The sequence below is a fragment of the Pezoporus wallicus genome, unplaced genomic scaffold (genome assembly GCF_028554395.1).
Source record: "Pezoporus wallicus isolate ANWC-B61680 ecotype Strahan unplaced genomic scaffold, APGP_CSIRO_Pwel_v1 contig_2384, whole genome shotgun sequence".
Lineage (NCBI taxonomy): Eukaryota > Metazoa > Chordata > Aves > Psittaciformes > Psittacidae > Pezoporus > Pezoporus wallicus.
The window spans coordinates 9,066,173-9,138,261 of record NW_026640488.1 but is presented as its reverse complement, the minus strand read 5'-3'; the positions used below and the strand labels follow the sequence as shown (position 1 = coordinate 9,138,261).

Here is a 72,089-nt window from a genome sequence, read left to right as displayed (position 1 = left end):
GACAAGTCTGTCTACCTTTGCCAATAAACTACACTGAAATAGAAAACATGTATCATAACTTGTGATTTATTTAGATGAACATGCTATTGGTTATATTTGCAGTAAGAGTCAACTTTTAATTTTGTATAATGACTAACAACAGAGCAACAAAAAAATAACAATCCTTTAGCAAATTATCTGACAACGTTCAGATTAAAAAGTATTATTTGTGCATTATTAGTGGGCTTACTTTACATGGAACAACATATTATTCCTTAAATCACTCCAAATACAACTTCAATTTTCAACAATTTTCAACTGAGCCCATTTAAAAATAGAAATCTTGAGTTCAGGTAAGTTCAGGCTTGGAAAAAACTCATTAGTTTTAAGGTGTTATGAAAAAGCTCAAAGGATTATTTCTTACCTGATTTTGTAATTTCTAGAAAAACCTAATATTAACTGAGTTAGGTTTTTGATCCTTTTATTCATATTTTAAAATGTACTTTTCCCTTTAGTTCCCATAGTGAAACACAAATATGCATATAACAATCATTGTGGGATGCATGGGATATTACAACTGCATAACATGAACTACTGAGAATATCATTTAACTTCAGATCCCCCATTCAGTTAATGGTATATATATGCTTCTGCCCCAGTTGTTAAGACTGGAGTTGTCAAACTAGCCAGGTTATCATCAAGAGCACAGTTACAGCAACAGAGATTAGCATGCTCTGGCCAACAGACTTCCTGGGTCTCGCGGGCTGTGATGACCTCAACGTTACAAGTCAGTAATGGCAACAAGTCAGGACCTGAGCTCCTTAATTTACTGATAACTTAGGTATGCTTACATATGCTACAGTTACAGTTTTATTTAAATGGACTTAAGAGTGAAAAGAATACCTAGGCCAGCTTAATGTTGCTTGCTGAGTACACTTGGGGTTTAAGTGTCCACATTAAACTAACAGGCAGACAACAAACTCCCCTGCCCCAACATTCTCCTCCCCTGCTCAGTATTAAATGCATAACAGAAATACTGCTAGCATGTGGAGACAGTGTTCTCACGGGAGAATGCATAGTTGGTACATAAACTCTGAATAATCCTGAAAGATACAGCAAGGCCATGAGAGGCCCAAAGAAGCTTAAGCAAGCAAGATAAGGGGCTGGAATTCACCGAGTTAATGAGAACTGTGAACGGTTGGCAAGCTTTCGAGGTCGAGTTCTCACACCTGTGTTTAACCAATTATATGTTAGTCACTAAGGGTCTTCAGGACATGTATCCAATCATAACATGCCAAATCACTGTAAGTGCACGTAAGAAATAGTATATAAGGGGTTAAGGATTTGTATAAAATGAACAAGAAGCATAACTCATATTGAGTCGTTCTCTTGATTCCAGTCGCTCTCTCTGACACTAGCATACCTGATGGACTCATACTGTGAGATAAATGCAGAAGACACTGCAATCGAAGAAAGAGTGAAATGAGTAATCAAGACAACTTAACTGAGGTGGATTTCTTTTAAGTTAGCTATGTGCTAAAGTGTGCTGCTGAGGGTCAACACAGGTCTGAAAGGTCTATTATCCAAAGTGCAAAAACGATCTCTGACATCTGTGCAATTTTAAATGACCTACCAAATTAACTTGTCTCCTCTCATTCACACGTCTGTGACGTGTGCAACATTCAAGATTATCAACTGTCACATTCAATCCTCACATGGACTAAAAGTCTATGAAATCATTTGCTGAAGCAGTATTACTGTCCTACTACTGAGACAGTATGTGTTACATAACTTGTAGCACTTTAAAAGCCTGCAAGAAAATACAGGAACAGACTTGCACAGTAGGTAATGTTGGTGTAGAATAAAGCATACAACCAACAATACCAGATAATCAGAAGACACACAACAGGTTCCCTGAGAAGATGCAGTGATGTAGTCTGACTATCTGGTAAGCCAATCTGGTCCAGGTCCTGCTGCTTTTCTCAGGGAACTCCTGCCATCCTTGCATAGGTGCTCAGCTGTAATGGTTTCCTGCAGGGACAAAGCACCTATTTCAATGACAAAACATGGAACTCTGGAACAGTTCTCGAGGTGAGAAAAGGCTTAGAGAGTGAGTGAAACCTTGCAGTCAACTGTGGGAAAAGGACTAGGATCTTTAAGGAGTATGCATCTGTTACATCAGCTCAACTACAAGCACCTACATAATGGGTAGCTGGAATTCATTTTGCTGTATTTCAGAGGCTTGAAGCTAATTCATTTTGTGTACTAATCACTATTTTAGCATTGAGCTTCTTACTGTGCTAGTGTTTGGTTTACCTTAACAATTTATTTCTCCTTTTCCAGCCCATTACAAAATGAAGTAGTTTAAAAAGCACTGGAAGGTATTTAAAAATTAATCAAAGTTAAGTGAATATTACTAATTCACTGATCAAAGGAGAGTGTTTTGTGTGTTTTATAGAGCTAGGAATAACGACCATATTTATTATTATGCTTACTACTGCAGTGTTTCATTGTTACACAGCTATGTAGCCATGGCTGTCATTTTGAGACAGGAAGAATATAGACATATAACACGACACACAACTCCAGCTGTCTAGCAACACCTAAAAAAAAGCACCTAAAACCCAAGAACGATGCTTTAGTTTTCACTGTATTCAAGGTGACTGTGATACCTGTGACACTATACCTGACCTGTAGCATTTTAGATCCTAAAATGCTACACCACTCAAAAATCACATCAGACCAAAAGAAGGCTGAGAAGAGCCTCCCTGAGGAGGTACTCTAAGAGGAGACCAAAGTACCAGAATATTCACTCACCTCATAAGTCATAAAAAAGGCAATTTAACCTGTGCAAGCAATCTAGTAATAAGAAGTAGTAGTAAAGGGATTTTTAATCCCTAGGAAACTGAGTATGATGTGTAATAAATATAGTAATGCAACAATATCACAGTTTGTTACTGCCAATGAGGGTACACACCCCAAGCTTGACTGGAGTGCCCCCCAACTGCTTACTCCTGCCTTCTTGCTCTGGTGTTGCTCTTTGTGCCTAGCCAATTCAGTTTGCCGAAATCTCTTTCTCTCTCCAGCAATGAACTGACTCAGTTCACACTGTTCCATGTGCAGTTTCCTGATATATAAAACGATAATGGAATAATAGAATGGTTGGGATTGGAAAGGACCTTGAAGTTCACCTATTCCAACCCCCCTGCCGTGGGCACGGGACACATTCCACTAGAACGGGCTGATCAAAGCCCTATCCAACCTGGCCTTGAACACTGCCAGGGACTGGGCAGCCACAGCTTCTCTGGGAAACCTGTTCAGTGTCTCAGCACCAATTAGCAGAGATATGCCCCAAAAAAGCTAGAAAGCAAAAATCAACTTCATGAAGCAGAGAAAGTAAAATATATTCAAGATCTTTGACACTCCATCTGTAAGTCAGAGGGGACCCTGAACAGCTGTCCATATGGCTGTCAGCAAAGGAGGAAATACATGCCAAGAAAAAAACTGCACTAAAAATTTCCATGAAATTTATATTCAGATATTTGCTAATGCTAATTCATGGTATGAATACTGGACAATATATTTTTTAAGCAAACAAAAACCCCATTGCATCCCACAAAAACCGTCAATACACTTTACCAATCACGCATGAACTGGACACAAACTCTTCCTTGACCTTGAAGACTATGTTCTAAAGCATGAGGTTTTGATATTTTTGTTTTAACAGAAAGTTAAGTGTTCTGATGAGAACATGGAGAATGCAGAGGGGATTACTAAAATCCTGGAAGCAGAACAAGAGATAAAAGCTTTGAACAGAAACACTAGTTCAGATTCCAAGTCCAATCACCTCTCACCAAAGGGATGCAGCCTCATTTTTTTTTTTTGTTCCTCAGACACAAAACAGAATTATGTCAAACATTTTCATTTTTACACCATTGCTCACCACTCTCCCAGCTTCAGAGGTGTTCCTAGGTGGAAAGCTTGCTGATCTTCTGAAGAGTCTAGGAGTCTGAACTTTCTTCTCTCTTTCCATACATCACCTTTGAAGACTATATTGTAATTCTCATGTTGCCTTGGTCATGGAAAGATATGTTCCATTGTATTATCAGTATGGCCATCTCACTATAGTGCATTTGGCCTACTCATTTGCGCGATTTTACTTTCGGATGGTGCTCAGTATTATTATTGTATTTCAGGTTGCTTGTCAGACACATTACATTATGAACCTAACTTTTTACACATTATTTAAAAAAATATGTCCTGCTGGCACCCACTTTTAGTTCATCCAGAGCTCTTTTCCTGTTTCACTTACAGTTCCATTTTTATCTGAGAGAAGAGCGTGCAGCAAACTCACTGCCCTGGACTTCAAGAGAGCAAACCTTGGCCTCTTCAGGAACCTGCTTAGTAAGGTTTCATGGGATATAGCCCTAGAGAGCAGGAGGGCCCAAGACTGTTGGTTGATATTCAAGGATCACCTGCTACAAGCTCAGGATCACCTGCTACAAGCTACAATCCCAACTAGAAGCAAGGGCAGCAGCACGGCTAGGAGACTTCCTTGGATGGATAAGGAGCTGCTGAGGAAACTTCGGGGGGGGGGGGGGGGGAAGAAACTTGTAAAAGGTGGAAGCAAGGACAGGAGGCCTGGGAAGAATACAGGGATGTCATCCTGGAAGCTAGAGACAAGGATAGGAAAGCTCAGGCCCAGTTAGAATTAAACTTGGCTAGGGACGTGAAAAATAACAGGAAAGGATTCTTTAGATACATTGCAACATTGCAAATAAAAGACATGCACCCTCTCTGGAAACTATCAGCAGAACTGCCTACCCTGGATTTGGAAAAGGCTGAGGTCCTTAACGACTTCTTTGCCTCAGTCTTCACTGACAAATGCTCTGATGACACCACCCAAGTCTTGGAAGGCAGACGCAGGGACTGTGAGAATGAAAACCTTGCGCCCACTGTAGGGGAGGAACTGGTTCGAGACCATCTTAAGAACTTGAACGTACACAGCTCCATGAGACCTAACGAAATCCATCCGCAGGTCCTGAAAGAGCTGGCAAATGAAGTTGCGAAGCCGCTGGCCATCATATTTGAGAAATCATGGCAGTCAGGTGAAGTTCCTGATGACTGGAAAAAGGGAAATATAACCCCCATTTTCAAGAAGGGGAAGATGGATGACCCGGGGAATTACAGACCAGTCAGTCTTATCTCTGTGCCTGGCAAAATCTTGGAGCAGATTCTCCTGGAAGGCATGCTAAGGCACATGAAAAACAACAAGGTGCTTCGTGACAGCCAGCATGGCTTCACTAAGGGGAAATCCTGCCTGACCAATTTGGTGGCCTTCTATGATGGGGCTACAGAACCAATGGACAGGGGTAGAGCAGTTGATGTCATCTACCTGGACTTGTGCAAAGCGTTCAACACTGTCCCACATGATATCCTTGTCTCTAAATTGGAGAGACATCAATTTGATGGATGGACCACTCGGTGGATAAAGAACTGGCTGGATGGCTGCACACAAAGAGTTGTGGTCAATGGCTCAATGTCCAGCTGAAGACCAGTAACAAGTGGTGTCCCTCAAGGACTGGTGTTGGGACCGGTCTTGTTCAACATCTTCATCGCTGACATGGGCAGTGGGATTGAGTGCGCCCTCAGCAAGTTTGCCAATGACACCAAGCTGTGTGGTTTGGTTGATACCCTGGAGGGAAGGAATACCATCCAGAAGGACCTTGACACACTTGTGAGGTGTGCTGATGCCAGCCTCATGAAGTTTAACCATGCCAAGTGCAAGGTCCTACACCTGGGTTGAAGCAATCCCAGGCACAGCTACAGGTTGGGCAGAGAAGAGATTCAGAGCAGCCCTGCAGTGAAGGACTTGGGGGCGTTGGGTGATGAGAAAACGAACATGAGCTGGCTTCAGTGTGCGCTTGCAGCCCAGAAAGCCAACCATATCCTGGGCTGCATCAAAAGCATAGAGTATGAAACTCTGTCTGGGGACAGGTGAGCAATCCACAGAGAGTTTGTGGGTCAGGGTTAAAGGAAAAATAGCTATGGGAGACATTACTGTGGGGATCTGTAACAGACCGCCTGATCAAGGAGAACCTGTGGATGAAGCACTGCATAGAGAGATAGGAAAAGCCTCACGCTCCCAGGCCCTTGTTCTCATGGGTGATTTCAACCACCCTGACATCTGTTGGAAGGACAGTACGGCCCGGCACAAGAAATCCAGGGGGTTCCTCAATTGTGTGGAAGACAACTTCCTTCTGCAACTAATAGAGGAGCTGACAAAGAGAAGTGCCATGCTTGACCTTGTGCTCGCCAACAAGGAAGGGCTCGTTGGAAATGTGACGCTCCAGGGCAGCCTTGGATGCAGCCATCACGAGATGGTCGAATTTGAGATCCTCAGGACAGTGAGAAGAGCGTGCAGCAAGCTCACTGCCCTGGACTTCAAATGAGCAGACTTTAACCTCTTCAGGAACCTGCTTCAGAAGGTTCCATGGGATACAGCCCTAGAGGGCAGGGGGGCCCAAGACTGTTGGTTGATATTCAAGGATCACCTGCTGCAAGCTCAGGAGCGTTGCATCCCAACTAGAAGGAAGTGCAGCAGGAGGGCCAGGAGACCTCCCTGGATGGATAAGGAGCTCCTGAGGAAAATTCAAATGAAAAAAGAGGCTTATAATAAGTGGAAGCAAGGACAGGTGGTGTGGGAAGAGTACAGGGATGTTGTCCAAGAAACTAGGGACCAGGTTAGGAAAGCTAAGGCCCAGTTAGAATTAAACTTAGCTAGAGGTATTAAAGATAACAGGAAGGGATTCTACAGGTACATAGCAAATAAAAAACAGACAAGGGACAATGCAGGCCCCCTCAGGAAGCTCTCAGGAGAACTGGCTACACAGGATTTGGAAAAGGCTGAGGTTCTGAAAGACTTCTTTGCCTCGGTCTTCAATGGCAAAGGCTCTGACCAAACCACCCAAGTCTTGGAAGGCAGACGCAGGGACTGTGAGAATGAAGACCTTGCGCCCACTGTAGGAGAGGATCTGGTTCGAGACCTTCTTAAAAATCTGAATGTGCACAAGTCCATGGGACCTGATGAAATCCATCCGCAGCTGCTGAAAGAGCTGGCAAATGAAGTTGCGAAGTCGCTGGCCATCATATTTGAGAAATCATGGCAGTCAGGTGAAGTTCCTGATGACTGGAAAAAGGGAAATATAACCCCCATTTTCAAGAAGGGGAAGATGGATGACCCGGGGAATTACAGACCAGTCAGTCTTATCTCTGTGCCTGGCAAAATCTTGGAGCGGATTCTCCTGGAAGGCATGCTAAGGCACATGAAAATCAACAAGGTGCTTGGTGACAGCCAGCATGGCTTCACTAAGGGGAAATCCTGCCTGACCAATTTGGTGGCCTTCTATGATGGGACTACGGAACCGATGGACAGGGATAGAGCAGCTGATGTCATCTACCTGGACTTGTGCAAAGCTTCGGCACTGTCCCACAGGACATCCTTGTCTCTAAATTGGAGCGACATCAATTTGATGGATGGACCACTTGGTGGATAAAGAACTGGCTGGATGGCTGCACACAAAAAGTTGTGGTCAATGGCTCAATGTCCATCTGGAGACCAGTAACAAGTGGTGTCCCTCAGGGATCGGTGTTGGGACCGGTCTTGTTTAACATCTTTGTTGCTGACATGGACAGTGGGATTGAGTGCGCCCTCAGCAAGTTTGCCAATGACACCAAGCTGTGTGGTTCGGTTGATACCCTGAAGGGAAGGAATGCCATCCAGAAGGACCTCTACACGCTTGTGAGGTGGGTGATGCCAACCTCATGAAGTTTAACCATGCCAAGTGCAAGGTCCTACACCTGGGTCGAAGCAATTCCAGGCACAGCTACAGGTTGGGCAGAGAAGAGATTCAGAGCAGCCCTGCAGAGAAGGACTTGGGGGTGCTGGTTGATGAGAAAACGAACATGGGCCGGCTTCAGTGTGCGCCTGCAGCCCAGAAAGCCAACCGTATATCCTGGGCTGCATCAAAAGGAGCGTGACCAGCAGGTTGAAGGAGGTGATCCTGCCCCTCTACTCTGCTCTTGTGAGAACTCACCTGGAGTATTGTGTGCAGTTCTGGTGTCCTCAACATAAAAAGGACATGGAACTGTTGGAACAAGTCCAGAGAAGGGCCACGAGGATGATCAGGGGACTGGAGCACCTCCCGTATGAAGATGGGCTGAGGAAGTTGGGGCTGTTCAGCCTGGAGAAGAGAGGGCTGCATGGAGACCTCATAGCAGCCTTCCAGTATCTGAAGGGGGCCTATAGGGATGCTGGAGAGGGACTCTTCATTAGAGACTGTAGTGACAGGACAAGGGGTAACGGGTTAAAACTTAAACAGGGGAAGTTTAGCTTGGATATAAGAAGGAAATTCTTTCCTGTTAGGGTGGTGAGGCACTGGAATAGGTTGCCCAGGGACATTGTGAATGCTCCATCCCTGGCAGTGTTCAAGACCAGGTTGGACGAGGCCTTGGGTGATATGATTTAGCGTAAGGTGTCCCTGCCCACGGCAGGGGGGTTGGAACTTGATGATCTTAAGGTCCTTTCCAAACCTAACAGTTCTATGATTCTATGAAAAGGAGTGTGACCAGCATGTCGAAGGAGGTGATCCTGCCCCTCTGCTCTTCTGAGACCTCACTTGGAGTATTATGTACAGTTCTGGTGTCCTCAACATAAAAAGGACATGGAACTGTTGGAACAAGTCCAGAGAAGGGCCACGAGCATGACCAGGGACTGCTGCACCTCCCGTATGAAGACGGGCTGAGGAAGTTGGGGCTGTTCAGCTTGGAGAAGAGAAGGCTGCGTGGATACCTCATAGCAGCCTTCCAGTATCTGAAGGGGGCCTGTAAGGATGCTGGGGAGGGACTCTTCATTAGGGACTGTAGTGGTAAGACAAGGGATAACAGGTTGAAACTTAAACAGGGGAAGTTTAGATTGGATATAAGAAAGTTCTCTGCTCTAAGGGTGGTGAGGCACTGGAATGGGTTGCCCAGGGAAGTTGTGGATGCTCCATCCCTGGAGGTGTTCAAGGCCAGGTTGAACAGAGCCTTGGGTAACATGGTTTAGCGTGAGATGTCCCTGCCCATGACAGGGGGGGTGGAACTTGATGATCTTAAGGTCCTTTCCAGCTCTAACTATTCTGATTCTATAATTCATGGGTCACGATGATTTATCTCATTTGTTAACAAGGTAAAACTTACCTGTACAGCAAAGCTCACATATCTTACTAGAACACCTATAGATCATTGCAGCTTCTTGTAATTCTAGATCAGTATTAGTACATATTTATGTCAATCTTTTAAGTTGGGGTCAAGGCCATCACAAAACTCACTAAATCAAAAATCCGAAGTATATCAAAGCCATGCCTGTAACAAAAATACTTTCACTCAAGGCTAAAGCTGTGAAATCAACAATGCAGTAACTAAACAGATCAAATCTCTTTCAGTGCCCTCACAGTCACTAGAACAATTGCTGGTTGTTTGTTTTTTTTTCATGCTTAAATAATAAAACGATTCTGCCCCCTCTATAGAGGTAAGAGGGTATTTTACACTGAAGACAATTTATGACAAGTGCATCAAAACAGTATTATACAAGTAGAAGTCAGCTTCAAGTTGACATTCAATCACAAAATACTTAGCACTATAAACGTTTGCTGGTACATCCTCATGAAAAAGGTTGTAGGTAATATAAAGAATACAGAAATGTTGCAACAGTCATGGGTAAAAGACCTTACAGAAAACTTGAGTAAATGGTCTTAAGTTGTTATGTCACAGCTTAAAAAGGAATTTGATAAAGTATTTAGGCCAGCAATCTTCCACCAAATCAGCACCTCTTTTTCTGTAGTTCACACAAAGCACAACTACTTTATCTGAAATTATCACAGCTGTCAACTATTTTTAAAACTACAAGAAGCTGGAGCTTAAGTTACTACTAATACATAAGCTCAGGTAAGCTCATGAACTCACCCTTTAGGTGATCCATAGGTTCAAATGGTTGGAATGGTTTCAATTAAGAGAACTCTTACTACCTGAATACAGTTTTTTGCATTAGCTTTTCCCCCTGTAATTCTTAAAGTGGGCATACACAACGAAACAAGCCACATAATACTCTCAGGAGGAAAACAAGAGTAATCACCTAATTTTATAGTTGGAGGAAGCAGACAAAGAAGTTACTATAAATTACTTGTGCAATGATTTAGGGATAAAAACTCTGTGTAATCCCAGATCATAAGTCAGGACGACAGGAAAAGCATTCAACTTGATCACCTATAAAACAAATGAACATGCACGAATAAAAAACATACAAAAGGAAAAAAAATAAATCAAAAACCCCACCCCACAACAAAAACCAAATACCCCCAAAACACAACCAATATTTTCATAAGAGTATACTTAGGTAACTTAAGCAGTTACAAAATGCAGTTCATAGCATAATCAGATGGGAATGAGGAGCAGCAGGAGGAAATCCCTTAAAACTGCCAAAAACTTCAGCATTGTGAAACTATTCTCAGCATACATGGAATGTATTCAAGGCTCTCTAACTGCAGTTCTCTTAATCCCAGTTCATATTTCAACTTGCACTCAATGAAATGCAGCAACACCAGATAAGATGAGAACTGACATAGAAGTGTGAAAGCTTATGAAGACCTTGCAGTATGTTTTTGAAATATAGTAGTATCTTTGATTAAAATACCCTGAGGCATAATATTCTTTGATATAGCTTATGCTAAAAACGAGTAACTATAAATCTAACATTGGCAAAATGAAGTATCTGCTGCTGTCATCAGAAATTACTTTGCTTTATGGCATATGAAGCTTCCTTTACAATAACTGGAAAGATAAAGGGTAAGGAAAACCAACACACATAGCTGTACTGAACACCAGTGCTCCACACTACTGCTTCCTGTTATGCACCTATAAGTAGAGCAGTTTTCTCCCAGATAGTATAAAGTGTTACTACTTCCAAATCAGCTCTGAAGAGAGTCTATGCAGGATGAGTTTTGTAAGTCACACTGCATAAACAGAGCTACTAAGCTTACTACACCTCATGAAATAAACTGCAAGATGCTTGAGGGAAGGAATATCGCTATTTTAGTGTGATGACTTCCCCACATTTGGATCTTAAGTCAGAAGTGTTTTAACCACTATCCTTGTATCAACTACTCAAATGACATAGCTGATGGACTGCATCATCGTAAGTATCCTACACAGAACACAACACAGACCTCTATCACACAGAAATCTGCCTAAATAACACAAAAGCAACATACTATCATGAAATAATTTTTGCAGACTTAATACGTTTCCTGAAGAAGAATTTTTTGCTGCCTGAGGATTACAAGTGAACAACTGAGACTTGTCACCACAGAGAGTTAAAAAAAAAAAAAAGATCCTGGAAAGAAATCAAAGAGGAATTATAGGTAGTATAAAGTGCTTGGAAAGATAAATGTAATGCCAAATAAATAATTTTAAGGTAGAATATGTTACAACTACAACTGTTCAAACTGATGGCTAACTGCAATGTCAAAACAAGCAGCTGACAGAAAAATGTTTTAATCCCTGTTCACCAATGATTATTAAAGAATGCTAAGCATTTCCAAAAAAGAGTAACTAAGTAAATCCCACAAATATTAGCAGTTTCTCATATATTTTGATAAGCTTACTTTTCTCTTTTTCCAGAAAAGCTAACTTATACGAGACAAGAATGAACTTCTCAAACTCCAGTGTGTCCATCCTTAATGTTAGCTCTTCACTACTATAACAAAATAAAAATAGATACAATAGATCAAACAAAAAAGCCAGTGACCAAAGGAAGGGAGAACAGCAAAACAGCCATTAGGAAAAAAATTTGGCTTAGTATGAGCAGTAGGTTTATAGGCTGATTCTAACCACAGGTTATAATAGCAACTTCAGCAACACATAAAATTTGCTGTGAAGTCATATGGGCACCAGACACCTATCTCCACAGCCCAAATCATACTCTAGTTTAAGGAATTATAAAATATAGCTCATTTGAAAGAAGTATCACCTACTTGATCTTCCACAGGGAGAAAAGAAAACTGCCTCCTCGGGTATATATAAACTGAAGTCACAACACCACATGCTACCAGCAGCTAAAGCTAACAAAAAAAAAATAACACAGATGCAACATTTTTCACATAGGTATATTTCTTTGAAACTCTATAATAAATGTATCACATCACCAGGAAAAAAAAGGGCAACAAAATTATTTTTATATTACAGTTCAAACAAGTTGGTTCTACTAATCACTGACAGACTGACAGTGAAGGAAAAACAAGTAACCTCCCTCTCCACGGAGTCTAGATGTCAGTTCTGCAAATTCCATAAGAGGACCTGATTTCAAGACAACAAGTACTCTGTATCAGGCAAATTTAAAAGAAAGTAAAACATTTTCAGGCCAGGTTTCTTCTGCACCATTGCTATTGAACTAGAAACTGAATTCAGCCTGACATGAGATACGAGGCTAAAGCAGGGTAGAAACACATAAAAGAACTCCAAGAATAAGAATAAGCATAAGAAAATCAGATATAATTATAAGGAAATAAAACACACTTAGTAATTAAGGCTTTGAGCTTTGGTTACGCTTCTGATGCCAACAAATTCCAAGTTAGGCATAAACACCAGGACATAACTGAACTTAGACTGTCTCGTATTTAGGTAAAACAAGACTTGAGTGATCTACAATACAATTTAAGTATCAGATCTGAAAACACCAAAAGTAACATCATAAAGAATATATTCTTATTTATAATTGCAATAATTTTCTTAATATTTATGATTGAGCACTAGAATTCCACAACACGTGGCAGTATATACACAAACTGAAAACGTAACTGAAAGAGGTTATCAGACTGCTTTTCAATGCTACAGATTTGGGGTGAGAAGATTCTTATGCTTTCTACAGCATGTTGTAATTCCAGTAAACAAATTAAAGTACATACTGACATTACATAAAGCAGAAGGAAAAAGATATCTGTATGAGAATCCTGTAAGTTTTATTAGATTTAGAATCTTGCTATAAAAAAGTAAGTATATAGTCATAGAAGCTTCAGTTTTAGCATTCTACTTTAATCCACATAATACAGAAATACTTTCCTTAATATAAAGTGTAATTATCCTATTGATGTTAAATGAAAGTTGTCTAAACAATTTTTCACTACAAAATTAGAGATTTTTAAACTAATAACTAAATTCAGTAACTTCAAGAAACCATGGTAATTCAATTAATGATTTAAAATCATAGAACATACATCTTGAACAACAGGAATTTTTCCAAGTCACTGGAGAAAGCTAGACATGATAGAAACTGTAGTGAGGAATATTCTCTGCATTTATGTAATTTGTGTTTCTGAAGGTATCTAACATCTGCCTGTCATTCAGCCAGATCCACCCATGCACATATAGAATGTCAACTCTTTCAACTGTTGCGACAATGCTCAAAGTAGCACTGCATAAGTGGTTATTAAAATACTGTTGCTATTTTCAGTCTTGCCATGTATTTCCCAACTTTGGTGAAGTTTTACTGTGACATATACCATTACAAGTACTAACTGTTTCCAATGATAAAACTGAATAATTAAATATTTATATATATAACTCAAACATACAAAGAAGGTTTGAATGCATTATATTTCTTCTTCAAAAGATGGTACTACCTTCCACAACCAAATTTAATTTAAAAAAAGAAAGCAAATGTCAGGGAATAACATTTAGAAAAACAGCAATTGCCCTAACAGTAAGAAACCCTTGGCTTCAGTTGGATCAAAGTGAGCTCCTGTTTGGTCTTGAAAACAGAAGCAAAACCATTAATTACAAAGGCTAAATCCCATTGTGGGGTACTACATTTAAGCTTCTGGAGGAATAAAATAGTTGAATAACTTCAAATATTCAATTTTGCAGTACTAAAGAGAGATTGTATTAAATTGCACACTTACAGAAAGACTATTTTTTTCTGCATCACCCGTATGCATTCAATGTTAAATCCCTTTAACCTGAATCATCTGGATCGACTAACACTTCACATCTTTGCCATAACGTTGACAAACAACAGAATTATTCTCTGGTTCATTATCAAATATAATACAATATAATTACCTTGCTTAACATAAAATCCTCTTTGCTTCCAAGGAAAAGAGGTAAAAATAAAGGCAGGTAATATTTTAAAATATTTGATCATTACTGGTTTAAAGCAATAACTTTAAAAAAAAAATATAGGAATATACTTTTTTCCTCCTTTGTCAATTACTCTGTATGAATATTTCCACAAGATGGTGCTACAGTCCTACTTTCGAAAATATCACATATTTCCAATGAATTAGCCTAACACTTAGAAAAAGAACTCATTGCATAGTTAGGATGACAAACAGCAATTTGCAAGGTCTATTTTCAATTAAGGAGCATAATATGCTCTTACTCTGTAACTTTCCAAATTATTTTTTTTTAAACAACAGGGAAAGTTCTATTGCTAAAGTCCCAAAACTCTCAACTAAAGTTTATACAACATAATGGATCACCATATGTTCTTCTGTTTGTATGCATAATAAAGTCAATTTATATTCCATATGTTATATAAAAAAAAAATCATAATTATTGTTAAAACATATAAATCACTTTTTACAGCATAATGCCAAACAACTGCTTTTGCCTTTATCTGCAAACTGCCAAAGAAAAAAAATCCACTGGTTTTGTGATATCAAAGTCCAAAAACCCTTCTAAGTGAAGTGATCATTATAGCACAAAAAAACCTTGATATGGTAGGCTACCAATTTACAAAGACTAATACATATATAAATAAATCTTACCAAACCTCGCACACCTTTGGTATGATTATATAATGTTTAGGCAAGTCTTATATCTCCTTATATCTCTGAAAACAAATTCTAAAACAGCTCCAAATAATAAAAATGTTTTGTATCTTTGTACACTGGATGGTCTCCATCTGTGCTGCTGGTCTTAAAATGTGTTGGGTAAGAGCACTAAAACACTCAACACATCTCTCTGCAGTCAAAGTCTGTGGACTTACTTGCATATTTTAGTGTTTAGGATCAAACTGACCCTCGCCTTGTCAGTGTTAATGGAAGCCATAATGTGCTGGTACTATAAAGCTCTGCATGAAAATTTATATTTAAAATAAACAACCAAACAAAAAAACCCCACAAACAACAGCAAAAAAAGTACAGATTTGAAATTGTGTATTTAGGTTTTCATTAAGACTTATTCAGCAGTACAGACTGTAAGATGGTATGCAAGAATGCCTCTTGGGTGTAATACGCAAGTCCCAGCTGGAACGTTTCCAACAGGATGTAAACCACGGTCCTCAAGCCTGCACTTTAAAAAACATATTACTTAGCACACGGCTAACAAATGACAACACAAAAATACACTGCTGTAATGACTTAACTTTACAAGGGAGGGATGGGTAGATATTTGAAGAGTTTTTAAAAAACAAAAATTGAGGCTGGAGGAAGGGAAATCAATACACAGATGAATTAGACAAATATTTATTCAAAGGAATAAAACCACTGGTGATCATTACAAATTTGATATATTAAAAATTCAATGCTGTATAAACATACATATTAAGTCTGATATCCGTAAGTCCACAGAGACCAGGTCTGTAGACCTGTGCTTTCAGGTCTTCCCAGAGGTGCTGCTTGATGTTTTCAACAATTCTGAGGTTTCTTCAATTCTGAAAATAAATTTTGTTTACACACACAAACACTTATTAAAATATGGTAAGAAATAACCGACTTGCCTTTAACTTTCTAATGTCCCCAAAATATTAACAAGCATAATGAAACCTTGTTGCCACTCATCCCCACTTTTCCTCTGCAATTGGTTTGTATTTTAAATGCCTACCACATATCTATAAACCTTAACTATACATAAAGTAAGCTATACAATAAAATTAAATCACAAAAAAGGCTACAGCGTTTTTGAGACCAGGCCCTTATAGAATAGAAAATCTCTTGCTAAAGAAACATTACAAGCAATGCATTTCTCTGCAAGTATAATGAAAATATTTCTTACAAAAAGAAATTCATTACAGATCTCAGGACTAGTATCAAATACACCTTAGAGTTATTACAATGCTTAAGCTGAAACTGGTTTTACTTTACTTGAAACAACAAAGACAGAGTTAAGGTAATGGAAGAAAAGTTGCGAGTACCTGGGATTTCCTATCAGAAGATAAATAATATTTCAATTCCTTGTCAACCAGATTCTAAACACCCTTTAATCTCTTTAAGCTCTAGTTAATACTATTAAGAATGTTTTCTACTGCTTTTTAGAAACCAAAACAGTGACTCATCCCACAAATACAGAACTGTAAGTGGATTTATTATCCAGTGGAGTCATAAGGAAATGCCACACCTGATGTAGAGACCTTTGAGGTTTGGAACACATGTACATTCTCTATATGCCTCAGTCCAGTACAACTCCCTCCTGGGAAATGAAATCCTGCTGCCCTTTCATATTACTTACATTTTACTTATCCTTTCCATTCTTTGTCTTGTTGTCTCCTGCAATTTAAAAGCAACAAAGTTAGTGAACTCTTCAAAGCTAACATTCTTCAGATGGACTTTCAACCTAAAAATTCATAGAGAAAATGTGATTTTAAGCCCTGCTTGCTAAAGAAACATTAGAAAACGTATCAAAAAGATTTTTATGAGACAGAACTAGATATAGTTTTGCAGCTTCCCTGTTTATCACTAGTAGTATATACAACTAAAACTAATGCTTACTTGTTCTCTTGATCTCGGAAAAGAAATCAACTAAGCATTTGACAGTTTTACTTACCTTCGAAATGTCTGTCAGATCATGAGAATTAATGGTCACAGCTTTGGGAGATGGGTCTGTGGATAATAGTGAACTGTATCCAGACAACTGATGAAGACACTCTGGCATCTCTTCCTTCCTCTCTGTATCTATGTAGAAACAGTTGGTTTTGGGTCACCTTTGCCTTTTGCTCTCTTATTGCAAGGTCAGCTATCAAATAAGCTTGATTTACAGTTTAGAGATTTACATTGTTTAGAGATGGATAAAGAAAAGCTAGTGGTGAGAGACTAAAATAGGTTTTTCATTTGCTTAAAATAAGATAAATGCTGTATAGTATGTATAACACACATAAGGCAAATTCCAAGAAGATTACTAGGAATGCTACCTTTATCCTGATACAATAAAATCAACACTTAAAGTGTAATTACTAGGTCAAACATTTAATAGTAACTTAAAATAGTTTATGTTCTTTTTATTGTAAACTGCCTGTTCAAACATGTCATAATTTGTTCTAAGTAAGCTGTCTTATAAGCAGCAGAAATAAAAAGATAATATCACCTTCCTGCTTAAAAGCTGGATGAAGGTCTGGCTGTTTCCCTAGCTCTCTTCCGGCTGGGATAAGTTTAGCATCCATTTAGCAGAAAGAGACTTCTCTTTTTACATTGGGAAGGCTCTGATACTCTGCAATTTTAGAATACTATTGCTGGAGAACAGAATTTAGCATTTGGAAGAAAAAAGTGATCCCTTGCTCTTCTTCTAGTAGAGCCACCATCTATGGATCATACCTTTAGAACTTTTCTAGCTATATTATCCTGTATTTAAAATAATATTATATTACTTCTAATTTATTAAAATTAAAAACTGTTTCTTCGGTACAACTGTTATTACTGAAGAACACTACAACCAAAAAGAACATGAAAGCATTTCAAGTACTGTACATCTCAGAAGACTTAAGACTGGCCATGTAACCTGTATGCCTAAAATTTCCTGAATCATATTTTAGAAAAGCAGGAATAATAGGAATTCGGAGAATTCCAGAAGTATGAAAATACAAAATTCTTTTTTAAACACCATCAGCCTGCTTGCTCATTACAAAGACCTCAACTGTCAGTAACATACCACTAAACTTAGGAAGTAAAGATGTTGCAACTTTCCAAGGTCTGTAAAAAGGTCCCATTCCTGAGACTTGAAAATTAAAATTAATTTTGCCATAACCAAGAAACTGCCTTCCTAATTTCCATGAAAACTGAATTACTGAGATTCCCTTTCAGTTTCAGTGCAACAACCCACCACTTGACAAAAACACCTAACAAGTGAGAATGGGAAACAGTATCTTCCTTACTACTGTTTGTAGGCATAACAGCTGCCATGAAGGAAACAGGACAAATTAATAGAGAATGATGCAGAGTAAGGGCTAAAGAGCTACCACTGAGGCAGACAGAAGAATTACAAACATTCCCTAGGCCATAAGTAATTTCTTTATCGCTTCAGGCTGTTTCATTTTCTACTTGTACATTAGCAAAAAGTTAGAAAGGAAGAAAAGATTTTGTCTTGATCTTCACAATAAGAGTTCAACAAAAATACTACTTGGATAGCTAACTCTTTCAAATGGGATGAAACTATAGAGAATATTCAGCAGTGAGTTGGAAATCACCACAGACTGTAAATGAAATGGCCCTGATTTGTCCCGAGCCATTATAAAAGCAAAAAACAATCAAAATGGTGTCACATTTATGATGATAACAAAGCTCTGGCAGCAAATATCATTCATGTTTATGAACAGCTTATCTTAAAAACATTATTATAACTCCTTCAAAGTGCAGATAACATGGTTTTTCACAGCTTTAACTATAGCACCTTAATTAAATTCGCATCTTTATGATTTTTAATAGTTATTTGTAACCATTAATTACTGTATGTTTTCAATAATGCTTTAAAAACTATTTCAGCAAGTACAGCTGCTAAAGAATAAATTACAAACACAAAACGACTGATAGGTTAACTTTCAGTTTGCAGCATCCATTTAAATTCAGAGGTCACTAAATTGCAATTGTCTACTTAAAAAAACACTTTTTTAGTTAAGGTCAGCAAAAAGTTTAGCATATGATGTTAATTAAAAATATAATCATTAATACTCACCAGGGGAAACTGGAATCCTACTAGAAGAACCTTCTTGATTTATATTGCTTAACTCTGTAGGTAACTCTCTCTGAAATAAAAATTTACTACATTTTAGCCATACACTTTATTTAAATCATCTTTTGACCAAACAAAGGTATATTTAAGTACTTCGTAATTCAGTACTGAAGTACTAAAATTAAGTAATTTAAGTACTAAAGTATGCATTTGCTACACCATCCAGATATGCTGGGACTGCACAGCTGTCTTTACAGGACCGAAAAAAAAACAACATTTGCATACACACATTGCATTTGAAAAGTAGACTATTGCTGTTTATAAACAGTTCAAAACCAAGTCCAAATATAGTTAGATAGCTTAGTTATTAGCAAAATGAACAATCAGACCATTCTTGGTCTGTGCTAACAATTACATCTTGACATTGTCTGCTGTTACCTTAACAAAATAAGTTTACTTTCTACTTTCAGTTGATATTCAGGAATGCAGCTCCTCAGTCCTAGAAAGATTAGCCTATACATGAACTGAAATTCATGCCACGTAAGCGTTTAGAACTCAAAAGTATATTTTAGGCTAGTCTCCCAGGCTCCTAAATGAGAGAGGGCTCTTTTAAGAAAGGTGCCAAATTTAACTCAATCTAGCTTAGAAAAGGTTGTTGAAGGAAACAAAATCGTACTAACAATAAATGTTCTGCAGTGCAATTTTCTAATTTCAAATAAAAAAAAATCCAACACTCACACAACATCTGGATTTTTTTTCACCAGTGAGTTATCATTATGATTTGAAATCTCAGCCTTTAGTAACGTATATCACTTTATATCCTGCAGTAACTACATTAGCTAACAGGGGAATATTACACCCAAATAAGCGAATGAGGTTGAAATAGTAGCTATTGTATGAGAAGAAGCCCAGAAAAAGATTGTAATAATGGATACATTTGAGAGATCTGCACTGACTACTTCTGCTCAATTCTTTCCATCAAAATCGATTTGATCTTTCAGACCTTCCCAGAGCCAAATGCACAGCTGCAGCTACTTTGGCAGCAATGCAAGACAGATCTTAGTGTTCCTGCTATGCTGGCTAGGTGCCAAAAATTCCCTGAAAAAATAAAAACTAAAAAAATGCAAGAGTAAGAAGAAGAGTAATTCTGAATTGTTTCTCTATATGTGAAACACAACTTGGATGGAATTTCATGAAACAAAGAAGCAGCAATTCCCTGGGCCAAAGGATTATTTCTTGGCAGTTTTCAAATGCCTATTGCAAAAACAGTTAGGTTTTGAAGACTTTTTTTTTTTTAACATATAAAAGCCAGCTTATTTTGCTTTGAAAAAAGGACAAGCAACAATGCTACACAAATTACATTCAAAATTCTTTCAGCAGTGACTTCTTTCAGTAACATGCAGTACAGAAATACAATTATCTTATTGAAATTTTTAAAGTGGTATTAAAGTTAAGTATTTTCTAAATATTTTCCAAATGCTATTCCAAACCTCTGAACAACTGAAATAAACTGCTACTGAAGTAATAATAAACCAAATTTACAGAAAATAACAAGCCTAGTCTGAAACAGACTTTCCTGTGCTCCTACCTCATAAAAGCAACAAGTATCTCTTGGAGAACACACTTCCACCCAAGAGCAAAACCATGTCTATTCAGCTGAAGGCCTTTTGAGACTGCTGACAGACAAAAGTATTATAACTGGTGGTGTTATTTGGACTTATAACCATTGATAATTAAATTACAATATCCATACAAAATTCATTTTAAATTGTAAATCACTTTAGCTGTTACCAACAAACTGTGTTTAAAACATAAGTGATTGAGAATGTCAATCCTTATCATATGAGTACAGCCTTTAGAAATAACCTAGTGACCAGCCTGAACACTTCTTCATTTTGAGACTTTACATAACTAGCACACTTGCAAGGAACACAGGGAAAAAAAACATGTCTTGCATACATATATTAGCAACACTGAAATCTGCAGGGCCAGCAACACACACAGAGCTTCTAATTACAAGTAAATTCAACAATTTTTACAATTACAGAGACAAATGCAATACTGATCAAGTATTTTCTACAAGGGTTTTCAACTTCTGGAATGCAACTGACAGCATCTAAAGGATATACATGAGATACTTAAGCAAATACACTTTGAAACTAAGCATGTGATCACAAAATTGATGCTCTGGTTCACTGCATTTCAGAATACCTACATGTGCACATACGTAAAATTATGTAATGCACATACAACTACATTATCACTGTCTACAACTACCTGAAAGGAGGATGAAGTGAGGAGGTGACTGGTCTCTAATCCTAAGTAATAAGTGATAGGACAAGAGGTAACGGCCTTAAGCTGCACCAGGGTAAAGTTTAGATTGGATATTGTGAAAGGGTGAAGGGCCAGGTATTGGAATGGTCTTCCCAGGGAGGTGGTAGAAACTCTGTCCCTGGAAGTGTTCAAAATCTGTGTAGACGTCCTCAGTGACACGGTTTAGTGGTGGACTTGGCAGTTCTGAGGTAAAGGCAGGACATGGTGACAGACTCACAGATAGAACCAATTAGGTTGTAAAAAAAAAAAAATCTAAGATCATCAAGTCCAGCCTCTAGAGCTTATAGGTGTTTTCCAAACTAGTTGATTCTACAGTTCTACAGGGATCTTTCAATAGCATGAAAAACAACAAAGCCTTAATGCAACAAAATACTTGATTTGCTTTTACAAATATGCCCAATGTAGCCACATTACAACTGTAGCACTTTCACATGTTTAAAAATGCAACGAATATCATGACAAGGAATAGGAAGAGGAGAAAGAGGAGGGTGAAAGAAAAAGAGAAAAAACATCAGGTTTGGGCTACAAGAGAGCCACAAACTAAGAAGAGGACTAAAATAAGAACTTTTCCATTAACCTTGTATTTTCCATTAAGCATGCCATCTATTTTTGTCAACATTAGTTATACAGAATGAAGACTTAATCTTCCAAAGAGAGTATCTGTATCTGATTAGTTTGGAGAATTAAAAAAAAATAAAATTATATTCAACAGCAACATTTGCAGTACAGTATGAGAAATTGAGAAATATGCATACCAGAACAAGGGAAACCTTAAATGTATCACTAGCATGACAAAACTCTCTACAGAAATATTAAGCTTTCAAAGGCAGCATAAGTCTTTTCAAAAGCTTCCTTCTATAAGTTCACAAGGAGATAAAACACACAGAGTCATTACTATTGAAAACAGACTTCACTACACCTGCAAGGAAACAATTTCCAATGGAGAGCTTTGCTTCACAAAGCATAAGAAAACAGCAAAACTTAACAATTAAAAAAAATACCACCAACTCCATAAACAGCACTTCCATTCAGATCATGCTTTTAAAAATAGCAAGAAAAGTAAATATAGGAGGCAGCAAGAACAGAAACAGGCCAACAACATCGTGTCTGGGAGCCATTTTTGCTATAGAAATAGAAGTTAACACACCTTTTTGGATTGCAACAACAGTTCTGTTTCAAGAAGCAAAACTCGACTCAACAAGTTATTCCAGTCCTTCTCATCTATGATCACCTTTCCTTCCAGTTTCTCTTCTAAAACATGCAGTTTATCTTCCATCCAATCCAGTTTATGAAGCTTTTCCTGGCAATCAGCAAGCTGACTCTTCAGGGCCTCAATCTGAGAATTATCTTCTATGATCTGAAAATATGGACAAGAGCATGTCCTCTGATTTCAAAACAGACATAATTCATCAATTAATCAATGAAATCAAGTGGAACCTTCCTCAAGTTCAGTAGTCAGATTCTGCTACATTAGAAAATTATTTCTTTCACAATTGCCATAATGTTCCTATGGAGCTCAGCTTTTAAAAGAAACTGTTGACAGAACTGGTTCTTGAAAGGCCAGTACAATTTAATTGACATTTTTCAACTTTTTCAATATATTTATTACATATCTATAGTTACATTTAAGGAGGATCCAGCTACCATGTTAAAAACTTTATCCCTTTATAAAAGTCCTGCAAGAAAAGTTAAGAATACATGCTGACAGCATCTTAAAATAGAAATTCTTACTTGTTCACAATTAACTTTGACAACATCATGATCTAGGCACAATTCTTCTTCATTACCTCCTTGTGCTGGAAGGGGTAATGGATGAAGGTCACCACTAATTTCATTTCCTGAGTGCCGTTCCACTAAAGGCTTCTTTTGAACATGGAAATAAAAAAAAAAAAAACACCACACAAAAAAAATTCAATTCATCGCCAAGCAACTGAACAACCCTAAAAGGCCAATCATTTTCATATTTATTTGAATCTGAAAATCTTATCCCAACTGGTTGCAAAACAGACAGCAACAGCAGAGATTTTCATTTTAAAAAATCATATAGACATGAAAAACTGTAAAACAAATACACATGCACTTTACCATATGCACTGTGTACCTTGGTTTTCTTCCATAAACAGTAATTAAAGCATTAATGTCCTCTCCTATTGTAAGAGCTGTTAGATTTCCAAGTGTGGACTGAGAGGTATGAATCTTACCTTATATATTAACATATGTATAGACAGGTCAAACATCAACATTGCCACTCAAACATTCAAAACCAGAAAAGTTTAAGTAGTTTAAGATTAGAACTCTTCTCTTTTCCCTGACAGCTGTCAGCAAAATAACACTACTAACCACATTTCGTTTGCTTTGAATGCTTCCCTTAGAGAAAGAAAAATAAGAGACAAATTCTGCTTTCTTTCCAGGTAGATCAAGTCCCATGATTGCTATCTGCCACAAAACAAAACAATTACCTAATGATTACAAACTCACATTTACTAGTTTTGTACAACATATTAAGACTTAGATTCCTAGATGTTTTAGTGAAACTGAAACTCTCCTCTTCTAGGGAACTCTTAATACACTCACATATACCCCCATTCAGTTCCACCATTCAACAACCAGAAAATAAATCATTCCAAATATTCCCTTTGTTAAGTTTTCCTCATGCCTGAAAGCAGCATTTTCCTTCTAAATAGAAATCATCCACAGTTAAATGGGCAGATTCCAAAAAGTTTTGTACAATTTTCCTTTGCACCCTTTTAGCATTAAAGACTAGGAAAGTGGTCTCCTCCACAGGCCAAGAGTACCATAACACATAAGATCAAGCATTACTCTTGTAAAACCAAAACCAAGCGGAAGATTACATTAAGAAATCTTTGCTTAAAAGATTCAGACAAAAGAGCAAAAAGCATTTTGACAGCTGCATTGAAAACACTGCAATGTTAGATAAAACACACTTTAATTACCAAACAGGGTATTTTTTTTTCCAATTGCATTTTCATTCCTGTCCCTCCGTTTGATTTAAACAGCAAACAATAGTCCTACATCATTACCACCAAGACCTTAAGATCAACTAGTCAGTACAAGAGAAGCAATACCTTCTGTATTTCAGCTATAATTTCAGTCAGGCACACTTCTTCAGGAAAAGGAAAAAAACAAGCAAACAAAGAACACCAAATACAACCAATAAAAGAAACAAACAAAAAAACAAACAAACAAAAAAAAAGACCCAACTGGTCTGACTTGCTACAAACGAGATTAACCTTTAGATATACAACATAAAAATTATTTTCATACCTGTTTGGAGTTCAGAGCACGGTCACTAATATCAGTAATGACATTATCACAGCTTGACCTTATTTCAGATTTAAACAATCTGGGTTTTTTCCTTGCTTGGGATTTAACCTTCAAAGTGAAGAGAAGAAAATAATATGCTTCTAACACAGGAACACAGAAATATTTTCTGGAGTGTGGGGAGGCAATACAGACACATGGACACAACCCATGACAACACTCAAATTTACAGAGAAAATGGATCTGGAAGTGAATGCTGCATTCATACACTCAATGTCTATACGAGGTTGCATCAAAGCTGGTCATAAACAGAAAACAATTTGCCCCAAAGTTGAAAAACAAGCAAATACAAAAAAGGTAGTTATGCCCCAAAAAGCGACAAATTAAGTATACAGCAAGTCTAAGTAACAGTCCTGAAGACTGTTACAAGCTCAAATGATAAAATATGAGGACACAAAATTTCTTTTATTAAAGAAGACACAGATAAAAATGACTTAATAATGCAAAACAAATATGAAGAAAATAATCAGGTTTGAGATGTATTTGTGTTTCAGTGGTATACAAGTGTCATGTTTAAATGAAATATTACCAGAACTTTAGCGTATCTGATGGCTTTGCTTTGTTTTTAAATGAACTAGCAAAGTCTAATTACATATTCACTATGTCAAGAAGAATAAAATAAAATATAATCACTTCTATTAAAAAGTACTGAATTTATTTTTATTCTTTTTTTTGTTTGTTTATACTACAATGCATTACCAGCTTCATGTCTTTCATATACTCCATAGGGCTCAAGCGTCTGACAACAGAACTTCATACTAATTTTCCCCCCTATTTTAACCATCAGCAAAGCTGCATCTAAAAAGTGTTCAGCTTCTATCTGCAGCATCAAGCATGTCAAAAAAAACTTATAATACAATTACCATTTAATCAATACCTTATTCGAGTTACTTAATTCCTTATGTTTTTTTACCACACAGTTGATAATGTCACAAACAATCTGCATTTTTCTTTCCACAAAGCCAAACTGAAGAAACTGCTGTTTTGTTAAAATTGGTTTATATTGAAATTGATCTCGAAGAAGCTGCAACAAAATAAGAGTCTGCTTCACTTTCAAAATCACTATGCAATCTGTTGCAGAAATGGCATGCTCAGGTTCTTATTTTTTCTACAATCTTTTCTTTCATCCTGCACTTCAGCAGTTAAACCTTTTAACATTTGGTTATTTATATATTCTCAGCCGTTCCTTCTAACTAGACTTTAAACATATCTCCTCCAAAACACTTCGTTCACAACACTCTTGTAAAGATTAATTCACATTCTTAAGATTCGTGAAATAAATTATTTTAGACATTAATATTTAAAAGTCAAGGCAAAACTTCTCAAAGTGAATGCATGATAAGAAGTTGTATTAATCTCAGCAAATACATCAGAGGGCTAAGTAAGGCTCTAACAGAGCTTCTTTGTAAAGCAGTCTCTGTCCTCCGCAGGGCACAAACTAATCTGAATAAGCTAATATTCGTTAACACACGAAGCCACCTTTTATAAAAATGTGCTTATGGATATTTTGAAGAATTAAAATATTATACTCATTCAGTTATGAATTTTATCCCAATTTTTAAGCTGTTAAATATTGGACTTTATATATTAATACAGCATGGCGTTTTAAAATACCTGTATTTTTTAACATGGCTTTCATTATGATCATTGAAGTTTGATGTGATTTTTTTGCTGATTATTTCTTCTAAGAAAACTTCTATAAAACTTATTGTGTATTAAACATTTCAGTATTATTCACAACTAAACATACACAAATAGTGTTATTGTTTCTGCCATTGTCTCAACACTGAGATTTGGCTAACAACATCCATCTTTATTTTCATAAAAATTTATATAAAGACTTACCACACAGTGACTTACTACACATCTTAAAACCTAACAGAATTACTATGTACATTCATTGCAAAAAAAAACCTTTTATTTTCTAGTAAAATTTATCCTAGATGTTTAATTTTTACAATGGCATACCCTAAACTATGTTTCTTCTATGAAGAATATAAAGACAGATACCTTGTAAATAGCTTCAATAAAACGCAAGTCACTCTTTGCTGTGAGTTCCACATCACACTTTACCAAAAGCTCTGCTATATAAGTTGAAAAAGATGTAAAAGAATAGCTGATGATAGGTAAAAATGCAGCTGGATCACCTTTTACTAGCCTATTGAGAAACAAAAGTACTTTACACAGCAGAAGACAACAAAGCATTTCATTATGCGAATTCAAACAGTTTGAAAGGTGTTTTAATATAGACAGTATGTTATGTCCAAGTATCTCCTCAATTTCTTTTTTTTTTTTCCCCAGGCATCTCTCATTCAGCAGTTTTTACTGTTATCTGCAAACGCTCAAATCAACATTTTTGTGACTCTCGTGATTTTAACATTGTCCAGTCTAAAGCCCATCAGCACTGTCATCTTGACATTCAACACTTTTTTCTTCAATACTTGCAAGATGAAATTCACTAGCAACTACAGAGAAAATTATAAAGGTGAGAGATTAATCAAAGAAATGAGGAAAACAGAGAAGAAAAAATGAGCAAGATAGCAATACACTTCAGTGTACACCGAAGATACACTTCATGATTATTACAAGGATTCTCAGAACAGCAAAACTACATCCTTTTATCTTCCAGTTCGCATGTAGCAAACCCCCAGCTTCCCACAGACATATGCTTGGCTTATTCATCACTGGGTACAATGCCAATGTTTATACATATTTTGTTTACACATCTTGCTGTCATCATATATTAGAATAAATTTATTTACACTACCACTTACACTGTATAATCCACATCTCTTGGATAATTTATCAAGCGAAGTCCTTGCTCTATTTTTCTTATACTTCCTTTTAGGTCTCCTGTTGCCATTATTCCAAATACTATCCTTCTCTAGATTATGAAAGAAATGCAATTCTCCCCCTTAAAAAAAAAACAAAACACAAAACAACAAACACAAAAATTATAAAATGCAATATAGTCATCACTGAAATTCAAAGGGTTTTGCTCCTCTTTTCTAGACATGACCATTTCCAAAGTGCTACAGTACAGCACAGAGCTACAGCTCAATACCAACTAATATCAGTCATCATCATTAATTCTAAATAGGACCAATTACTAATCCTCAACCCGATCAGCTATCAAAAAATCTTTAAAGCTATCTGGAAGCATTTAAAGAATTTAGTGCCAGTTAAATCCACTAAAACTGAGTGAAAACAAGTTTCTTCTCTGTTTTAATGGAGCAGAAAGCCCACAAGCAGTGAAAGGCTTTTGCATTTTTCAGTTTTGAATGCTGCTTATTCTTTGTTCACCTGGCCCCAAGCTCACTGGCCAAGAGAGCAATGTTTGGATGAGTAAACATGGGAACGCAGGCTAACAACTCACCACAGACAACGCTTTTGTATCTAGATGATCCATTAAATACATCTAAAATTGTTCATGGGGAAGAGGGTAGCAGACTGCCTAAATATTTCAAAATAGGTACAAGTTTATTGATATGATAATCAAAAGGTCCCTGTTTAGCTTCTACATTGTAACACGAGTTGAGAACCCACTTTCTATTTACTTTACTTTGCAGAAGAAAGAGGACTTCTAAGGACTTGGACAGAGGACTTCTAAGGACATCTAAGGACTTGGTGCAAACTACAGAAGGTGCCTTTCTCCCTGCAGAACTATCCTTCAAAGAAAACTGAAGACTTCAAGAAAGGGGTGTGGGGGGAGGGAGAAAAAAGGGGGCAAAGCGACAACAAAAGAATCAGCAAAGCATAAAATCACCATCATCCAAACCAAATTTTACATCTATCAAAGGAACACATAAGTACAGGAAGCTCCTACTTTTAACACGTTATACCAAACAAAACTGATTAGTAAATTCTCAAATGGAAGAGATGGCTGGGGAATACTGGCAACTCCACCTGGCTGGCTGGCAGTAAAATTAAACACCTGCAGCAGTACCTTCAAATATCAGTACTAATAATTACCTTAAAGAACCCTGTCCTCACTCCATTGCTTCAAAATACACTTACATTTAGAGACAGCCTATGAGTCCTATGTAATCTACCTTGCAACCATTTGTTTGTAAGCAGCCACTATTAATTAGCTCTTCTCCAATACAAGGCTTTAAAAGCAAAGAGCTGGGCAGTCACCCAGTCTGAGGTCACAACTGAAAACCAAGACCTTGCATTATAGTAATCTGGACAGGCTGACAGGACTTTAGAAAGTCTATTAGCAAACTGCCAAACTGTTTTTTCAATGGTTTAGAGAAAAAAACAAGGGTGGGGGAGGGAGAGAGAACATTAGTGAAAGTACAGAAGTACAGACTGACACTTCACAAAAACAGCTCTCCTTCATCACAACCTTGAGATCTGCTTGTGACTGGCTTAATCCACTACTTTACTTCCCCCAAAAGCCTCAGTAATGATTTCATCTATAAAGCCTTCGAACAGAAATTTAATGCTCTATTTTCTGCTTAGAACCTGGGAGATAATTGCCTGCCACTGTCTACACTGAATTGCTTTTCTTGACACAAAACATACTTTAAGCCTACCAATCCAAGCAGTAAAGAGGCATTACCAGAAAGCATGGCAGAGATATCCTTGAGATACAGCATTTTATATATTTTTTCTTGCTGACACCTGACATTCAGACCAAACACTCCAAAGACATTATCATAACTCTGACAGGTACTCCAGTTTGCAGCCTTGTTATTTGGTCGTATTCACTTTGGCAATAGGTCTTCCTGAAAGGATTTTCGACCACACACATCTATTGGGGGGGGGGGGGGGGGGGGGGGGGGGGGGCAAACCAAACAACCCCAAACAAAGAAAATAATGCCAACAAAACCCACAACACCACCCAACAGTTAAAGCTTGCACTCCCAATGGTATGGGTTTATTTTGACGGGAGGTGCCTTTCCCTCCCCCGCCCCTCTTCTTGTGTCTCTATGATGCTCAAATCAACAATCATCAAGATGAAGGAAGATCTTAACACGTGTTCTGCCCTTTTTAAAGTATTTTCTTCCTATTTAATTATCAGGTTCTTGCTCTTTAATCATTAGGGTCGTGACAGAACTATACAATACTCTTTGTTAAAAGCTAGGGACAATTCAACCTCAAGCATTTGGAAACTGAGGCAGCTGTTTTTCCCACCTCACCTTACAAAGTGATCCATCCACCCTATGGTTTTGCCAACCTAACCAGATCTCAAGACAAATCTCAAAGAGTCTGCTGTAAAACTGAAGCACTAATCTGCAACACAAATACTCACAGAAGACACTCTCACAGGAATTCATCTAACCATACAGGCTGTTTCCCAAAATCATCAACAATCCTTTCTATACCATGCCTCTGGATGTAAAAACTGGCAACTGCCATTAGTACAAACTATACAGCTTGGGAGAGCATACAAATAACAGTTAAGTAGGTAGAAAAATAATACTTTGGGAAGGTGTACACTAAAAAGTGGCATATAAGTTTTGCCTGTAAGAATTCGTGACAGAACAGTTACAGAACATTGGCTACCCAGAGTAAAATCAGGTATAACAAAGTTTTAATATAGAACCACATATAGTTTATAAAGAACAACTCTCAAAACTGCTTACGGTATTCAAAGAGGCAATGAATGCCAAAAAAAAAAAAAAAAAACAACTAACACACAAAAAACCCCACCCAACCCCCACAAAAAAAAAACCACAAACATGCAAGTTACCAAATATTTTAGAGTTGTAAACACTGAAATGCCTAACGAAAAAGACTTGTTTTCGTTATTCATATGATCCTTAAGGTCCCTTCCAACCTAGTTTACTACGATTTTGTGACTCTTCTGTTACATGGGATGGGGAGATGGAGGGGAACACCCTTATACCCAGACGCAAAATCATCAAACAGCGGACTTCGCTACCGTGCCGGCTGCCGCAGACACTCTCAGGACACACACCATGTTTGCAAACGAGTGAACCGCACAAGGAGCTGCACGTCACAGGCCGGTTGTCCTGGGCGCCATCAAAACACCGGCGGGAAAAAAAAAAAATCGTGTCCCAGCCGTGGGCAACGTCGACCGCTGTCCCGGAGCCGCGCCAGCGCACCGAGCCGAACTCGCAGGAGCGGGACGGGCTCCCCAGCTGCCACTGCTCAACCCCAGACCCGCGGAGGCCAGGCCTCCCCCGCTCCGCCCCGCGATTCAGTCCAGGAGGAGAGGGAGTGCTCTGGGCTCGGAGCCAGCCCCTGCCCCGAAAGCGATACCGACGCTCACCCGCGCCCACTGCCGCCCCTGCTGCCGGACCCCCACCTACTCCGAAAAGCGGCTGCCCCGCTACCTCTCCTCAAGACTGCTGCGGCTGCAACCCCCAGCGGGTACAGACCGAATCTACCGCCACAACACCCAACAGCTGCTTCCGCTTCCTGCGCGTCCCGCGAGGTGACGTCACTTCCAGCAAAAACAGCAAACGTCAAACCTGCCAGGCAAGGGGACAGGGTGCTGGCGGTCTCTCTGCTTGCTGAGGGGTCTCTGCTGCTCTCACCGCCTCTCGCACCGCCGGGGGCTGCTCAGCCACCTCCTGCCCGGCGAGGCTCACGCACGGACTCGGGCCGGGCTCGTCGCGGCGGCGGTTGGGACCCGAACTCGCACAGGTACGGACCCTGCGGCTTTCCCTTGGGGAACCGGTGACTGCGGATGGGCGAGTCGCGCATCCAATCGAAAGCCGGGGCCACTGGGGAGGCCCAATGGCTCCGGGGGGCGGCACCCGCGGGGCTAGGATCGCCGGTGCCCGGTGGCTGGAGTTCTGCCGTGTCGCGGCCTGCGGCAGCAGAGGTCTCGGTTCCTGTTCGTGGGAGGTGGCGAGCGGGACGGTTTTGGTGTTCCTTTGGGCGGCGGGAGTGCAGCCGCGGCCCTCGGCGAGGGGGTTCCTAGGGCGCTTCTGTCAGCTGGGGCGGCCCTGAGCGTGAGGGACTTGCTGTGCCCCTGGAGCCGCCGCGTAGTTGCCTTGAGTTGGGTTTGAAAGGCACTTCCGTCAAGGTATCGCAGGCCTCGGTAACCAGTACAGCTGCGACGAACGAAGCTTCAGGTTCGGTAACGCGGAGGAAGAAACATTTCCCTGTTCGGATAATCGCGGTAGCCAAGCGGCAGCTGTAGGACTCAGTTGCCATGAGGTGGAGAGCGTTTATATCGAATGTCGGGTTTTGTTTCATAAAGCAGAAACCAGTACCAATACAGCATTGTAGGATACATTTAGCTTTTAGTATCCTTCAACACTGCAGAAGAATGTATTGTGCACTAACAAAGCGACATGCAGAAGACATAATTAAAATTGAAAGCAGACTCTTGACAGATAACAGACAGAGCCAGAGAATATCAGCAATCCATAAGCAAGCTTGTTATTTTTACTGTGACAGTTATTACAGTCAAGCTGTCAAAAGGTCTCTGTTAAATAAAGTTACATAACTGGAATTTTTGAGACATTTGAGAAACGTACATTTGAGTGGAGAGAACGGTGATGGAAAGTGTATGTTCAAAATAATTTAAAACTATAATTCTAGACACCTTACTTAAAAGTCTTTGTAATAACAGTTAGTTTACACATCTTGTTTCATGAATGATTTCTCAAAGCATTAATCCTGGATTACTACAGAGTTTATAGGGAAAACAAGATGTGATATAACAAATGGCATATAAACTGGCATATATAGCTACACACATACAAAAGCTTGTGAATTTCCAGTGGCTGGTTCTCAAATGGTTTAAATTGTCTCATTTTGTTTCTTCTCTGAAATTTCTTCATTTGGTACTTTAAAGAGGAAATTTCATTTTTTAATCATTTTTTAATATTAAAGATACCTTTAAAATTATTTCTGCAGTGATATCCTCTGTATAAGTATGTGAGTGCATTTTAAGAAGGCCAGTTTATTGAATGACACAGAATGTTTTTTTTTTTCTGTCTTGAAGCCATTTCTAGTGTCAGATAATTTGGAAGTACTTATGTTGTTGGTGATTATAGCAGTTAGCTTTTGTGTGGGGAGAAGAACCCTGTGAGCCCTGACAGGAACTGTTGATAATTTTGTTAGCTCAGTATTCATTAATGGAAAGTATTTTGTGAACAGGAACTTCTAGCTGAATATTTCAATAAAGGTATTACACTAGCAACTTTGGTTTTGGATATTTGGATATTTGATTTTGGTCCTTTGTGACCACTACCAAATTCTTTACAAGTACTATGTACTGAGCATGAAGATAATCTGACTTTGAAGAGGTTTAAAAGCTATAATAAGATTGCCAGATGCTTACCTGGTACCATAAATTCACTTGATAACTGACTGGGTACAGCCCTTCTGTGGACTGTTTATGGTAATGCTGCTGGTCGTCTTCTCTCGTCTTCCTGGTGTATTATGATTATGAATCTTGTCACCATATAATTCTTAAATGATCTTCAGAGCCTTGAGTTTCCTGTTACTACTTTTTTTTCTTTTATTTAAACTATGATAAATAATTATTTTCAGAAGATTTTTAACAGTTGGGAGATAACAAATGTGTATAGAAATGTGGTTTTGTTATAATGATATCAAATTATGTGAAAAAAGGTAGAAAAAAATTACTAGCAAAATAATTTCTCTAATCTGTTTTACAAAAAGTTAGCTGACAGATTTATGCATTTAGCAGAGCGTTCCTTTCTCTCTACCTGACATATATTGTTTGCATAGAATAGGTTCTCTCATTTCATCTTTTGTGAAATGTAAGGTTTAATACTGCAGTGTCATCTTATTTCTTCTTGCTGATTTCCATTGTCTTAAGGACTTGAAATAATAAAGAAGGATTATTAAAGCATTGCTCTTGGTTCTCTCTGTCCCTGAAACTAGTATTTTGGTCTTAGCTATTTTATTATTTATAGTCAGTGCTATATTTTCAGGCAGATTTTGTTTTTACATGAAAAGCTGCACTGAGAAAGTGTGCAGATTATACTGGAGTTACACCTAGATGTGTATGTATACATTTACCTCTTTTGAAACTTACATAATTGAATCGAAAGGTCATTATTATTCAGTCCTTCAGATCATCTGATATCTTCTGAGAGTGAAACAGCCTCTAAATTTGACATCTGCATATTTGAAAGTAAAATGCCTTGTTGGCGGTGTTCAGTTTACTCAGGGCTAAGATCAAGAATTGGTTGAAGCCTCCCAAGATGTTTAAATTCCTTTAGATATACAGTACTGCTTACCAAGTACTTGAGTAACTAGCAAGCTCAGATACAATGACTGGCAAAATAGGAGCTTTTTTTATCTTAATTGAACCCTCTAGCACAGTGATAGTAGCCCTTTCTGAAATGTTGCACATGCTCAGAAATATTGTATTTCTTGTCTGCTCTTTTTATCCATTGGGAAAGTTACCTCCATCGAGCCCTTGGGTGTTACAGCCTACCCACACAAGTTGGTGTTTAGCTTCGTTCTTCACTGCTCATCACTGTATACTCTGCCAGCTTAGCAGGGGCAATAGCAGCAACAGTTGGAGTTGGAGCAGACTTGATGAGTTTATGCTTGTAGTCCTGAATGCCAGTTCTGGCACGCCTGCCACTGATTCATTTAATAGCTCTTGATTTTATTCTAACAGTGGTTGGTGATCCTCCTTTGGGATGAAAGTTAGTAACTTCCTTCTCCTTGGAGAGATGTAGTTGTTCAAAACCAGAAAAAGGTAGCACTGAGCAACCGCATCTCTTTTCTAAAAGTTGCTACCTTATATTTTAATCTAGCTTAGCAATGAAAAATAAAGGCAGAGTTCTTCATCTTGTGAAGAAATATGTTTTATATACAGCTGAAACTTTCATAATTGCAAACACCAGCATTAATTACCAAGACCTACTTTCATCATCCTTGCGTTGTCACTTTTTACATGGCAGATTGTGGCATAGCTTCCACTCATGAAACAGCTTTACCGTGGCCCTAAGGACTTTTAAAAATTTTTATGCTGTTCTCAAGAAAATGAGAATACCTTCTTTATGCATACATTCTTGCAGCCAGTGGTATATCCTACTTGTGGTTGCAACTCAGTAAGCCTTATTTTTAATTGCCTGGTAATTTATAGAAGTTGATCATGGTTTAATCTGTCTCTGTACAATAAAAAAAAAAAATGTCAAATGTTTGTACAAGAAATACGAATAATAATAATAATGATGAATTTATGTAAAATCTTGCATATTACTAAATTGAATATAATACATATGACTATAGTTTCTTCACAACTTTGGCCTTATCTAGGAATAAATTCTTAAACTTGCCCTGAATGGATGGTTATGTAGATAACAGCTTCACTAGCCAGATGAACCTGTCTTGTGTTGACTTCCATCTTGATTGTGGTGGGTTTTTTTTCCTGTACTTTATCTAATTTCTCCATTTTCTCCCATAATTACTCATCGCATTCATGGCTTGTTTCTTTCAGCTTATGTAGAACAGTTTCCATTCATGTCCAACCTTAAATAGTGTTAAAACCCTGTTTTTCATTTCCCATGCTAATAGAATATGCGTAATTTCAAATACACGTGAGATCTTAGCAGACCAGACCATCAGTGTTTCTTTTTTGAAAATCAGCATTGGGAACCTACAGATTACTGGTATGATTACTTTAGTGATCTGTCATCATAATAAAGGTTGAAAAATGATCACCATATATATACTACTTGTGATAAGGTTACGATAACATTATCATACTGAATTACTAAGATTTATCATACTATTTTTCCCTCTTGATAAATATAGGTGGTTACCGAAATTTAAGTTATGGCATTCAGAAATCTTGACAACTAACTAAGTCATTCAGGATCTGTTCTCTTTGTTCTCATCTGCAGCGAAGTTTGACAAAAAATAAAAACCCCACAGTGATAAGTAAAATACGGAAGTCTTATTCTGAAGTTTTTATGCTACTGTGCAGGAAACCTTGAAAAGATATTTTGGTATTTTGGTTGCTGTCATGGTTTAAACCCAGCTGGTAACTCAGAACCACGCAGCCGCTCACTCACTCCCCCCCCCCCCCCCACTTTCTCCCTCCACTCCCAGAGGGATGGGGAAGAGAATCAAAAGAATGTAAATCCCACGGGTTGAGATAAGAACAGTCCAGTAACTAAGGTATAACACAAAACCACTACTGCTACCACCAGTAATAGTAATAATGATAAGGGAAATAACAAGGGGAGAGAATATAAAACTAAAAGGGGAAAAGATAACAATAAATACAGGTGATGCACAATTGCTCACCACCCGCCAACCAATACCCAGCCAAACCCGAGCAGCGATCTGGGCCTTCCGGGTAACTCCCCCTGATTTACATACTGGGCATGATGCGCTGTGGTATGGAATACCCCTTTGGCTAGTTTGGGTAAGGTGTCCTGCCTCTGCTTCCTCCTGGCTTCCCGTGCCCCTTCTCACTGGCAGAGCGTGAGAGACTGGAAAGTCCTTGATCGGAATAAACATGACTTAGCAACAACTAAAAGCCTTATTGTGTTATCAGTGTTGTTCTCAGACTAAAGTCGAAAACACAGCAGTGCGTCGCTTATTAAGAAGGAGAAAAATAGCTGTTACAGCTGAACCCAGGAGAGTTGCTCAGAAACAAGAAACTGACAAGAAACAATGAATCCTTTATGCATTATCATTAAAGTTTTTAAACTTTGTATTAATGTCAGGCACAGCCTAATTTTGTGTGCTTCTCACTATTCAGGACATTGTTATATCTTCTTACATTTTATAGCACTTCACTGACTCTACATAAGATATTTTTATTACATTTTAAAGGAAGTTTGAAGATAATAATTCTAAATGTTCTGAAGGTTAAGGCTTCTTAACTTGCATAGGACATAGATAATGTTTGTTACTATTCACAGAAGCTTAGTATTAATTTTATAACTCTTCAAGCACAAAAGCTTTTGTAAAAATATCAATTTTTATGGGGTTTTTTTCAGTATTTATTCAGTTGCTCCACTGAAGACAGATTATATTGTCAGCATAACTTTGACAAAACTCACCTTTTTCTACTCGGATCAGTCCTAAAGTTTTATTTTTCTAGTGTGTGCTGAGTCTGTCTTGCAAATATTCATAAATAGCTGGCAACATTTAATTTGGATTTTATGTCCAGCAGGCTCACAGATGGGTCAGGGACTCTGGAGAGTTGCTAGGAGCCAGCAACTGCAACACCAAGGATACAGTGGACAAGGCTATTTTACCAGAGAACATGGTAGGAGGATAGCTACCAACAGTGTTTCCAATACAAGCCATCGAAAACAAGCCCAAGGAGGCATTGATATCTACCACCTGTTGAAGACCAGAAAAACTAAAGAACAAGAAGGATTCATTAACCTGGAAATGCTGCCACCAGAGCTTAGTTTTACCATTTTGTCATACCTGAATGCAACTGATCTCTGTCTAGCTTCATGCGTCTGGCAGGATCTTGCTAATGATGAGCTTCTTTGGCAAGGGTAAGCAAAATAAGTAAATAAATTTAAAAAAATCACCTGGACATAAATATAAATAATTATCAGATTTTAAATTTGTCTCAATATATGATTTTTGTCACAGTAACCTTAGAAAAGGGTTTGCTAAGTTAAATGAGATTTGACACAGGGGAAATATGAATATAGTTTAAAAATGTGTTATTCTGGATTTCTAATTACAGTCAGGTAGTAACAGATTACTACATACGTAAGTGTGCTTGGCACAAGTATACATGTGTATTACTGCGCACTCATTGTTTGATATATCATGAGGGAAAAAATAAGGACTTGACTTTGGTATTAGCTCAAAGCACATCTCAAATGTATGTATTATTACTTCTCTGAACCTCAAACAAATATCTGGCTTAAGCAAACAGACCTATTCAGCAGGAAATCCAGGTAGAAAGGGATTCTAACTCATCTAATACACTTGTCTTAGTGCAACTGAAGTGTATATATGTTTTTTTGGAAGATGGTGATGAAAGGGGGGAAGAAAAGGTCAGTTCTGCACGTGTCAGGTGGAATTTCTGCAGTCTAACGGTTGAAAGACATTTATATACATACAGAGAGTTTGTATGTCCAGGAAACAAAGAAATGCTCTACCAAATAGTGTAAGATAAAAATTTAATTAAAACTATTTTCTTTGATATTTGATGTTTTGCAACACTGGGAAAGACTCATGAAATTATACTTATTTTTAGAGTAGATGGTCAGCCGAACTTGTATCTTTTTTCACATTATATTCTTACCTTTTAACTTAACAGACAGTAAGAAGTATTACTGCTGGGTTGTTGTTCAGGTCCTGTTTAATTCCCTTTCATTGTGTTCTACGTCTCTTCCTTCATCTATTTCTTTGCCTCTCTGCATTTGAGTTAAGCAGCTTCCCTTCTTATCATGCTTTATGAACTCAGCAATAGGGTTAATGCAATTATAACTTCTTAGTCACAATTGTTCTACTGTTGGGGACTGTTTTCTTAGTAGGAAACAGGAATTCTAGTGAAGATCCTGCTAACCTTCTAAGTTTATGTTGGTATCCATTGTATTTTACTCAGTTCTTGGTATAAAAAAACCACACTAAATACAAATAAATTCCCTGGACCAAAGATAATAGAGATTCTTAATTGTATATAGTATATATTCTTAACATACAAGGGAAAAAAAAATACATATTTTCCACAGAGTTCATCCTGGGAAATAGCTCAATCATTTTTAGTAAAATTTTCCCAAATAGTACTCAGTTCAGAGTATACACTTTGTTAGTGAAAATGTGTCCTGATTTAGCAAATTAATAAAGATTTCAATTTGAATAATCTCTATAGATATCTTAGTTTTCAACATTACGTATGCATTGGGATATGTTTGATTTTTAGGCTTTGGCAAGCCCTGTGACTGCAGTTCTGAATCCAGTCCAAATTAGACCCAGGTTCCTGAACTGAAAACAAAGTCACTTCCCACGTCCTCAGTGGCTACCTGCTGGGTCCTAAACATTGTGTCTAATTATTTGCAAAACAGATGCGTTGAAGCAGAACTACCAGTTCATTAAGGAATCTAGATAACAAATTGATTGCCCAGGAAGTGGAAGTTCAAGGCGATTTTAGATGGTGTCATCAAAGAGACTGAGATGAACATAAAACGATGAAACTGAGATATGGAGTCAGGGTGTGATGAGAGGGAAAGAAACTGAGAAGTAATGGAAGATATAAAGGGATGGGGCTGGATTGAAGAACTGGGACTGGTCAAGACTGGAAAGAGGCCAGGTGGGTGGAAAAGGACAGTCAAGGAAAGCGATAAGTTAATGGCATAATTTTGTGCAGATGTAGTGTCCCACTCACTGTACAACTGGGGCACAGGAAAAGAAGCACAATTTTTTAATCTGTCATACTGCTGCAGAGCAACTTGTCACAGTTACCCACTGTTCAAATACTAGAAGTGACAGAAGTCTCAGCTATGTGGATGTTGTTATGATGCCACCTACTGGGACATGTTTTGAGATTGCACTCAAGAACACCAAAACCTGTGAGAAGAAAATGATAATCATATAACTGAAAACTTCAGCAACACACATATAAAAGGATTAACAACTAAGTGTAACAAGCAACCTATTTCTAACTTTTCCTATAATTTGAGTATTTGACTTTGCAGTCTTGATTACATTTTGCTTCTGTAAAATACATGAAATACAGAAAGGAATTTTGATAATAGACTAATTCTATTTTCATAGGTTGTGCAAATCCACTTGGGGTCACTGTTCTATATACAATAAGAATCCACCTCTAGGATTTTCTTTTAGAAAATTGTATATGCAGCTAGATGAGGGCAGTCTCACCTTTAATGCCAACCCTGATGAGGTAAGTGAACTGTTATTGATAGTAGCAAACAGTTAAATAATTGTGATTGTTGTTTTATAATCATAGCTGTATTAAATGCTAAGTTTTAATAGTTGTTGTTTGGGTTTGGTTTTTTTTTTTTTGTTTTAACATAGGAATGGTTAATAGTAAGTTACAGCCCTATCCTGATAATTTTTGCAGATGGTACCTGTGCACATCATTAACATGGCTTGCTTCTTAAGCACTCTGTACAGTGGTCTGACCTATGAATTCCAGAAATTCATAACCTCATACTGACTTAGGAATGAGACAGGTATCCTGTACTGTGGAGGCAGTGGTGAATTTAAAATGAATAATAATAGGCCTGCAGAGTTAGTTTGATCCCACATCAGTTATAGCAGGGTAGTTAAAGTAACACAAATTACTTCTATGAAATTTATGGTTTCTTAGAGATTTTTTTTAAGTATTTCCACTATCAAGGAGCAAATCTTGAAATAGTATGAAAATAATACTATAAACTATTCTAAAGATCGGTTTGATTTGATATCTGTGGATGTTTATTATGCATAATCTTTCTTTATAGTATGTAACAACATAGTTATTTTCAAAAAATACCCCCTGTCAATCTAGAAGGTTTCCATATATTAACGCATGAAACTAACTGGGAAAGTCAGTTTCTGCTTTCACTCTGTCACCTTTCAAAGAAGAAAAGAGTTTGAAAGTAGACAGCTTTTGCCTGGGAGATATGCAATTAATGCCCAAGTGACAAAGAGAGCCTTTTGTGTAGGAAACCAGACTCCTGCTTCATGTTTCCTAGGAAAAGGTGGTACATAGTACAGAACAAAAAGTAGTGTTAACTTCCTGAATGTATTTGCACATACAGAAGGAAGTGGTAATTGAATAAATCCAAAGTAGGAAGAGGATTAAGAGACATGAAAAGGTACAATTCTAGTAGCAAATAGTTCACTCTGCTGATATACACAAAACACAAACATGTAACTGCAGGGTGAAATAAATAAACCAGTTGTATCGTTACAATAATGTCATGTTGTTTAATTCTTGCTTTATCTCATATTCTGCTTGATAATAACTACTCTTATCAGTCACAAATTACAATATTTTGTAATTTCTCTGTTAGAGCTCTGCCTTGAACTGTTATACAAAGTGCCACTTGAGTGATTAGCATTGATTTTCAGCAGGATTTTAGTGAATTTAGTAGTAAATGTAAAATTTTCTAAATGAAACGCAATATTTAGGTAACTTAAATGTTTTTAAGAATATATCAAGTTTTAGTTGGTAACAGCTTTGTCTACCCAAATTTCTCTTTGTCTTTCAATTTGCTTTAACGTTTGTTGTTTTTTTTTTACACTTACACCTTCATTTATAGTATGCTGTTGTATTCCAATCTAATTTAAAGTAATCTTGGCAGGTTTAAAGCATTTGGAGTCTTCACAAAAGGCACTGGATAAAAAAATCGTTATTTTACAAGTTCTGCAAATTAGAGCTACATTGTAGTATACCTAAATTAGTTATTAAATTTATTATCCTACACTTACTTTTTCTGGCTTCATTATGGTATATTGTACAATAGTAGTACAAATGGCCTACTTCAGGCCTAATGAGAGACAAGAACCTCAGGATACCTCCTAAGGGCTTCTGTTCCTCTCTCCCTGTGGAGCACCATAGCCTGGTAGGAATCATTCAGGGCCTGAGTTTCAGGAGAATTCACAAATACTATTGCTTGTATTGTTCACGACTGTGGTATTGGCAGCATTATGACTGTAAGGACACTGTGACTGGAATATATGATATGACATGACATTCCACTATTACAAATTGCATCTCCGAATTTCCTGCCAAACTCTGCTTTACATTTGATAACAGACCTGATCAAATTACTATAAAAATAGGAATACTTACAGCCACAGGAGCAAGATTCTCCAAAGGACACCTCCCATGTCATGAAAATGGGTAACCAGGCTCCACAGCAACAGCTCCAGAGCTAGCGGTGGCTCACGGGGTAGGGAAGAGCATCTACACACTTTGTGGTAGGATTCTCTGGTTAGCCATTGTTGTGTGCATGGTGTTGTGGTATCTGCTGTAATTTAATGTACTGATCGTGTGCATGAGCTTGCATAATACATAGCAGGTGCTCACATTCTGCTGAAAGGATGTGCCTAATCACATTACACGTAATGTAAAACAAAAAAGCTAAAAAACTCCAGTGCATGTTTGGTTTCTCTTTTTTTGTTTGTTGGTTGGTTTTGGTTTTAGGTTTGTGGGTTGTTTTGTTGTTTTTTTTTTTGTTTAGTGTTTGGTTTGTTTTTTTCATATTGGCAGCACCATTGTAGCCAAGATTTTGGAGCTTGGTTTTTGTTTCCTGGGGAGGAGGGATGGTTTAGTGTTAGTATTAACACTTGAATATGAATATTATGTTGTTCAATCTGCCTACGTGGTCTCTGTTATATTTTATTCTAAAGAGTGTATGGTGTATGCGAAGTGTTTCTCATGCAGTGCTCATTTCATACCTCACATGCTTATGACTTTGAATTTGTAAGCAAACAGAAGTTATTTCTCACTGTTTTGTATATGTTTCTAATTCCCTACAAGATATTTTGTCAAGTTTATTACGTAGAGCTATGTTACGTAGTTAAAATTGGAACTGAAGGTGGAAAGATTGGTCAGGAAAGATTTTTTGTTTGGATTTTTGTTTTGTTTTGTTTTACATAGTGATAATGATTCTAACTGATGCTGTTTAATAGCATTTGTTTTTATGGATCTATTGGAATCTGGACTGTACTGAAATCTCAGACTTAAATGAGGTCAGGATTTCCTTTACGTACCATAATAACAATAAAGTACAGTAAGACAGTGCTTATACTAAACCTGGCTTTCCACTCTTCCGATTGTCTTATTTGTTACCAACTACCCTTAGTTTTTGTTAGGGAGGTCAGTTTTCTGACCTCTTCTTGATTGTAAAGGAATTGTTAGCCACATGCATAAAGCTACCTTACCTGACTTTTAATTATAGTCTGCAGATGATGGAATATTTACTGTACTGTATATTTCTAGCCCAATTTTTTGAAAACTTACCCTATTTCATAGGGACCTACTAAGCGAGCCAATTTTGATATGCACTGATTTATCAAATATTAAAAGTATGTGTATGTCGTAGAGGGAAGATGTTCTTTTGTGTGATTTATCTGGAAAGGTGGAACGAACCAGAAAGCTGAAACCTTTTGAAAACTCTACATTAGAGTCAGAGATCTTTAATCGTGTAAATTATTAACTATGGATTCCATGTAACATGAGAAATATTTGTACTTATGATTTCTGCCATCATGACTGTGTATCACTGAGACTGTATTTTAAAGACATACAGTGAAAGAGACACTGTAATGTGATGTTCTGTATGGTGTCCACATTTGTCAACAACTTGATTTGTAACTTGGGAACTAAGAATCACAAAAATTTCTGTTGGAAAATACGACATCAGTACTGCGTCTTTTGTTTCAGAAAATGCACCATAAAATGTATTAAGATATTGCATTTCCTTAGAAAAATGGGAGTAGTAATACCATACATGTCTAATTAGTACTTACTAGTAATGCTAGTGTCACCTAGAAGCCCTAATTAGCAGTTGAGGCCCTACGATGCCAGATACATACTAGCCCTAAATAATTTATCTAAATAATTAAGCTAGTATATAAATTTGAATTCCTGTTCCCTGAGCTTTTAGTTAATAATGTTTTAATTTTGTTGGTGATCAAAATAGTCTTTTTTTTTAATACAGTAGGGACTAGAAAGAAATTAGCATTTTATGTTGATATATGTTATCCTACCAAAATGTAAAAGCATATAATTTGCAGAATTATAAATTGCCTAACAATATTAATATACTTTCTAGTGATTTCCTTAGTCACCTGTTAAAATTTTTTAAACTAAACAAATTGAGCATGTGTACAACCATTTATGTGAAATTTGTTGCTGTAGACAAATGTATGTGTCATATTTTCTTGCACTGCTTTTAAATAGGCATTGTGTAAAAAGCCTCAGTGTTTCCTAACTCGAACTTTGCAACAATTCCATTTAAATATTAAAAAGAGAAATCATGTATATGGCTAGAAAAATGCTGATTCCAAAATTTCTATGCGAATAATTTAAAATATCTGGTTTGTTTTGTATACATATCTAAACAGAGATGGCAAAGGCAACTACAAAAATTTTAATACTGTCTGCTGTATTAAAATATTCTGAAAGTACTCTTAGCAGAGAATAAAACCAATGCAGAAGTGAAACCAATTATGAAAAAGAAAACTCTTTTCGTTTACATATCCTGTATGGATATAAATTAATGGAAAACTTCTTAGGAACAGGTAGAAAGTAAGCAAGGAGTGTCAGTCCTGTAGCAGAATAGATTGGTAAAACAAGCGTTGTGTGACTGGGAAAAAATGAGTAACTGTAAAAATAACATTGAAATACAACAAATGGTTACTATTAGTCTATAGTTATGATTGATTATTATTTGCATGTGATAATTTAAATCAACACTTTAATACATGGCAATTTTATCCAGAGCTGTCTGAAATTCAGAGGTAATATTCTTGCCACAGAGGCAAGGTATCCTTAAGGCATCTTTCCTAATTCTCTAATGTTAAGAACATTACAGTGACAAGCAGGCTCCTCATATAAGTTAGGCAGACACAGATCTGCTGGAAATCTTGGCTGTTATACTGTTCACCTAATTACTCTTCTACTACATCAGAATTAGAAGAACATACTATGTGTGTGCTCATTCCTCGGTGTTAAAACCACCTCTTCAGACCTGGTAGGTAGTGGCACAGATCTGCCAACCTGACTTCAGTCACATGTATCCTAAGAGAATCACCAGATGACTGGTAATCTTGGCATCTATTTTAATAATGTGTAGGACTAGTTATTTCAGCTAGCATACCTGCCACAAGCGATCATTTTGGCTACCAGAAGTGATTTATTTGAAGTGAAGGTTCTGAGAGGAATTCAAGGCAGTGTTTACAGTGTTACAAAAAGCTGATTTGATGACATGCTGTAAATCTTGTAAATAAATTTCATTTCCTGTGAGCCAAACTTTAAGGACTTTAAAGAGAAATCAGGTTTCTATTGTTGCAAAGTGTTTGTTGTTGTTGAGAAAGAAATAAAAGGTGCCTAAAAATGATGGCATGTGCTGAAGTATTTTTTATTTATGCCCTGTTCATTTGTGAAGGAGATGAGAAAAATAAATTACGAGACTGCATTCACAGAGAAAGATACTGTTAAGCATTATGTGTGGTGGGGGGAGAGATTGGGAATTAGAGACAGGGAATAAAAGTGCTTTGCAAAGACGTGGTTAGACTGTCAGGTGAAGATTGTACCTTGGGATGAAATCTAATGCATGAAATAAATTACTTATGGCATTTACTGTCACAGTGAAACCAACTCACTGTATGTCTTAAAGAAGGTGTTATTTTTATCCTGCCTCGTATGATATGCCAGGTATTTTCCGGGTATGTGGCTGAAGTGTTTGTTAAATAATTGTAGCAGGAATATTACCGAGACTCCCTTTCCAGGCTTCAGTTTGTATTACCTTAAGCAAATACTTATTACTGAAGCAAATGCGTCTCATTAAGTGAGGATATATGTAAAGAGTATATATGTATGTTCTGCTGCTAGTCTTTTATAAATTGCCAAAATACTTGAGGTATTAATGCATAGTTCATTTTGATCTCCCATTTTAGTTTACTATTTAGCTCTAATTCAAGAAAGCGCTTTACCTTATGTTGACCATCCATATTATGGAAAAAGTTAAATATGATGTAGTTTGGACTTAAATGTAAGCTTGCAATGAAATACATGTTTCATTACAGTCCTAAATGGAGATTCTTCTTAAAATCTGGGCCTAAAAATGCTAGGATTTTTTCTTTTTTTGGTTTTGCCTATATAAAACCTTTTAATTTATTTTCTATAACATTCTTTTAATAAACAAAAAAAAAAAAAAGTGCTAATGAACTTCTATTTTCTATAAATATATAAGCAAAAATTATGGACCGGTAAAACCAGATAATGTTACAGGTATTTGTTGTTTTTTCACTTGTGTTACCAGTATCTTAAGCGTGTATTCTAATTTATTTTTTGCTTGATAAAACTGAGACTTTGCTTTAGTAATCCATTTCATAAAACAACTTTCCAAACCTGCACTCAGTCCTTTATTTCTTTTTTAAGCAAAATTGAAGAGTACTGGGAAGTTAGTTATACACTGAATGACAGGTTGCCCCTACATTTTTATAGATGTAATGTAAACTAAAAGGGCAGACTTGCAAAATATTGTGAAGCCTAATATCAGAAGATTTATGAAAAAATATCTTAGAAGTATTTTAAAGGTGATTTAGGTTGTGGCCTTGGTACATTATTCTATGCAGAAATTCTCTGGCCTACACATTTTGCATTATTTCAACACTGTGGTATAGTCAGGAGATACTGTAGTTAAGTATTGTAACACTTTTTTGTAACAAATGCTCAAAACCTCTCCTAGCCCTTGCCAAATTGAATTGAAACTAGTTGGTTAGTTATTCTCAGGTTTAGATTTTTGTTGTTAAAAAATGTGAACATGTTAAAAGTCCATTAAGCTGGTGTTGATTTCTGAGATCGTAAGGAAAATAGTTTTATGCTTTGGGATATTTCAGTGAATAGAAAGAATCCAGAATATCACTGGAATATTTTTAAATTAGATTTGGCATGTGTAGTCCGTGAGAAATGTGTGCTTGGCAAAGTGTGGAAAATTCTGGAAATCATAATATCAATATAAAGTATACAGAGTTCTATCTTTTTAAACTTTTTTTTTGTTAGACACAGTGTTCTTATTTTCTGTGTACGCATATTTATAAATGTTGATATTTACCTATGCTTTGAAATCTGCGTGCTTGTGTTTATTTGCATTATTGCACATTTAAACAAATGCATTTAATGCATCTATTTGAATGTGATACATTGTATACATGTGAGAACATTAATGTTTTAATATAAGGTACTAAAGACTGAACACATTATGGCTAAGATTTTCTTATTTAGAAAAGTTAAGAAATTAAAAGTTCTGGACCCTGCATCATTGTATATACGATTACAAAAGTATGAAAACAAAAATACTAGTCTACGCTAAAGAAATTAATAAAGAACTGACATGCTTGCTATAGGGTTCATAATTTTAAATTTCTTAGTGTGAGTATATGTGAAATCTCAACCATAACAATAAATTGTTTCTTTGCATTTGATTTATAATTTTAGAGTTTATTGTGCATGTCGAAATGTGATTTTGAGAAAGAAGAATCATTCTGAAAAACAAATTAACTAATTAGTAGGATTAAGTTCATACACTGCCAAGCACAATACTTGTTCCTAAACACATTATGAAGATTAAGCGTATTTATACATGCATGTATTTTATCTCAGGGAGTCAACTACTTTATGTCCAAGGGCATACTAGATGATTCGCCAAAAGAAATAGCTAAGTTTATCTTTTGCACAAGAACACTAAATTGGAAGAAGCTGAGAATCTACCTTGATGAAAGGTAATCTGAATTTCTCTTGAGACATTTCCTATTCACTGTCAACATACTGCACCATTCAACAATATTTTGCTTGTGTTGATATAATTTTATAGATGTGTAAATGCAACTAAGTAATGCTGCTGCTAAATCTGAACAGTTACTCAGTTCAAGTATTTATTAACTGTAACATTTTATAAGAACCCCTGAAAATACCACCTATAACAAGTAAATATCACATCCTGTGCTTTTTCTGCATTTTTGCAGTTCTGGACATGAATTGTTTTGAAGTTATAGTCAGCATGTAAACTGCACAGGATAATCTTGGTGCTGTATGACATTCAGATTTTATAGATATTTTGCTGCACTTTACCAAGCTATGGTAGCTTTTTAACTAACGTTGAATCATCTGACTAATATTTGGGTGTCTGGTATTTCTTGAATGGAAGTTAACACCCACCAATAGAGCATCCTCTTGGAGACAGCATGAACTGCAGTAGGGAACACTCTCCCTGCTGTAGCATGCTCTTCTGCCTCCACAATGCTTTCTCTTGCCCTCCAGGATACCCTCAGGTTGGGGTAGTGCAGTGTCAGGAGACAGGAGCATCAACATGTTTAAGAAAAGTTGAAAGAGGAGGAGAATAATAACTGGACGTAAACAGGAAGAGCAGAGGGGCAGCAGTGCTTCCAGCAGGAATCCTCTTCTGCTTTTCATTCTCCTCAGCCTGAATCACTAAAGGAGTAAAAGGAGTCATTCTGTAGTGGTATCACCACTGACAGTCCTGTGCTGTAAAACTTCAGATTATCAGTTTTTGTTGGCAATAGAAAAAATACAAACCCGTTTAACAGATGAGATTGCAAGTTAATATTAGCAACCCCTACTGCCATTCATCTTCTCTTCATAAACAGAGTGTAATCAGGCACTAAAAATAAAACTACGTTTCTAAATGTTGAAACTCCCCTCCTAGTACTGAAATGTTTAACAGAAAGGATAAACATACGAGAATATCCTTTGGTTCACTTCAAATTTACATCCAAATTTCCTTCAGATGTCTTTTGCACATCTGTGCACGTAAGCTAGTCTGAATCCCGTAGATGTTTCTGCGTTCAGTGGAAAATGTTGAGACCATTGCACCCTGATGGACTTAGACTTAAAGAGGTTTTGTGAGCAAATTTTATCTAACTTAAGCCTGATTTTAACAATATACTCCTGTAATGGCTTCTACTTAGGCACCAAAATGTGTGACACGCATGAATCTATTCCCTTTTATTTTCTTTTTTAATGGTTTTGTCACTTTAAAGGAGGTGAAGCCTCTATGTAGACTGTAATTGAATATGCATATAAAGTAACTTGAATTCTGATTAGTATATATTTCTATAGTATTTGTTTACTATTGTGTCTGAAAAACAGGGGTTTATATTAGCTTGAACTGTTAGTGATAGTTTTGTTTGCAAAAGCCAAAGCTCATTAGCTATTCTAAAGCTTTCATTTTTATTTTTTTAAACATACGTTTTCATATTTAAACAGTTAAACTTCTCTAATTATGTGGGATTTTATTCTACCAGGCGAGATGTTTTGGATGACCTTGTGACGCTGCATAACTTCAGAAATCAGTTCTTGCCAAATGCACTGAGAGAGTTCTTCAGACACATTCATGCTCCTGAGGAGCGTGGGGAGTACCTTGAGACTCTCATAACAAAGTTTTCTCACCGATTCTGTGCTTGTAACCCTGATTTGATGAGAGAGCTTGGCCTTAGCCCTGGTAAGCAAAAAAAGATTTGATTCAGTGGATCAGTCTTTGTATTTCTGGATGTTGTTACTGTTTATGATAGTTATAAAATCAGCACCTAAACAAGTATTTCTGAAAGGACAAACATGGCTTGGGATGGTTCAGTATACAGGCATCATCCCACTTGAGATAAAAAAAGACCGAAAAACACCCACACAGATGCTCTTCTTAGAACTAGCTGATAAGTGGGTTTTATTCTCTCATTATCTTTCCTTCAGTTTTTTCTGTGCTCAAGCTCTGTACTACCTTGAAGTTCCCTCTTGCAGTCTTACACACTTAACATTTTGCCTTGGGGATAGTCTCACAGAAATGAGAAGGAATTTTGGGCCTCACTGAAGTTAACAAGTATTTATAATTGCTGGGGGGTAGCCAGTTTTCAGCAGTGGGACTGCTTACATATTTAAAGATAAGCTTTAGCAGGATGTTGACCCTAGTTTGCAAAAACTTCAAGAATCTTTTTAAATGAATGTGCACAAAGCCCTTAGTAACTTTTGGATAACATAGAAATGTTGACAGATTTCTAAACGCTAATTTGGCAATGTGCTGACATTATTACTTTGAAAATTGCTATATTAAATTTTATTTCACTGGGATAAACTTTTGAGGTGTTATATATGTGTGTGTATACGTGTGTGTGTGTATATATATATATATATATATATATATATATATATATATATAAGCCCAGATGATGAAGACTATAAGGTACGTGGACAGGGAGCAATATTTTTAATGATCACAGTTTCCTTTCAACTTCTTTTTTATTTATTCTCTCTTGTCTAGATGCAGTTTACGTACTGTGTTACTCTTTGATTCTACTTTCCATTGACCTAACAAGCCCTCACGTGAAGAACAAAATGTCAAAGAGGGAATTCATCCGAAATACACGGCGAGCTGCACAGAATATCAGTGAAGATTTTGTAGGGCACCTTTATGACAACATCTACCTTATTGGCCACGTGGCTGCCTAAAAGCACAATTTCCTAGCACTTAAAATTTGTGATTTTCAAAAGCTACATCAATTCAAGAAATTATTTTGTAGAGATGGGGGTTATTTTAGTGCTGGTCATTCTAACCTCTGTATGCAATCAAAGTTTGTGTGTGTAAGTGTGTGTGTGTGTAAACTACCTTTTCTATCTATTTACCACGGGAATAGAAAGATTTGGAGATCTGTTTTTCATAAGTTTTTTAGTTTTGCACAAAACCACAGCCTGAAGCAGCCATTTACAAATGTTAAACTGACATTACGATCTAAGCTGACAAAGTGGTGGATTTGTGCATTAGATCTGCTTGAAACTTTAAGAAGTTCATTCTTTTTAGAATACCATGTAATATGTATATATTTAACTAAAGAGATTTATAATCATAATTATTTTATTGTAAAATATTTTAACTAAAATTTCTTCTTTTATCTCTTAAATGTTGTACTTCTTTCTTTTGAATTTTTTTACAGTGCTGACTACCTCAGATACATAATTTAGAGAAATATTGGTCTGAATACTCCAATAAAGTTTACTCTAGGAGATAGCAGAACACTTGTAAAATATCTAAGATGGTATCTAATACTGCATTGACTAACTTAAATTAGCATATTGCCAACCTGCTATTCACTCAGTTTTAAAGAAGATTATAACCGCTAGTTTAGATGAATCCTGATGTCATACAGGGACAGCCTAGGGAAATCATGCAGTTTACCTGGACAGTTTACTTAACCTATATTGCAGATGCTAGTTATTGGGGACATAGGACAACCACAATTATCTATTCAGCATGGTAAGAAAGGAAAAATCTCAACAGGGAAAGTGGTAGGGGCAGCTAACATATTGCTACTTTCAACTGCTTCCCTCAGTCTAGAAGTGTCAATGATGGAAATGCCTAGGCAAATATATACCAGATGACTCGTTGCTAAAGCTGTTAAAAACTGACTGTGCAAGATCAGAGCAGTGACTGTGCAGGACTGGAGAGGTGGCTTGGACTCGGATACACCTTCTAAGTCTGACATGTAGCTAGGTTTTAAATAGTTCTGGATTTATGAAAATACTTCAAATATGGTCTTGGTCAGGTTGTGTTTCACATTTTCTGAAGTGCATAGAATATTAATAGTGCAACTGCTGTGCATGTGCAGGAACTGAATAAGGATTTGCCTGGTTTTTGTTCAGATATCTCATAGAGCAGTGCTTTTCTTAAATTGTCATACTATGTAGTTGAAATCAGCTGTTCCTGATTATGTTTGTTTACATAATATTCAGCTATTGCTAGCATCTGGATTCATCATGGTAACAAGTAGATTTATCCTTTTTCTCTATCACACCATGAGGTGAGGTAGGAAGATACTCTTAGTTCTGTTTTACAGATTAGTCTGATTTTTGTGTGTGTGTGTGTGTGTAGAAAGCCTATGGCAGAGCAAAGGATTGGATGCAAGTCATCCTCCTCATAGGCATGCACTTTGCCCACACTGCTGCTTTCCATTTGGCACCTGGGGAGTGTTACATTTGTCTTGGATGCCAGAAGAACAATGACAATGACAGCACACAAAAGGGCTACATAAATGACAGGGAGGAAACAATGTAGCTACTGCTGCAATTTCAAGTGTTTAATACGTTTTGGTTATAGCTCTGGTCCACATGCAAAAATGCACCCAGAAAAAGCTGTGGGGTTTTTATTACTCTACTTTTAATCAAGAGAAAATGCCATTTGTATTTGTAGCATACACAGCCAAAGCCAGGAGCCAGCAGCAGCACAGCTATTTTTGAGGCAGGTTTTACAGTGTTCCTCCCCTCTCTTAGGATAACTTCATCCTGTATCATTTCATATATTTCAGGAAGCCCAAGGATGCATTCCACAGTGGTTGATTAGTATCAAGCACAAATAAAGATTATATGGTATGGTGGGGAGCTTTGTTTAACGCACAACTATCTGGTCCTGTTAAAACACAAAAACAAAACCAAAACAAAACAAGCTGAAAAACTTTTAACATTATCTGTAAAAACAATGATAAAGGATAAATATCTCTGTGCTCCTTAATGTGATCTTACGGAAACTGGAGAATATGGCTTTCTAGAAAACACTCCTCAAAAGTTACACACTTAACAAGAAGAATTCAGTGAATTTTGAAATTGCAACTATCTTATCAGGAAATGTTTTCTTCTCAAACCACAAATGCAGAGTGAGAGTCTCTTCTGACTAATGTTTATGTTAACATTAGTGATACTGGTTTTGATTTTTCTATTGATACAAGAGTATGAATTGCTAATTTGCATTTCTCTTAATTTCCAGTTACCCTCTGTTCTCATTCTCAAACAGATAGAGAACAAAGCCTCCAGGCAGACAGAACATGTTTTTTCTGGAATATCTGAGTACATCTATTAACAAGGTTTAGAAAGCTTCAGGGCCAGTGTAACAGCCAAGAAAATAAATTAGAAGCAGGATGATATGGTTAAAGTTTCCATAAGACACAAGTCCAGGGGAAGAGAAAAAAACAAAACAAAACCCTAATCACATACAGATAACAGCATCTGATCTTCACAACAGGATTTTGAACTGTTAGATGGTTAACACCCAACTCATGGTGTACATTATGTTACTAACTCAGAATGGAACAGAAAACAGTAAACACAACATGCCAAGTGTAAATTCCCTTAGAGGTAACCAAGAAACAAAAAAAAATGACAAGACATGTCTTCTGTCATCTTTTCTTTTTAAATTTGAGTCTTTCTTGTGGCAGAGAAGTCAGTTTTTTTCATTTTAAGAATGTAGACTTTGCATGACATTAGGCCATTTTTTGTCTTAAAAAAAAAAATAAAAATAAGCAAGTGTAACAATACTCCCATAAAGTGAGAAAGAGAAAGTTTGAATTCTCTTAGTCATCCTCTAAAACCCCTCTAGCAACCCAAGTTTTGGGCTGTGTCTTCTTCAATGAACTATTAGTACCTCCACATACATTTAAAAGAAAACAGATACTTCATTGATCCAGGTGTCACTAGATTATGGGGTGTGGAAATAGCTACTTAATAAAACACTTCAGAAGACCTAGGATAAAGTATCCCAAGCATAATTACATGAGCAGGATCATACTCATATCTGTGAAGTGATTCCTGAGTTACTGTGATTCTACCACTGTTTGTCCTTTGAACTTTGGCCGTGAGATGTTGCCTTCATGCTGGTTGTACACAGCACTGAAGGAAGAAATGAGCCTGCAGCCCATCCCCCTGCAAACGCTGCTTAATTCTGGTCCTAAAAGACACCAAAATTGTACACTGAATGAGTGTTTCTGAAATTTTGCTAACTTTAGTGTATCCAGAGGTGACAGAAGGACAACAGTTCTTTGTTCATGTAGGGGAAGTGAGTGTACCTGGGTCCATGTACAGTGTCATATATTACAGATCATTTTTGCCTGTAATAAATTCTGAGGTTCTCATTGAATTTATTCAAGGAATACAGCATATATTATGTATTCACATGGTTTAGTTATAGACAGTGTCTCATACTCTTCGTTTTCGCAAAACTTTTTCTGTCTTAAATACTTTCCATACTCTAAACAGCAGATTTATTCAGCTTTGGCTTTTTAAAATAAATCAGAGCTGCTTCGACATACAAAAGCCCAAACAACTGTATGTCAGAGACACGTTTGTCAGTTTTGAAGTGGGCAAGAAATTTGCATTCTGGGAAAAAAACATAAATCAGTTTGTTCTCTTAAACCTTTCCCTCCCACCCCCTACATTGGAAAAAGAAAAATTACAAACAGTTTCAAAATACAGATTTAGGAAAATAAACTGTCTAGCTGGGCAAATAAATGTTACTATTTCCTCATCAGTATACATCAGTTTATTGATGTTCTTTACATAAATTTATCAACAGGAATTGCTCTTTTTTGAAGTTTTGTTTTCTCTGTAAGGCTATCATTGTGTAGTCTGATATTTTATAGTTTGGATTTTAGAAAACAACTGTTAAATTAAGTACTTAAGCAAAATTGAGATATACCTACTTGATCATGTTAAAATGTCAAAATAACAGCATTAAGTATTTAGAAAAGCCAGATTTAGTTGTATTCTATTGAATTGGGATTTTTTTTTCTTTTCACGTATTTCATGTAAGTATCAAAACTAATAAACATTAAGGCTGATGACTTGTTCTCTGCCATTGTAAAATCTACCACTCTAATCTCAAAAGCACTATTAAAATGAACAAAGAACAGACTTAAAGGATTTCCTGTGTCTCCCATAGGCACATTATGGTTTCATTTTGCCTTAAAGAGAAATAATATACAAACTTTTATAATCTACATATAATAGTGATTTTAGTTAGATAAAATTTTATGTAAGCTTCTAATATTATTTATCAGATGTTAAAAGTTAAGACTTACCATACAATGTGTGTAATTAAATCATAACCAGATAGCTAGGATTAGTTACAGAAATGAACATGTATGTAAAAAGCTTCAGAGAGATCACATTGCTCCTTCATCAGTTCAGTGCTTTTGCTGTTTTGCAAAAAATTTGCAGTTTTCCTTTCTTACTCATATAAACAAGCTTAGAAAAGAGATGGATTAGAAGATACTTACACAGAATACTTCCATTTCGTACGTGATTTTTTCTTGAGTTAAAAATGAACTTTCTGTATTTGCTTTATAATTTTAAAAGGAAAAAAAATGCAGTTCATTGAAAGACAGTAGAGGCTCTAATTTTCATACGTTGTTCACCTCGTACAGAAAACAAGCAAAAAGCACTTTTCAGATTCCTAGCAATCTAATGCATTATTTTTTAAGCTTAAAAATACTACTTATTGAATATGTGTACATGACAGAAATCAAGCATATTTATGTGAAAGCAGCATGGTCAGGATACCAGTTCTTTTCAGAGAGAATACTAATTTGTAAAAGTTAGCTTTCTTCTTGGCAGCATTGGAGAGGAATGTTGGATTTAATTTAAAATGATTAATGAGATTTTGTCAGACTCCCTGCCTTTACCACCACTGCAGTTTGTCAGCACAACAACCTGGGAAACCCGGACGCCACTCTGTCGCCCAAAACAGCTTTCCAGGAAAAAATAAACCTGAGTAACTAATGCCAGGTACATGTCAATGCTATTGTCTTTCAGCTGTTGAAAGTTTAACTCTGAGTTCAGACATTTACACATTCTGAGGAAGTGAACCTCATTCATTATTTCAATAGTCTGGTTTTGACAGTGAATGCCAGTATAAAATGAACTTTTCAGAGCAGGCATAACCTTTATTATTAGCCTTGTGGAAAATGCTGTCATACATGCAGATGAGAAATTCTTTAAGAGGAAAAAGAATAGCAAAGCTTGTCCAGGTAAGCTTTTTCTGGAGAAAGACCACCTATGCAACCTGTCTCATTTTTGGCTGCATTCCATCAAGAGAATCTCATCGTCCAAGCCCTACACCCATGGGTAGGCTGCCAAGTGGCAGGGAATGCTCTGTTGGACTCGAGGTGAACACGTGTGTGCACACATATGCTAATAGCCAATCCCCAACAAGTTCACAATACTTTTCATATGTAACAGTAACAAGAAAATGAGCAATTCTTTTGAAATGTACGGTAGATACTGAAAATTATTTACGATTTGTCTGTTTCACTTTCCTTGTGGGATTTTGTTCCGTTGGGCTACAGCTTGAGCATTGTGTTCTTCTGACGCATGAAATATACAAAAAATGAAGACTTTCATTTCCAAAGCAGCCTTCCCCTTCCAGGGAAACATACATCTTCCTGGGCTGTGCAGGTCTTTCTGCAGTCACATAACCCTGTATCAAAAAACTGACCTTTCCTTCACTCCTGTAAACCTGTTTACACATAGTTTTATCCACTAAGCAGGCTGAGAATCCTGTGAGGCTTCACAGGGATATACATGGTGAAAAGGACTTTGTACTGGTTTGCTCCACCATGCAAACCAGTCCTCATGGGGCATGATGCCACAGGTATGATTTTGCATGATTTCTGTTATCTTAGCTATTTCTTATATGTGAAAAGTATTGTCACAACTGCTGTTTCCCCATCTTCACTCCATAGTTCAGTCTAATTGCCATAATTACATGTAACACAATTGAATTGAAATATTTTTATAACTGGAGACCTTAAGCTTGCTTGCCTTCTGCAGAAATCACAGAACTGCTTTAGGAGTGCCAGAGAAGTGCATCTCTCAGTGTGCTGCTTGGTGACAATCAAGATCCTCCATTTTTTTCTTATTTCTACTTAGAAATTTATATCAGTAAATGTATTTGTTGCTGTTCCTTTCTGTCTAAAGTCTGACAGTATCTTTTCTGATTTGTACTAGAAAAAGATAGTCTTGTTGGTCTGTTGGGTTTGAGGTTTTTTCCCCCTGGCATAACAGCAAAATTTACAGTAGATACACAATGTTCAGCTAGCACAGTAAAAATGTGGTTTAAAAATACTTTAACTTTTTTCCCCTGTATATAAAGTTTGGATATGTAGTAAAATACTGAAGTAACATTAGTAATCAGCTTTTGTTAAAACTTTTTTCAGCTTTATTGAAAGTAAATCTATCCATATATCATTTCCTTTTCTTGATATTAATTGTTCACAATGTACATTGTGCTGCATAACATACTGAAAATCACAGCATGAAGGCCTAATTTAAAGATTTAAATGGTACATTGTGCTGAATTCCTGTATAAAGTAGAATTTATTTAAAATCATAAAGTCCCTGAAATGTCTTGAGAATTCTTTTGAATAATTTGGTAATATTAAAATAATAAAATTTATGGTCTGGGTATAAAGACGCAAATTAGTAAAAGAGGGAGAAAGCCAAAGGAAGACATTTTCTTTGATAAGACTTTTCATTAAAGTTTTCATTAAAACTAAATTTTTTTTAGTTTCAATGCAGATTGAGACAGAAGGTTTGAAGAGGTGAGATCAGCAGTTTCTGTAAGCAGATACCTGGTCCCAGTCATATCTGTACCTTATCCTCCCTCTTTCCTAAAGCGGTAACAGCCTTCCTACCCTGCCCAGCAAGTCTGCTCCTCAACACAGCTGTCCACAGTGAGGCTGAGCAGTCTTCCTTTGATGCCTACTCTTCTCTTCCCCCCAGTTAGAAAATGGACTGTGTGTAATCTTGTTACTGTTAAAATATAAAGTGTTCTCTGTAATTTCTTAACACTGGTTAAATAACAGAAACAAAATATATTAGTAGTTAGGATGTACTCTCAGTGAGTGCCGCTATCTTTTAAGTACAGTCGGTTCTATTATACAAAAGAAATAGAAAAGGAAGCCCACGTTGCAAATTACACAGCATTATGTCAGTAACTTCAATCTATCTCATGATTTTTCCAAACTTATCCTTAAATTAATTTCACAAATGTTGATTAATGATCTTTAGTCTATTTTTGAAGCTGTTCACCACATACTTGAACTAAGCAGAATTTTACATAGAGAGAGTACACTCGGAGAGACTTGTCTGCATTATCCTTACAACACACCTAACAAGGTACAGCCTAGTAAAATTCTGGCCCCACTGTTGTCAAAAGCAAATCTGTAATTCAAAGAAGAATGGTCAGGATGTCATGGTTTGGAACAAGCAAAAGATTAGGAGTACGTTTAATGCCTCACCCTGTGACAGCCCCCTCTTTAAGCTGGTAGCACTGTGTTATCAATTCCTACATAGCAGTATTCTCAAATCTTTTCTGATAACCTGTTCTCAGAAGAGAAACAAAAGCAGGTTGAATTTCTGGAGGCTTTATGCTTACTACAAGTCAAAAAGCATTTAACCTCAGAGAAAAAAAAAGAAATAGTAAGTAAATAAATATGTCCATGATGCATGGAAGATCTGTAAAATACATTTTTATTTACAATACAGAGTTGCACCTGTACAGGCATAGAAGAATATTGGTCTAAAAGAAAAGGTGTGTCAGTTTCAGTAAATTATGATCTAATTTTCTCAAGCAGAGAATAAAGTGCCTTTTTGATTTTGCTTACTTTGTAGCCCGGTCTCAGGTTATGGGTGTACCACATAATCTAGCAAAGGAGAATTTGCGTGTTCATAGGCTGATGAATAGTAACCTGTCTGCTCTGGCTGGCACTTCTCACAAATAGCCTTTGGTGAGTCAGTAGCAGTGTTTGTAGAAGAAAGATCTTCCAGGAAGTGATGTGTCACCTGCCATATCACAATTTAGAAGGTGTGCTCAAAGGCTGAAGAAAGCCAGGTTGGGTGGAGTTTTTATCCTATCAGTCAGGTGTATGTATTGTGTACTTCTCACCCCCTTTCCTCCTTCTTCACTATCTTCATTTCCAAAAAGGCTTGTTTATGTAATTCTTAACAACCATTTATCAGGGAGGGGTGGAGGGGGGTTGGAGGGGAGGAGAAGTGTTGGGGCAGGGAAGGGAAGGAAGACTGTGAATCTTTGGGGTAAAAAAAAAAGGCGTGAAATTTCAGAGCTTTTCTGTAACATTAAAATATTCTTCCTGTGGTTAACAAAAATCTTTGTGAATAAAAATTGTGAACTTCACGTGAGCCCAAACTGGTCCACTGATACCTGAGAGTGGAAGAGTCGCATTACAATTACTACCTCAGAAAGTTAAAATGTGGAGCTAGTGTTACCATGCTCACAAAAATATCACATCAAAGGTATTAAATATTTACAGAATTTTTATCTATTTTTTTATTGTTACTTATTTCATGTACAATTTTAACTGGAAACTGTCAATTAATACTTTTATCCCTCATTGTGTCAGTCTTATCTACTACAGATCAAGCCAAGTTTCTGTGAAGGGTTTCCATAATACATTGGTATGGAAAATAGTACATCAGGTTCACAAGAATAAAGCTTTGACCAGTGAAGCTCTCACTTAAATGGTGTTAAATATAAATCGTTGTATGAAAATGAAAAGTGAGCCAGTGATCCAATCCATTTTAAACACAAGTCCTCCCAGGGAAAGTCTTAGATGTAAACAGATGAATAACCCAATCCCTATTCTGCTGAGATTACACATCTTTGAATATGTGCCTTTAAATTGCAGAGAAGCCAATGAAACCGATTTCCCATACTATTTATGTCTGTAAGACCCAGCCATCTTGGAAGGGCAGCACTAAAAGCTGCTCTCCTGATATGAGTAGTATTTGTCTCAGGCTCCTTATATGACTTGTTTTAACAGATGACAACCATGAAGGGAAAGTGAGTTTAATACTGAGTTTATTCGTGATAGGAAAACTTTCAGAACAAATGCAGTTAATTGCAGCAAAAGAAAAACATGCATGATAATGGCTCCATAGAGGCAATGCAGCAACAAGGTCTTTCCAAAGCAAAACCATCACTCCAGTCCCCAGTTTTACAAGCTTGTTTGCCAGGTTTCACCAGTTGGGAAAAGCTCCCTTTGGTACTCCCTCCCAAAGCACAGCTGCTGTTCCCCAGCATCATTCCCCCACCAGGCCAAGGCAGTCCAGGCCTTTACTTCATACTCACTATCCAGAAGAAGGGGCCACAGTTTCAGATTACAGCAACGTAAAAACAACAACCCACCATTTCTGTAGCACCAGCCACTTCCCTGTTTCAGTGAAACTCGTAATTTACACCAGCTCAGAATATGCCCTTCTCTTTTAAGTCCTGAAGCTTGCTTTTCTCCTACCTTGCTATGTAACTATTTTCTCTGCATTACTTGGATGTTTCAGATCTGCTGTGCTCCTTGCAGTATGGATTGCTTGTTCATACATCTCCTCCTGCAAGCCAAAGACTCAGTGTCAGAAAGAGAAGGCACAAATTCCACACTGGGTAGAGCTCTTATTATCAAAAGAGCACTAAATAAATAAATAAATAAATAAATAAATAAATAAATACAGTGCATTTGCCATGATCTATCCCTGGATACAAATATGTTTCAAATTAAAGAAAGACTAGATATGGCTGCAGCATAAAGAATACTTTGCCGAGTAGAAAATCTGGTAAACTTATGTCTTTTCCAGATATATCTACTACATTGTACTTTAAAATTACCATCATGTTTTTCAGCCACATATTCTTGAAATTGTGTCCCTGACTGTTAGTATAATAGGGTTTTTAATTTTTTTAAAGTCTTCAACTTTCTTAGACACTTTTTTCTTTCCTTTCTCTCTTCTAACATCTCCCTCGCTGGTATTAAAACATACAACATAACCTAACTTCCTAACAAGACTGCCTACTTCTTCACTGTGATTTCATGACTTCGTCAGGACCTTTCTAGATACAGCTTCTCCTAGAAAGGTTTGGGGAGGGAGAGGGAAGTAGGGGAGAGGTGTCAATACTACAAAGTTGACAGGGTTTATATGTATGTATTTATGCCTTGTATATGTCCTAGGCTCCTGGTTTGCTTGCTTGCCAGTATAATTGATTGACTGCATCCCGAAAGATGTTTATAACAACCTGCAAGTCCCGTATTTTTGCAGATCTGCGAACGCCCGAAGAAAAGCAGGGACCCGGTGAGCTCCCTGTTGGCTCCGTTCCTGCAGCCTCAGATAGGAGCGTTATTCTGGCGGTGCTTATAACTAACACTGCCAATGAGCTGCCCTTCTTCCTTCGCCCCCACCCCTCCCTGATCTTTAGGGCAGCCCACGCAGCCGAGGGTATCTGCGCGGCCGCGGCACAGCTAAACGGCTCTCGGGGATTGAGGGGCCGAGCCGGGAAAACTAATCAGCGTGTCTGTGCCCCGGCTCTGGGGACAGCGGGGTCCTGGGGTTTCCTGTCTGTTTCAGGGGCGTCCCCGTCATCACAGGGTGACAACCGGGTCACTTTGCAGACGCGCCACTGGGAGATAATAGAATATAAAATAAAATTTAAAAAAAAATAAAAAAGAAAAGAAATAAATCCGTCCACAGATTACGAGGTTTACTCCAATTCAAAGCATCAGGCTGGGCTTTGCTCCACCTGCCAGGGCCCAGGGCCGGGAGGATCCCCCTGCCTTAAACCTCCCTGCTCCCGGGGTCTTTTCCATGTGGATCCCATTATCATCATTTGCTCCTAGTATAAAGGGGATTAAAGCGATTAGAAAGAAAACAATTAAATGATCTTTCCATTTACCTTTTCATGACGGTTGCAAGCGGAAAGGGGGACGGGCTTTTACTTGGAGCAACCGAGATAGGGTTTCTGACTCCTTTTAGAAGGGTTTATTTTTGAAGGAGGGGAGGGGGGACCCTCGCCACTTGTCAACTGTTTTCCAAACACTATATTAATGCTGACCAGACCTCTGTCGTACGTAACGTGACCCTAGTATTTTCCAACCTGTAATCGTTTGTTAAGTCTCAGTGTTGAATAATGAAAGCAAAACAAAATCCCAAAATTCTCAGACGTTCTGGAGTGGGGTTTGTGTTGTTCTGGAGTGGAAAGGTGGGAGAAAAAGGTTTGGGGGCTGTTTGGTTGGCAGGGGGGAGGGCTGTGTTTGTTTTTTTTCCTACGACAAGCAAAATCCCTGTATTTCAGCATTGGAACAAAGCCATAATCCTGACGAAAGGATTTAAACATTTTAGAATAACAGACAGATTTTAATCTAATGATGGGGATAACCTTTCTTCAGTCTCTTTTCCTTTCCAAAGGAAAGTGCTCTGAACGAGCGGCAATCCCCCTTGTACCCATACGCTCCCACTCGCGCTACAGCCAAGCGTTCACGTAAATATCTTTATGAACCCGTATTTCAGTTTTTGCTGTTTTCGTTTGCACCGATCCAACGAAAGAGCTTAGAACCTTGTCCACGGAAAGGTAACATTTCTAAACGTTAATTAGCCACGCCACAAGCGCCTTCGCTTTCTTTTTCTTTCCAAGTCACGTTAACATTAAAGAGAGTATGAACCTACAGGGGCCCACCCGGAGAAATTCGCGCAGTGGATTTAAAGGGATGAAGACTCCCCAGAGACTACAGGAGCTGCGCCCATTATTCTCCCCACCACACGCCAGTGGTGCCCCCCATTCCCGGGTCCCCGCCCCGCTGTCGGGGCGGGCTGGGGGCGGTGGGACCGACCGCGCCGGCACCGCCTCCCATTCCAGCTTCGCTCCGGCTCCGCTCTGCCGCTGCCCGCAGACACGGATTCACCGAGACCCGTCTCTGACCTCTGAAATGGGCACAGTCGGCAGCACAGCCCTCCCCTCCCCGCTTCACAACTGAGTGACACCGACCTAAACTCAAGGGTTACGCCCCCGAAAGCTCCAGTGGTGGTAGTGGAGGAGGTAGATGAGCCGGAGACATTCAGAAAATGCGAAGTGTACAGCCGTAATGCCTCTGCTACCTGAAGGCACAACGCCAGAGCGGATAATTCCGTAAACTAATCACTCCGTTTGACAACAAGCAGATCAAAAAGAGAATCTCGTAGGAAGAACGTCAGGATCTGCAGGGGGGAGAAAACATTTCTGTGCTCCCTGCACATGCGAAAACCCCGACAGCAATGGTGTGGGTGCTCGGCTCCCAGCGTCTCTGGGCGTGCCGGCTGCCCACGGGCACACCTCGGCTTGGTCGGCTTAAAAAGCTTCTTCTAAAGCTGAAAAATCTCTGTTATTTAAAATAGTAGATCCTTCAGGGTGAAGCGAGGAGGACAAATCCCGTTTGTCGTCAGAAGTTCATTTTCAGCTACTAGAGGAGTTACTCACTCTAAATATTTTTCTTTCCTCTATAAAAGTTATTGCCCTGCTTTCATAGTTACTAAAAACTTCATTCGGCAAACCGAAGCCTAAATCCCGGCATTCATGTGGCAGTAATTCCTTTAATAAATACTTGGCATTACCGCGCAGTGCCCCTTGCCCGTGGGTCTCCTCCACAAGCCAGGCAGTGTGATTTCTACCCGCCGAAGGGGTCATTAATACCAAACCCGCTGGCGCGAGCCGCTCCTCCATCACCAATAAAATCTTTACAGCCGCGAAAAGGGCTCTGAGAGTGTCTTTGTAGAGCCTGCTTTTCCGCGGGCGGTGCCTGAGCGCGGTTTTCTCTAATGCCCCCTTTCCTGATCTTATTACCTGGTTTGCAGTTTATGGACACTAAAAGCTCCCGCATGAGGGGAAGGGGAGAGGCAGGGCGCGGAGCAGGTGCCGCTCCGCGCAATTTTTATTTTTCTCCTCTTTAATGCAAAATAGGCAAACCCTCGGCTTTACTCCCACCTCCCCAGCCCTTCCATTTCTTCGCGGAAGAAGCGCAAGGAGCGCCGGAGGCGTAATGCCTTTTACCCTGGCATCGGCACCAAGGGGTCCGCTTGGCTGTACAGCGCTCCTCTCACGCCAGCATCTCCGCCGGCGCGCAGCGGCCGCGGGGCTGGCGCTAAGAGAGAGAGTAAAGCGAGGCGAGGGGGCTACTGGACAAGACGCTTTACGGCTGCGGACTGTCCCCCCCCGACGCCCGCCGGCGCGGAGCCGGCTGTGTCCGCCCCCCGGCGTAGGGCAGGCAGCTGCCGGGAACAGGGCAGCCAACGTGAGGAAACGCCGAGAGGAGCGGAAAGGAGAAAGAGGGGAAGAAATAACCGAACCAAGCCAACAAACCTCAAACCACCACCGACAAAACCGCCCAGCCTACAGCGACCAAATCAGGTTTACCTTTCGCGGCCCGAGGGATGCCATAACTCTCCCTTCTGTCTGGACGGGCTCCCCTCAGAGGTCCGCCGTCCCCTCCGGTAGCCGCTCCTTCTGCCGCCTAGAATGACACACCAGCGCGGTAACACGCTGCAGCTGCCCCGAGGCCCGGGCACGGCGCCTCACAGCCGTGCCCATGAGGGGGGAGACACCACCACCCCTCCCTCCATATAAGGCTCTCCGGGAAAGCCCTGGAGGACCGGCCGGTGCCGAGCATCGTCCTCGCCGCTTCGGGCCACCCCACCCCGCCTTACACGAGGAAATCTTCCTTCTCCAACAATAGTACCCTGGAGGTTTCGGTGGGTTTGGTTTTATTTCTGAGGGGATGTTCTTAGGTTCAGACCCTCCGACGTGCTGGGAAAAAGCCGCCCACTCATCGGGGGCTCCACGGGCACTGGGGCGGGGGTCAGCCCCTCGGCCGGAGCCCTCTCCCGCCCCGACGGCCCGTTAAACCCCGCTCCGCCACTCGCAAGCCGATCCTCGGGGTCAGGCTGTCAGGAGTCCTCCCTCGTCCGGCCGTTTGGTTTAAAACTGCCTCCGGAGAAGCACAAATAAATAACTTATTCTGGAGGAGGGGAAAAAAAATTAAACCCCCAAGCTGACAGGAGCTACAGGCGCTAAATACGTGTAGGGACGGGAGAAAGAGCAAAAGTAAATAAATTTCCGTTACTTAATTGAAAGGCAGAAGCTAGCCCTTTGTGTACACAGCGCTTCAGGGAGAGGAAAGCCAGAGCAGGGGCGCGGGGGGAGAGCTGGGGCCGGCCGGGGGTCTGCCGCCGCCTTCAGATCCAGCCCCGCTGCTTCCCCCACACGAGGGAGGAAACAAGGAAATAGTAATAGTAGTAGTAGTAGTAATAATAATAATTTGTTACGATAATAATAACAATAATACGAGGAGGGGGAGGAAGAGGAGTCCAATAACATGGAAGAAGTGATGGGGGGCACACACGGAAAGCTTACCTGGCACTGAGGAGCTGGGATATTTACTTGAGAAGCTGGAAAGGGCTGCGGTGACAGTGCTGGACATGAGAGTGGGCTGCGCCTGGAACACCATCGAGAAACCTGAAGTGAGGCTGAAAAGGTGCAAATAAAAGCAAATGAAAGGAAATACCACTTTTTTTTTTTTTTTATTTTTTTTTAATCTGTCTGTAAGTAGCCTGTGCTGCTCGAGGAGTGCAGTGGGACTACTGAAACAGCACGGCCTTTTATCTGTGTAAAAAAAAGGCTTTTAATGCTTTTTTTGCTTTTCTTTTTAACTAAGTGCTTTGGCAAATATACTCATGTTTCTCTGCACAGAAGCCAAAGAATCAAACACAGTCTCCAAAATCAGTTATATCTTGATTATTTGGGGCAAAATCCAAAGCTTTCTAATTCTGTGCTAATATGATAAAGGACTGTAAATGAATCTCTAGAGGAGGCTTTTTGGTGTCTCTTATACACTGACAAGTTTTTTTCTCTGCATTTATCATCATGTCAAATAAATCCCCAAATGTATGGGATGACGCACACAACCAAACCCTTTCACTGTGAAGTTATTCACACCATGTTTGCTTGAAGAATCAGTCTCTTCTTTTTCAGCTTGAAAGCATGCATAATACCAAAGGACACTCTGAACACGCGCTTCCAGACTGCAAATCAATCTTATTCCTTCCTCTAAGCCCCACAGTAATTAGTAACAACTGCAATTAACAGCTTCAGTTTAGTGTCTCATGGTGTTCTCCAAAGGAAAATATACTGATAATCTGCACTTGGCACATCTTAGTGTTACTACCATATGCAGAGCAACTCTCACACGTTTTCTTTCTCAAATGTGACATTCCAGGCGTCTCTCTCCAGGGTATCCAGGGGAGCCTTACCCTACCAGTCTTGAACCGGTTTGCAACAATTCTGCCCCTTCCCAAGTCAGCCTTGCCTTCGACACTGATTCCAGAATCTTTTCCATTAAAACCAGCAGGCTGGTGACTCCAGAGGCCATATAACCAGTTCCATTCAGCTGTTTCAGTTAAGAAAAGAAAATCAGTCTGTTAACAGACCTGTTCTAAAACTGAATTAATGTGCACATATGCATATTTCTACCAATGCGAGTAATTTTTCTGATACCTCTCCTGTATATTGTGGATGCAGTCAGCAGTGTCTTTGCAACTAATATGTTATTATATATGACATTGTCGTGGTTTAAAGTCAGTCAGGTAACTCGTTCGCTCACTCCCCTACCTTCTTTCCCTCCCCCTACTACCGGAGGGACGGAGAGGAGAATCAAAAAGAATGCAACTCCCACGGGTTGAGATAAGAGCAGTTTAGTAACTAAGGTATAACACAAATCACTACTGCTACCACCAATAATAATAATGATAAAGGAAATAACAAGGGAAGAGAATACAACACCTCAGCACCACCCGACATATAACTCACCCCCCCCAGCCTGACCAAGCACCGACCGATACCTCCTCCAACCCTGCAGACTCCCAGCCCTTCCGGCTAACTCCCAGTTACATCCTGGGCATGACGTGCTGTGGTATGGAATACCTCTTTGGCTAGTTTGGGTCAGGTGTCCTGTCTCTGCTTCCTCCCGGCTTCCCCTCCTCCCTGGCAGAGCATGAGGCTCACAAAGTCCTTGGCCAAACCAAAACATCCTTGTTATCAGCTCTGTTCCCGAGCTGAAAGTCAAAACACTGCACTGCACCAGCTACCAAGGAGAAAAATGACTGCTACTGCTGAACCCAGGACAGACATATATATATAATAACATATATAATGTTATTCCGTATGTGTATAATATTCTTGATATGCAGGTGCATATCTGGGTTTACCAGGAACAGAAAGGTTGAAAGGGACCTGTTTAGTATCATCAACACTATCTAGTGTTGTGCATCCACTCCTAATCAGATGGTGCAACTACAGAAGAGCAATGGCCTCTTAATTCAGAGCACCATAAATGTGACTGCAGAAAGACTTACAAAAAATAGCTATCATCTTCATTTACTGTTTTCATTTCCTACTATCTCAATTTTCCAACTAACAGAAACAGTGTTTTGAAAGTGCAGTTTTATGTAGAAATACAAAGCTGATCAGAAAAAGAAGTAAGGTTAATTTATTCCTTAAAAAGGTGTAGCCATTCATGAGGTGTAGAAGTGAAAACTTTTGATTGCCTAAAAAATTAAAATCTTCTTAAGTTTTAAAAAGAAAGTGTACTTTTCATTTACAAGTTCACTTCTAAGGTTTAGTTATGGAAATGTTCTTGAGTTATGGAAATGTTCTTGGATTACTTGCTGCACAGGCAACTACAGACTTTTAAAAAGGAAATTTTGCTCCAAGAGATCCCATTGGTGACTTCCAGTGCTCCTAATGGAGCGCAGCAGCAGTTGCTCAGTAGTTAGCAGCATTAATCAGGATTCTGAGTCCTGCAGTTTAAAGCAGTGAACAAGTAAGGTAAACAGCTATAAATCCTTATGTCTTGGAGAGAAATCCTACATTAGCCTATCGTGTGAAAGGGTAAAAAAGAAGGCAAAAAGAGCCTTTTCTGGCTCTGTTGTCAGCATGGAAATTTTCCACGGTAGTACTAGCATCAGGTGAGAGTGTGGATGGAGCTCTGGCTGGTGTGGGGGAGAATTCTCTCTTTAGGCAGCTGAAAGTGGCAGGGTCAGAAGTTTGCTCACAGGAGAAATGTCATGCCTCAGGAACAAGTCAAGAGAGAAATGACTACTGGTAGGCAATTATAGTATTGGTCTGGCTATTCAAAATACTTTGGTTCTCTTCCTATTTTTCTGAGAGTCCAATCAGACAGACCTTGAGTCCCCCCAAGTGGTCTCAGGTGTTGCTTACTGTTTTGTGCAGTGCAATGTTGAATAGGACATTCTGGGAGGTTTCCCAAAGGCTCATGCAAGGACAGGAGTGGTGTTTACTGCCTGTGACCCTCTACTGAGACATTTCTCAGAGAATTCTGATGCAGTGATCTGATCTGCTTCCTCACTTTCTAGGATGGGACAACCATGATTTCTCCTCTTGCATTGGGTCCACTGGAATATACAGAGAAATAAGGATGGAAATTTTTGAATAAGCACGAAAGCCATTTTCATGGCTGGACATTCCTGTATCAGATTCCTACATTCTTGCTTTTACAGACTTCAGAAATATGTTCTCTGGGTGTTGGCATGAGATGGAAGGTGAGTGTTACCCAAAGGAGCATGTAAGGAGCCAGGGCTCCTGAAGAACTGTCCCGGTACTAAACAAAGAAGAGCTGGGAAGATTGTGCAGAGTGATGTTAGTTGGTTTTGCAGTCAGCACAGATATCCAGAAGCAGTGTGTCTCCATTTGTGCGAGCCAACAACCCTGACAAACAGCTCATGAGCCCTATGGTGGAAGTAGTATTCAGGCAAGGCTTATTTGGCTAACTTGCAAGTTGCGGCTAAGCTGCTTTTAGAAAGTCTATGTGCCTGTCAAGAATAGAAAGAAAAGGAGAAGCACATATACAAAATTGCACAATTGTATGCTGAACTTTATTTATTTTCATCCCTGAGGAACAGCTCAGTGTATACAAATGTAGGAATATATCTTTGATGATGAGAGGACATTTGGTCAAAACAGGGCACAGGTGAAATAGAGTTAAACTTTAAAGAACTGGGTTTCTTTCTGTGTGTCTGTTGTAGACTTTTTGTTTGTTTGTTTGTTTTTAGGAAAAGAGCCCTACTGCCAAAAACTAGATACTTCATTGTTACAAATTCATAAACACTGCAAAAGTTAATCTATATTCTAAAAAGCCTCAGTTTTTTTTCAACTCTATTTTGCTTAAAAGTGATTGATACGAGATTGATATGAGAGTCTATGTGCCAAAGCCCTGCCTTGAAGTAGACTTACTGTTTATGGCTCTCTAGTCTGTTAAAGAATCGAAAACTTAACCATAGTTCACAGTATTCAAATATTTCAGCTATCCTGAAGACAGCTATTCTTTTTCCTGGGTTAGTTTGACCTTGCCATTTTACCCTGACTACCAGAGGACATTGGCATGCAGGTGAGGAAAGAACAAAGTACTGAACTTTTCCAGCAAAACAATATCAGAGTACATTGTGTTATTAGAGATGCTCCAGAACACATACAGGTGATAAATTAACATTTTTCTCACCTTTCTGAAGCCAGAAAACATCTTTACTTGATACAGCACATTCAACCCAAATTCTCAAGGGCTGATTGCTAAGGTGGTTACATGAGAATTTACAAAACAACTAAATTTGCGTGATTTGTTTATGACTACTGAAAATTGCCTGTGGCGACAAAACCTAAAAGTCACAATTATGGATTAAGCACAATAAAATTTTTAAGATTTATGAATCACACTTTTGGACTCATAGATTCAATTCTGCTTTCAGTTTGTGTCCATATTACTTAAATTCCATAATTGTGTACTTTCTGATTCTAAAGTTTCCTGTGTACCTTGAATTTGAATCTGAACAACCACAACTGAAACCTGAGCCCACCTAGAACCAAGAAAGTATACATTTCTCCACAGAAGTTCCCTGAGGTGCCTTATTCAAAGACATCTTACAGTACTACTTGGTAATCGCTGAATCAAGTTCCTTATCAAATGCAATTATATATATTACATATATATAACTGCAATTATAAAAAAAGAACACACAGCTTTGCTATTGTTGCTCAACTTAGTCAAACACTGAGGAAATGGAAGATTCTCTTTTTTGTGATTTCTCCTTTTTCAAGGAGAATACACAATTCTGTATTTAAAAGGAATTGAAGAAATGGAGTAGAAGTCAAAGGATACATGGAGTTACCTTGCTGCTCCATGAAGTATTTTGGCTTACAGATCATTAAAAATGGAGCAATTTTGTCCATCCCTAAGGAAGGCAAGTGGAAACAGGTGGGGTTAAGGACACAGCCCTGCCTTCCATGTTCCTGCTGGCCAGTGGGTGTTTTTTCGGCATATAACCGCATGCCCACCCTGGACCGTTGCTCTCTGTTCCAAGGGGCAGGCACCAAAATTCTATAGCCAAACCAAGATGCAAGTGAATAGCTGCTCATTACCTGACCATCTTGCCGAGAAACCCAGAGGCAGCTGTTACATATTGAATTGAGAAAAACAGAGTGTTAGGAAGCTGGGCTGTGTACGCAGGAGGAGGACTGAGGCACCCTTTGAGTGGTGTGGAGCTGTGTGAAGGCTCAGGCAGCACCAACAGCAGCTGGAGAATCAATCGTGGCCCTACTTTTGGAAAGAAAAGGCAGAGTGCCAGATGGCAGCTGACCAGAAGAGCCAAGGTCTAAACAAAAGCCCTAAAAAAAAGGGGAAAAAAAGAAAGGAAAAAAAACCCAAACCAAACCAAAAAAAGCCCAAACCCTGAAAGGGAACGAGTCTTTTGGGTCAACACAGATTTTACTGAGAAACATTTAAAAAAACCCCAAAAATATGTCCATACTGTGTGTTGCTTTTCCAAAGTGCACATTTTCTCAGATACCTATACCAAAAATATCACAAAACATTACCTGGCTTATTTGTAAGTCAGAAAGCCACTAAGGGAAGAAAAAAAAAAGCTTGCTTTCTTCAAGGGGAGTTTGATGTGCTGTTTAGCCTGCTCTGTCATTTTTCTTGTCTCTCTTCATAATCCCTATGTAACCCAGGAATGGCCAGTAAAAAAGAGAGACCCTCTGCTTGTTTAATTACTTCCTGAAAATTTGACAACTACTACTTCAGTCTCATTGGATAATCTACTTTTAAATTGCCTAGTCTTTCAAAGACAGCATAATTATTTGCGTACACTTACTTCCCTAGCTATACATCATGCCTATCAAAATTAAATGCTTCCAACATACCATTGCAGTGTTTTAACATTTCACTTCTGTGATACATTTAACAGTAAATTGATCCTACACTTCCTTTTTAACAAATTTTCATAGCTTTAGTATAAAGCACAGTTAGAAATTGGATCTTTTTTCTCTGATGAGGGAATAAAGTTATTTAAGGAATGATAGAGACTTACAAAATACAAAGCTTTGTGGCAATGCTTGTGATGTTTAAAAATTATTTCCTTTATTTCTCCTTAAAAAAGGACTATTTCATTAATGCAACTTATTTCTGAACAGACATAACTTCCTGAGTTCACAGTTTTGCTGTAAATATAACCATAATAATAAATGTTATGTAAGGAATTAATGTGGTTTTCTTCTGAAAATTTGTGAATATTTTTTTCAAGACAATAAAATGATTTACAAAATATGAAGAATAAACAATTTAAGGTACTCATTTAGCAGACTGTTCCACTGACATTTTAACTGGTGAATATGTCAGTTTTTAGAAATATTTTTTCCCTGTGAGCCATACGATTATTTCTGTTCCTGTATCATCAGAAAACCAAAAATGCTCTTAACAACACGTATTGATTCAGCATCAAAATATGCACTATGCACGTATTTAGGGCACAGTCACTGCACTGTGTGCGTGTTTTCAAAGCTGAAAGACTACCCCACGCAGTACTAGGGTTTCTCCTGTAGAGAAACGGGAAGCTACAAGCAGTCACGAACACAGACCTCTCTCCCAGATACTAGCATGGCTTCTGAGCATTCCTTTCTCAGGATATGCTGAATTTGAGGCTGGGTTTTTCGTTTGTTTGTAGTGAGACATGCTAATAAGCCACATTTTAAAGAGAGCAGTTTTATTTGCAGGAATGCATGCAGACTCTCTTGGTGGATCCTGTTGGTATATGTACCACATGTGCGTGTATGCATGCAAGCCAGAAGACTGTCTACAGCATATGTGCAGGTCAATCCAACATGAGCAAAACCAAAAGCAAAGGAGGTAAAGAAACAGCACATAAAAGAAAAGGAAAAAGAAAGAACCCCCTTCTTGGTTCTAAATCATCACAAAGACTGCAATATCCTGTTATCTATTGTAGTAACATAATATACAAAATAAAGAAACAAATGTTGCGCGTCTGTGAAGGGAGATAATAAAAGATTGATTCATTAAAAGGCGGGGGGGGACACGGGGGACGGGGAACGGGACATGAACAGAGAAGAAATATGCTGCTTTAAGCTATGCTCAAGAAAGGCACAGGCTGATACAACTTTCAAGCAGCCTGAATTTCTTTATATTGGCTGTTCCTGTTATCTTATGGAGCAGAAAGTATAGACATGAGATGAAAGACAAGCAAAAGCCATCAGATGCCTGGTTTGTCAGAAACCTAAGACACTCTATTGACCTGGTGGAGGCAAGCTTTGTATGCTGATATTCACTTATTTTTTCCTACTGCAGGGTAAGACTGAAAAGCACCAACTGAATATGTCCTAAGGAGTCGTTAACAAATTCATTTTACCCTAAAGGGAGAACACTACTCACCAAAGATTAGTATTGATTTAAAGCATCTGTCCAGAATGCCTCTTTAATTCTGTTATTACAGTTACCTAATGGTAATTAGGTAGATAAAAGGGAGTCAAATGTGTCAAGTTCAAACATTAAACGATGAGAAAATAATAGAAAAGACACCACTTCTGACACCAGCACACCAGCATTTTTTAATTTAATGTCGAAGAATTAAAAACTGTTACCTACCTATTTCTAAAATTCTATTTTCTGATTTTATTGATTTACCAGTTCAAGTTTTGACCACCCTCAAACCTTAAACACACATGTTCAGGAAATACTCAAAATGGCAAATCTTATCAGAACTTATGAAACTTTCACAGAAATAACATAAAATAATGAATAGTAGGCATAAATAAATCCTACCTCATCCCCTAGTACACAACCAAGGCAAAACAACATGTACAAAGTGAAAACTGGTACATGAGAAA

At 38.2% G+C, this 72,089-nt stretch overlaps 2 protein-coding genes and 1 long non-coding RNA gene across 8 annotated transcripts; 1 reads left to right on the top strand and 2 right to left on the bottom strand.

Moving 5' to 3' along the window:
* Nucleotides 1–15,523: 15,523 nt before the first annotated feature.
* On the bottom strand, nucleotides 15,524–27,532 carry CEP44 (centrosomal protein 44). Of its 5 annotated transcripts, none has more exons than XR_008973487.1 (10): nucleotides 27,402–27,532; nucleotides 26,638–26,785; nucleotides 25,505–25,651; nucleotides 24,571–24,678; nucleotides 23,017–23,148; nucleotides 22,433–22,669; nucleotides 18,955–19,024; nucleotides 16,837–17,037; nucleotides 16,522–16,559; nucleotides 15,524–15,727 (listed from the first exon to the last, which is right to left on the bottom strand). XR_008973487.1 is itself a non-coding variant. In XM_057419166.1 (10 exons), the coding sequence occupies exons 1-10, from the start codon at nucleotides 27,488–27,490 to the stop codon at nucleotides 15,670–15,672; spliced, it is 1,155 nt and encodes a 384-aa protein (XP_057275149.1). In that variant the 5' UTR covers nucleotides 27,491–27,532; the 3' UTR covers nucleotides 15,524–15,669. The 5 variants fall into 5 exon arrangements, 4 of the variants coding, with proteins under 4 accessions (XP_057275149.1, XP_057275151.1, XP_057275150.1 ...); XM_057419166.1 differs by having other exon boundaries at nucleotides 16,837–16,964; XM_057419168.1 differs by having other exon boundaries at nucleotides 16,837–16,964; nucleotides 22,433–22,642.
* Nucleotides 27,533–31,043: 3,511 nt separating this feature from the next.
* Nucleotides 31,044–50,172, top strand: FBXO8 (F-box protein 8). Of its 2 annotated transcripts, none has more exons than XM_057419170.1 (6): nucleotides 31,044–31,245; nucleotides 36,728–37,064; nucleotides 39,301–39,427; nucleotides 46,868–46,986; nucleotides 48,529–48,725; nucleotides 49,536–50,172. In XM_057419170.1, the coding sequence occupies exons 2-6, from the start codon at nucleotides 36,736–36,738 to the stop codon at nucleotides 49,721–49,723; spliced, it is 960 nt and encodes a 319-aa protein (XP_057275153.1). In that variant the 5' UTR covers nucleotides 31,044–31,245; nucleotides 36,728–36,735; the 3' UTR covers nucleotides 49,724–50,172. The 2 variants fall into 2 exon arrangements, with proteins under 2 accessions (XP_057275153.1, XP_057275154.1); XM_057419171.1 differs by having other exon boundaries at nucleotides 36,725–37,064.
* Nucleotides 50,173–58,896: 8,724 nt separating this feature from the next.
* Nucleotides 58,897–63,372, bottom strand: LOC130604560 (uncharacterized). The gene is made up of 3 exons (XR_008973483.1): nucleotides 63,261–63,372; nucleotides 61,860–62,068; nucleotides 58,897–59,434 (listed from the first exon to the last, which is right to left on the bottom strand). It is a non-coding gene; the product is annotated as an uncharacterized LOC130604560 (long non-coding RNA).
* Nucleotides 63,373–72,089: the final 8,717 nt, after the last annotated feature.

Bases quoted from the DNA above. Each gene is read 5' to 3' on its own strand.
- CEP44 (XM_057419166.1), bottom strand. From the start codon at position 27,490: ATGGCAACAGGAGACCTAAAAGGAAGTATAAGAAAAATAGAGCAAGGA. The intron at 19,025-22,432 runs GTGTGTTAACTT...TTTTTATTTCAG, and splicing joins TGTTGTTGCAATCCAAAAAG to AGAGAGTTACCTACAGAGTT. The intron at 15,728-16,521 runs GTAAGTAATATG...ATTTATTTTCAG, and splicing joins ATGGAAAGGATAAGTAAAAT to AATTGAAGAAACCTCAGAAT.
- FBXO8 (XM_057419170.1), top strand. From the start codon at position 36,736: ATGGGTCAGGGACTCTGGAGAGTTGCTAGGAGCCAGCAACTGCAACAC. The intron at 39,428-46,867 runs GTAAGTGAACTG...ATTTTATCTCAG, and splicing joins TTAATGCCAACCCTGATGAG to GGAGTCAACTACTTTATGTC. The intron at 46,987-48,528 runs GTAATCTGAATT...TTATTCTACCAG, and splicing joins AGAATCTACCTTGATGAAAG to GCGAGATGTTTTGGATGACC.